General features: G+C 33.1%; 1 protein-coding gene across 5 annotated transcripts; it reads right to left on the reverse strand.

Moving 5' to 3' along the window:
* Positions 1-32,020: 32,020 nt before the first annotated feature.
* On the reverse strand, positions 32,021-42,884 carry LOC104648231 (uncharacterized). Of its 5 annotated transcripts, none has more exons than XM_069286790.1 (9): positions 40,685-42,884; positions 38,984-39,058; positions 37,765-37,919; positions 34,079-34,200; positions 33,902-33,969; positions 33,649-33,757; positions 33,427-33,552; positions 33,070-33,347; positions 32,021-32,455 (listed from the first exon to the last, which is right to left on the reverse strand). In XM_069286790.1, exons 3-6 carry the CDS (start codon positions 37,792-37,794, stop codon positions 33,693-33,695), a joined length of 285 nt encoding a protein of 94 aa, XP_069142891.1. In that variant the 5' UTR covers positions 37,795-37,919; positions 38,984-39,058; positions 40,685-42,884; the 3' UTR covers positions 32,021-32,455; positions 33,070-33,347; positions 33,427-33,552; positions 33,649-33,692. The 5 variants fall into 5 exon arrangements, 4 of the variants coding, with proteins under 4 accessions (XP_069142891.1, XP_069142893.1, XP_069142892.1 ...); XM_069286792.1 differs by having other exon boundaries at positions 33,649-33,776; XM_069286791.1 differs by having other exon boundaries at positions 33,649-33,831.
* Positions 42,885-61,204: the final 18,320 nt, after the last annotated feature.

Here is a 61,204-nt window from a genome sequence, read left to right on the forward strand (position 1 = left end):
ATATAATTTCTCTTATCATTCATTTTGCTTCTTCTTTCAATTCGGGTATTAAGACATCACATCAATGGTCAAGGGAGGATAGAAATTTGCTTCTTCATTTAGTTTAATTCATTTTTGTTGATCATTGTTCTTGCTAAGAAGGAGTCAGATTATGTGGGGGTGAGTTTGCTTGTGTATAAATCTCATTTGTAATCTAATCCTTTATCCCTTTGTGTTCAATCTAGTAAGTATCGATTGTTTATTGGTGAGATGCCTACTTAGATTTGCAATTAGTATGGAGGGAAGATTTCACTTTGTGAGAGAATGAATTATTAATTTAATAAATTCATTGATAAATTTTCTTTTTGTATTTTATAGTATAAATTCCTTTGGATTTAATTACAAAATAAAGATAAAAATGATTCCAATAAGAACAAAAAATCTGAAGAACACAACGTAGGCAAATACAAAAAGGACCAAGAGGGTAAGTAATTAATTTTGCATGTTAATTATTATTTTTATGAGTAAGTCATTATCTTTAAAAATTAATTGGAGTATTAGTAGTCAAATTTAAAATTTCAAATAACTATTAATAACAATAATTTGGTACAATATTTATTAAGGGGAGTACGAAATGCAAACTGGACAAAATAAGGAGAATGAAGGGAGTAATTCAAAACTTCCAATCATAGATGAAAAAGATGCAAATTATCATGAGCAACAAGGAATAATACGGGAGAGAAAAATGAATAGTTCAAATACTATAGAACTCACCATCACGGTAATTTCCATTTCTTCAATATATCTTATTCTTTCCCTTTATTACTTTGTTTTCAATTTATTTATCAGTTCTAGTTAATTCTATAAAATAAGGGTTAATAAGATTAAAAATGGAAGCTTTTTTCTTCAATTAAGAACCATTTAATCTTGAAGTAAAATTTTACTTAAAAAATAAATTTTTCAAATTTATTCATTTCATCGATCGTGGTCTTTTTATTGTACAATAAATTTTCTATTTTAAGTAACTTCACAAAGATCAACAGAAAAATTGCACGGAGGTGGTACAGATACGAGATCTAAAGAATATAATGAAAGTACAAATCATAAAGAGCAAGATGGTGGTGGTCAAGGGAGGAACCATTTGAAAAACAACAACAACAACAAGAAGACAACAACAACATCTAAGAAATTTTACATTTAACAATTGATGACTTAAATTAATTCTTTTGAATTATTTTTATTTAGAGATGGATAAGAATCTTATAATTTTAGATCAATTGATTGAACATATTATTTATTGTCTATCTTTGCCACTCATTTGGTTTTGCATGACTATAAGATGGGTTGAATCATACTATTATCACAAGTAATGATAGTCTTTCAGATGATACTGATCTTATTCGAAAGGACAACAACACGGATAATTGCTCAAAAGTTTACATAAATGATGAAAAAGACCAAACCTATTACCGAGTGAAGCAAGGAGAACCAAGGAGCATAAAATTCCGCTCCATAATTAACATGTACAAGGTGTTCCAAAGTATATTAAAAATGGTTTCAGTCCATTGATATTGTATATAATTATTTTAGTTAGATGATCAAGTTTCCTTTCATTACAAACATATGAAAGACTCTCATTTCATGAAGTGGAATTTAATTGGAGTTGTCCAAATAATTTAGAGAACCAGAAATTCAAAGTACACAATGAAGGCACAACAAGAAAGGATCAAGTAAACACCTATGAGGAGATAAAACCATACAAACAAAAACAAAAATTTATTTTTTGGCACACAATTAATTAATTTAAATATCTTATAATTGACTTATTCTATTAATTATTTTATTTTTCAATTGGCTATGCCTGATTTTCAGGATATAATTGTTTGAACTCATAATCTTTTCATATGTCTATTACACCCTCTCATTTGGCTATGCATGATTTTCAGGTGAATCTGAGGTCAAACAAGTCAAAGGAGTAGATAGACTTTTAAAGAATTTTGATTGTCTTTTAAACAATAATGACTCCAATTGTAGCTCAAAACTGTTGACAAGTGATAAAAATGAAGAAAACTATCGTATCACACAAGATATACAAAGAAGTTTAAAAGTTTTGTTCCATCACCGACCTCTACATAGTAATTATGTATACCTTCTTTTATTATATTTTCTTATGATAAATTAGTATCATTGAACAACATTTTGCTCCTCTTTTATTTTAATCCTTAAATATTTTCCTAAATAATAAAATAAAATTGTTAAACTTACTTTTATTATATCTAATGAACTTTCCTTGATTTTCAATAGTGTATTACCATGCTTTCACCCGTAGAAGACGAATATATTTGCAATGATAAAAAGTTGATTAGTCGAAACACAGTTTCTAAGAAAAAAATAAAAATTTATGAATCACATACTTTTAGTATCAATCGTTAATTTCATAGTATATGTAAACCCTTGCCAAAGGAATCATATTTTGGCTCCAAACTGAATCTTTGGAATTGCACAGAAAAGTTGAAATTTGATAGAGATATCCATGCATAGGTTCGTTACACATGATAGCTACATTCATACTAAACGAACTCTATGTCACGACGCAAAACGAGTCGTGAGTGGCACCCACACTTATCCTACTATGTGAGTGAACCAACAAATCTAAAACCCAACATTTACCAATATTTCAACCATAATGAACAAAATATAATGCGGAAGACTCAAAACCTTATTAATATAACCAATAAATAAGCTTCTAAAGTTTATCAACTATCATCCCCAAAATTTGGAAGTCATCACACCAAGAACATCTATCCTCAAATTTCTAAATCTAAGAGTATTTAAGAAGCTAAAATAAGTAAAAGAGATGGTCCATGTTCGAACTTCAAGACATCAAGACGTGAAGGAGAGAATTCAGTCCGAGCTAGGAACAATAGCTCACCCTGAAATCTGATATGCTGGAGACTGGCTAGAGTTGAGGGCGAGTCGAAGTCGATGGTACGTTTGCTGCACTCCACAAATAACAAAGAGAAAAATACAAGTAGGGTCCAGTTCAAGGAACACGTACTGAGTAGGTATCATCGGCCAACTCAAAATAGAAAGCAATATATACTGAATAATAATATAAGATCAACCACAATACTTAACAGGTGATACCGACAAGTACAAGAACCATTGACGACAACATCAAGCACACCTATGAGGACTCAAGCCTCCACACCATACTCATTTAGGAAATAGGTTCTTCGAATTTGAGTATATTAACATAATTCAAGATTTCTTCTCTTTATTATTATTGTGTCGGAACATGACACTCCGATCCCCTACTACTACGTGTCAGAACGTGACACTCCGATCCCCTACTACTACGTGTCGGAACGTGACACTCCGATCCATTATTACTACCGTGTCGGAACGTGACACTCCGATCCCCTAATACTACGTGTCGGAACGTGACACTCCGATCCCCTAATACTACGTGTCGGAATGTGACACCCGATCCATTTATCTCATTATTTTAGTTCATCAAGCCTTCTTTATGTCAAGGCGTCATCTTAATAGAGAGGATTCAAGGTTTAAGATTCAACAGTCTCATCATTCTAATCCATCATAATTACATAATCACAACATGCAACCACACAATTAAGCATATAGAAGACTTTACAATACCACCCAATACATATCAATTGCTATTTAGAGTTTATCTATCACATAGAAATAAACCATAACCTACCTCCACCGAAGAATCGTGATCAAGCAAGCTACTTCCCAATGCCTTTGCTTTCCTCTTCGTTCTCTCTCTCGCTCGTTCTCCCCTCTTCCTGTTCTTTTTATTTTTTCTTCTTCAGATTCTTTTTCTTTTACCCTAATTATCATATAATCAATTATAAAAGATGATAAAAGTAACCCACTATTTATTTCCTTATTATCTTCTTTAACCCCCAAGTAACTAAATTATTAAACTTACCCCACTAATTTCATAAAGTTTGTCATGAATAGTCCAAAACACCCCTTTACAACTTTTAGCAGAAATCCGACCCAGTCGGGGTTACGCAGCTCGTGACGGCCCGTCGTTCCTGCGACGGTCCGTCCTGCAGGTCCATCACAAAGTTCAGAGAGTCAAATTCAGTAAAGAGGTTTGTGACGGTCCGTCGTATCTACGACGGTCCGTGCTGCAGTTCCGTTGCGAAGTTCAGAGAGTCGATCTCAGTACCTAGATTTAAGAGTTGAAGTGTTTTGGCACGAAGACGCTCGACGGACCGTTGTGCATATGACGGTTCGGCCTACCTGTCGTCGAGAGTAATGAGGAGAGTAGCAAAAAAAAATTTCACAAGTATGGGATGACGGAGCCCATCACGGTCTGTCGCGTGATCCGTCGACCCAGACATTTTTTATCAAAAATAATTCTACTCATCGAAACGACTAAACAGGTCGTTACACTCTAAGTGGCAATTGTAATCAATTGTATCCCATATATATTTGTATGCTTAGAAGAGAAGTTATATAATAATATAAATATACAAACATCCCAACTGTGACGAGACATAAATAATTTTTTGTTAAATTATTTCTAATATTATGCTTGCAATTTTTTTAATTGAGTTTAATCACCGTATAGAAGGAAACAAATGTGAAAATTTATAAGTTGTACGATCTAAAGAGTTAAAGTCGTTATATCAATAGTGAATAGTTTTCTTTAAACATTCAAGTAATGCATATACTGTAATATTTTGCAGGAATATAAGTAAAGCTATGGTACCAAGAGAACGTATTTATAAGAAAAATACACCAGGTGGAGAAAATGTTTCAACTGCTCAGTCTATCAATGAGCCAAATATATGTACTTTGAGGTTTGAATCAAAAATTTAGAAAATATTATAAACTATATGCCACTATCTTACAATATTTTATTTATTCTTCATCAGATAATATACCTAGAATTAAGAAAGGTCGGCGAAAAACTAGAGGAGAGGGTCTTAAAAAAATGAAAAGATCTTTGGAGAAAAATGTGATTGTTGAGATCCCTAATGGTCTAGGGAAGCCAGCTAAGGCGATTCAATCAGAAAAACACTCAAATGCGTTGGAGATAGTTGCACAAATTTTTCTACGCTTCCAAAAAAGAGGAAGGAATTCACAATAGAGGAAAATGATGATGTTGCTCGTGCTGAAATTGTAAGTTATACAATTTTTTTCCTCCTAGTGGTATTTTAATGTTGAAATTATTGGGCACACTTTTTTGTGAACAAATACATGTATTCATTGTGTTTTGATAGAGATAATTTGATTTTTCTGATGTTTTATTAATTTTTCTCAATGCATATAAGCATGCTCCTAAATATAGAGTAATAACTCGTTTAAAGTATAATTAGAAAATTATATTGCACGAGTGATATCTATATTTTGTCTCGACTCTTGGCAAAATTGTAAACCCAAACTTTTTTATTTCTTGTTTGATTCTTTAGTATGCAAAATTGATAGTATGGTTTACTAATTTTGATTTGGTTATGTTGTTAGTTCATCTATGTTTTGTTGATTTTAGTCAAATTTTCCTTTTTGTTAGTTGCAGTAAAAAAATCCAATGACCCACCTTTAGCATCTGTGTTGGTACATGTGAACTGGTGGTTAGGTTAAGTAGTAGTCTTAAAGAATTGCCAAAATCTCATAAAGCCATAACGTTGGATCTCGATAAAATAAAAAAACATATTTACATTAAAAGGAGGGGAAAAAGATAAATATACCCCAGAACATTCATAAATAGTATACATATATCCTTCGTTATACTTTTAGGACGTCAATATCCTTGCCGTCAAAACTTTAGTGCATATATATCCTTTGAGTTCATGGTGGTACACCTGTTGATCTGAACCACTAATCTAATATTTATTAAATTTCTGCCTAAAATTAAGATAATTCACCCTAATTAATCTTAAACTCTGCCCAAATTCATAATAGCCATAACCCAAAAATATTAACCCAAATCCCCATATCAATTTAATTAATTTTCTAGGTGATAACTAAAATTTCCCCGTATCCTCATTGTCCGATTTTTCAACATTTTTCCAGTTTGTGAATACAATTTCCGCTAACTTTTGTGCATACGTCTGTTTGTCAATGCAAAAATTGAAGCAGGGAATTAGAAATTAGCCAACATATAGCAGATACATGAAAATAAAGAATTAAAAAATTATAGAGGATATTCTTGTATTTCTAAATCTTATATGTAATATTTTAGTTTGTTTTTCTTATAATCTCTTGAAAGAGACTTTTCTACTCTAGTTCACATATAAGTATTCATATGCCTTTGCTATTAACGTCTTCTTCTTATTTTTGTAAGTTTGATATTTACATTGAGATATCAAAAGTTTGTGAAGTTTTTGTACAACTCATCCAATGAGATTTTATCAAGTATAATGATTGTGATGGGTAAATAATTGATTTAGCTATAGAGAAAGATTAAGTAGGTCAAGGCAAAGGAAGTTTGAAAAAATGGAGGATGATTCTGGGGATGAAGATGAATTGATTTGGGGATTTGGGTTTATATTTTTGGGTTATGGGTATTATGTATTTGGGCGGGTTTTTAGATTGATCCGGGTGGAGTTCTTTAATTTTGGGCAGAAACTTAACAAATATCGGATCAGTAGGTAAGATCAAGACATGTGTACCACCGTTAACACAAAGGATATATATGCACCAAAATTTTGACGGCAAGGGTACTGGAGTCCTAAAAGTATAACGAAGGGTATACGCATATCATTTATTAAAGTTCGGGGATATATTTGTCCATTTTCCCTTAAAAGAATTAGAAATAACCTTATATCTACACATGCAAACTAGTCATTGTAATTTGTCAATACTGATAATCATTTATTTTAATTTTGTAGGATGAATAGAATCCTAAAGGAATTGAGCCCGATAGAATTGACTTCTACAAAAACACTCATTATTCAAGTGAAAAAGGCTGGTCATCTCAAGAAGCTCACAATGTCTATATGAAAAAGCATATACCCTGGTAACATTCAATATGATTTACTTGTTTTTGTCATACTTTAATTTTTACCCAAAAATCATGATCTATACCCTTCCATGACTGTGAGAAAACATATACTCTAGTAACATTCAATATGATTTACGTGTTTTTTTATACTATATGTTTTTTTTTCTTTTCAGAGAATCATGATCTGTTAGAAAGATGTATACCTTTATATGAGTAGTGATGAAATTGTGGATTTAGTACTTGATACAATACCAGGATCCGTGAAAGTTCTCAAGTATGGTCCTAAACCTAATATTAATCATGCAACACCAAAGAGAATGACATAGTTATAAGACTCTCTTCGAAAGCCAAAAGAGGAATCTAGTAGTTGAAAACATGATTTGGATGAAGTATTAAATGTTACTGAAGTTGTGGTGAAAACTCAACATTCTCGTATAGAAACATTATATTCACAATTGGATAATCTATAGGAACACAATGATGATTGAGTGCAACACTTTTGAGCAAATCTCGATCAAGGTTAGAAGTAGAACAACTTTTTCTTATTCTTTTTTGTGGGAGATCATCTGCCTGTCTTTTATTTAATTTTATTGTAGTTCGTTTATTAATGAATAGATCGCAACTTTATAGTTTTTAGCAACTTACTTTGTTTCTTTTTCATGATTTAGTGATCATTGATCTCTATTATGTAATCCGCTGAGGTACATTTAATAACTTCAAAACACTTTAGTTTGTTTATTTCATAATATCATAAAATATGAATTGAAGCAAATAGTTTTTATCTATGATTGACATAGGCTGTGGAAGATGAAAGTCAAGATCACATTCAAGAGAAGTGCTTCTATATGGAATGATATTTTGAAAAGCAATCTTTGTCTTTGTTTTGTTAATATTTAATATGTTTCAACTATACTTTCAAGTTGCATAAACATTATTCGTATCAATGTTTCTTTAAGTAGTATTCAATGAGGCTGAATTGGTTCCCGTGATCGAAACTGAAGCTAACAAGCTTATTGAGGATGAATTTATCCTTGAAGTTAAGTACCCCACATGGGTTTTAAGTATTGTACTTATGAAGAAGAAGAATGGACAAATTCAAGTTTGCATTGACTTTAGGGACCTCAAAAATGCATGTCCAAAGGATAATTTTCCACTTCCTATCCCTGAGCTTATGATTGATGCCACTAATAGGTATGAGGCAATGTTTTTTATGGATGGATCATCCGTGTACAACCAGATTCACATGTCACTAAAGGATGAAGAGTTGACTGCATTCCGCACTCCTAAAGGCATTTATTGCTACAAAGTAATGCCTTTTTGGTTTGAATAATGCAGGAGCAACATACCAAAGAGCTATGCATAACATCTTTGATAACATTCTTCACAAAAATGTTGAATGTTGTGTTGATTATTTAGTAGTGAAATCAAGAAAAAAGTGTGACCACTTGCAAGACTTATGGATGGTGTTTGATCTACTACGAAGGTATCAGCTTAGAATGAATCCTTTGAAATGTGAGTTTGGAGTTACCTCTGAAAATTCCTTGGCTTCGTTGTACGACATCGAGGAATCGAAATTGATCAAGCAAAAATAGATGCAATTTTGAAGATGGTCGAGCCAATAAACATACATGAATTGAAGAGTCTACAAGGGAAGCTAGCATCTCTTAGGAGATTCATCTCGAATATAGCAGGAAAGTGTCAACCATTCAGTCGTCTTATGATAAAAAACAACTTTTTTCAAATGGGACCAAGCTTGTAGTAATGTCTTTGAGAGAATGAAGTCTTACTTGACCAAACCACCAGTTTTAGCAGGTCCTGTCCCTGGAAATCCATTGATACTTTACACATCAACTCAAGAAAGATAAGTCGGAGCACTCTTATCCCAAGACAATAGTGGAGGGAAAGAAAATTCCTTTTACTACCTAAGTAGGATAATGATACCAAATGAGTTGAAGTACTTGAAAATCGAAAAGCTATGTTTGGCCTTGGTCTTGTTAATTTAGAAGATGTAACACTACTTTCAAGTTAACGTTGTTTGTCTTATTTCTAAAGAAAATCCCATCAAATTTGTGATGTCGAAACTCTTCCTCAATGATCGACTAGTAAGAAGGTATCTCATGTTTTAGCAATTTGGAATTGCGTATGTTCCTCAAAAGGCTGTGAAAGGGCAAGCGTTGGCAGACTTCTTAGCAGACCACCTGATACCTAATGATTGGGAACTCACTGATGAATTAGCTGATGAAGATGCAATGGTTATTGAAGTTCAACCGCCTTGGAAGATGTATTTTGATGGGGCCTCAAATCATGAAGCCGACACTGGAGTGATATTCGTCACTTCTCCAGAGGAGATCTATCCATATTCCTTCACCTTAACACAATGTTGCTCCAATAATGTTAAGGATTATCAAGCCTTAATACTTGGGCTTTAAATGGCGGTCAATATGGATCAATTGCAATTAAAAGTTTTTGGAGACTTTGAATTAGTGATTATTCAATTGTTGGGTAGCTATGAAGTCAAAAAGCCAGAATTGCGCCTCTATCATGACTATGCACAAAAATTGATTAGATGGGTTAGAAAGGGAACTCTTCAATATGTTCCAAGAAAGGAAAATAATAAAGTTGATGCCTTAGCTACTTTGACTTCAAAATTGACTCTGCCCGACCAAGCTCAAATAACTATCTACCAAAAAGTGGATCGTACCAACAGATGCGGATGAAGAAAGCAAGCTTGAACATCTTGTAGATGTTTCAAAAGTTGAGATAGTTGACTGGGACATGCCTTGATTGATTACTTGTGTTACAATATACTTCCAGAATATCCTAAGAGAAGAAGTGAAATTCATCATCGTTCTCCTCGATTCTTTACTATAAAGATACTCTATATTAAAGATCATTCGATGGGGTTCTGTTGCGTTGTTTGGGAGAATAAGAAGCAAATCAAGCGATACAAGAAGAAAATTCTAGAGTTTGTGGATCACATCAATCTGGGCCAAAGTTGTATTTCATATAAAAAGAATGGGTATTATTTACCAACAATGGTAAAAGATTGCTAGGATTGTGATCAAAGATGTAAAGCATGCCAATTTCATGCAAACATTATGCACAAACCTCGTGATGTATTACATGCAACTGTTGCATCTTAGACATTTTATGTTTGGGTGCTAGACATTGTTGGAGCACTACTGAAATCTTCTGGCGGCCACTTGTACATCCTTGTTGCGACGATTAATTCTCAAAATGCGATGACGCGGTAGCCCTCAAAGAAGTAAAGAAGGAAAATGTTGCAAACTTCATGAAGGTGAATATAATCTGTCTTTTTGGCATTCCTATTTATATACTAACGGATAATGGAAATCTGTTTTCCAATAAATGGATGGATGAGATCTATGACCTTTTTGGCTTCAAACAACGTAATTCTTCAATGTATTATGCTGCTGCAAATGATCTACCTGAAGCATTTAACAAGACCCTGTGCAACTTGTGAAATATGGTTGTCTCCAAATCCAAAAGAGACTGACATGATAGAATGGAAGAAGCTCTTTGGGAATACCGAACGACTCATTGCACGCCGACTTAAGCAACTCCTTTTTTTCTTGTTTTTGGAACAGAAGTAGTCCTTCAACTTGAACGACAAATATTGTCATTGAGGCTTTCCATCCAAGAGGGACTTACTGAAGAAGATAATACTCGTCTGCGCCTTGAAGAGTTAGAATCTCTCGATGAGAAAAGGTTGGAAGCTCAACAAAGTCTTGAATGCTATCAAGCTTGTCTTTTTCGTACTTTCAATAAAAAGTTTTGCCTAAGGTTCTTCCATGTTGGTGGTCAAGTCCTTGTAGTTAGAAAGACAATTATGATATCTCATTAATCTAAAACCAAGTTCACCTCAAAATGGGATTAACCATACGTCATCCAAGAAGTAGATTCAAGCGAAGCTTACAAACTTGTGGATGCTGACGACTTGTAGATTTGTCCCATCAATGAAAAATTCTTGAAGAAGTACTATCCTTGAAGCGGTTTCATAGGTCTGTCCCGCAAGAGTATACATTGTGTACAACCCCCAAAAGAAAATGTTTGGTAGGTTGAAAATCTCAAAAGAGGCGGCCAAGGCAAAAAAAAACCATTATTCCGGAGCTCCTACTCTACGTCATGAATAATGAGTTAGCATTAGTGCATCCAGTGTTCACTCTCTCAATGTTGAAGAAACGTGTTGGGAATCAATCAACCATAGTTCCCTTAAAAGGTTTAGAGTTTAAGAAGAATCCTCCTTATGAATAGGTACTAGTTGAGATTCAAGAGGTTGAGAAACAAGAAAGGTGTCTTTATGAAGGTATCGTGGAGAATTCACTTAGTTAAGGGTAAGATTTGGTAGGCTGAGGCTAATATGAAGTCCCAACATCATCATCTCTTTCTTTCTACACCTATTCAAGCTTGAGGTATGTAGTTCCTCTAGAGTTTTCTTATTTTTTGAGGTCATGTGTAATTTATGTGTTTCCATGGTTTCATTTTGTTATGCATGTTATTTAAGAAATTTATAGTTAGTAAGATAATCAGGTTTAAAGATTTATATTCCTCACATTGATGTGCATTTAGTATGAGTAGCCTATTTGACTTCCTTATTTATTGATGAACATGCTTTAGTATGCCTTTGGTGAGTACATATTAGCTCTATGATGTTGTGTTGAGCATGTTTTAGTTGGAGAAGGTAGGTCCTCATATAATTATTAGAGATGTTGAAATTTCATGCATAATGGGTTGTTAAATGTAGTTCTTGCTTCCTTGTGATGCATAGATTATGTTGGAGATGGAGTTTTTGTTCCCTCCTTTGAATTGTGCATTATTTTAATGGTTCATCCATGATAAAATACTAGTCTCGAGTCTTCATTTCCGTAAAGTTTCTAGAGTGTCATTCCAGGATACATGTTCCCAAGGGGGAGATATTATAATACCCCGGTAACTAGTAGGCTATACTGAAGCTTAAGAAAAGGGTAAGAGTCATAAATGTAACTCCCCATACTTAAAAATAAATCGTTTCCTGTTTGAACATGAAGGAAGGACACCTAAGGAACAACTGTGGTTCCTTGAGATAGACCCTAGAAAAATTCCTGTGAATTGGACGAGAAAAGGGACCCAGGCTTTGTGGGTTAGTCCACGCGTATGAGTGAATGGGGTTGTAGGTCGGTTATGTAAATCAGGTCCTCTGAACCTGGACCCACATTTCAACATCACGGGTTGTGGGTCCATCCTTGGTTAGTGAGTGAGGGTCTCATGGGTTAATGTCAAAGTCTCTGACTACGAACCACGCGCAAACAAGACGGCTTGTATTTCCATACATGGTTTATAGGTCAGAGGTCTGTGATTCAGGCCTCGAATTGCATTTTTGCAGTTAAGCTTAGTGGCATTTTTGGGGTTTTTTCAGATTTTAATTAATAACTAAGTGAGGTCATTTTAGGATAAATAGATCAAATATATAAGAGTTTTAACCAAATTATGCATTTAAATCATTATTTCTAAAACCCAAAACTAGTCTCAAAACTTCATGCCTTTCGAAGATAATGGTCTCTCTAGAACTCTTACGAAGAAGAACAAAGAAGTTGGAACTTGGGTTCAAGGAGCAAGGTTTTCTTGTCAAATTCATTGGATTCCATTGCTAAGGTATGTTAGTCCTTCATCCATGGATCCCATTCAAAAACCCAATTTCAAAGTGGTTATCCCTGAAAGCTAGGGTTTGATTCCAAAAACATGGGTTTCTTTCAAAAAAATGATTCCTCTGTTTAAATTACTTTATATTAGATTGAATTGATGTTTCATCATGGTATTTATGTTGAAATCCCCAAGAACCCATGAAACTCCCATATTTTCCAGTTATGATCTTGTGATGTAGAATGGTTAATGAAAGAAGGATATTATGAGATTATGCTTGTAGCAATTGAACTAATTGAATTATGAAGGCATCCATGTCTAATGTAGTGAATTCTATGTGTATTGATTCAATATTGGATTTTAACTTTTAAAGGTAAAATTCTTATATTATACATGAATTATGAATGGTAGTATATGCTTTAAGAACATTTTAAAGTGAATATGATCATGATTTAGTTGTTGTGTTTTTAAAATGTTATTCTCATATACACACGTAGGAATGAATATGACATATGTGAAGTGTTTTTCTATCAAAATATGATGAATCAAAGGTTGAAAGACTTTTTCACCTATTGAATCTATTTGTAGGCAGGGATGATGAACGGTTATTTTCACTCATGGTCATTGAGTGTCAATTTATTCTTCCATATATATGAACGTAAGTCAAGAATTAATATGAACTCATGGGAATTAATGCTTAGCACCAATGAATATTGAATATGAGAGGGAAACTTTTATGCTAGTTTAGTCCAGCTTTCCAAATGGGTTCCTTTTAAGCTAATTTTGTCCGCATTCCCAAGGTAAACACTACAACAAAATAATTTATAGCGGCAATAAATATTGACAATAATAAAGAGTGTTGCTTTCCTTAGTTAAGTGCCATTAGAACCAATGTTGCTAAAGGCTTTAGGGACATATACGAAGAATTTTAATTGGCACTAAAAATATATATTTAGTCTCAATTAATAATTAATTGCCGCTAATGATCATTTTTGATTTAGTGATATATCATGAGATGGTAAAGTTCTGCCTTAGTTGATTCCGGGTTTGTAGTAGAAATCTTCTTATCCCATAAACAATGTGTCCTCATAGATATTCAGATAGTGGATACACCTAAGCTATGAGTATGGTTCTACCTTAGGCGAGTCGTACAACCAATTTTCAGTGTGGGCGAGATACTTGATTGAATGTTAATTTCACATGCTCTATGTCGGTTAAGGATTATTTTTACAATGACAACAGTATGAACAAGAATATGAATTATGAATTATAGTTATTCAAGAATCATTACTTAGATGGGTGAGATTTATGGGTTATTATTCATGTATTTCACAAGTATTCTTTGAGGGTAATTTTGATATGTTCCTCTTATGTTATGATGCTCTATGCAATGAATATTCTTATGGCTTATGGTTTTCCACTATCTTCATACTGACATTTACCTTAGTAAATTGCATGCATTCCACTAAAATGTCCATTTTACCATGTTTTCAATGTTTTTATACATGATTTTCATACTTAGTGCATTTTTGTTCTAACGCCTACTTTTCCTATATTTTCCCTAAATGTAGGGTCTGGTTCTCAAGGTTCTAATCATTGTGGCTAGATGCTTAGATTTGCTTATTCTCTAAACTTGTTGGCGAGTCCTCAAGATTCGAGAACAAATATTATGTCTTTTTTGTTTCTTTCTTATATTTCCTTTCAGATTATGGTGTGCGGGATGTGGCCTTCTTTCTAATTGGAATATTGTAATAGATGACTATGTTGAGACTTAGAGTCTGGACTTCAAGTTTTGTGTAAATGAAAATTTTAAACTTGGTTTATGTTTTTAAAATTATTGTTCTATTGCTTATGTTATGCTATGGTATGTGGCGTACGTGGAGCCTTTCAGCATTCTATGTGCCTTGTTACATCTAAGAGGTACCTGGGTCGTGATAGATTGTCAATACACCTTTAGAGTGAACTATCCTTTTTCTTAACGAACAACACCGGAGCACCCCATGGTGTGATACTTAATCGGATGAAATCTTGGTCTAACAAATTTTCAAGTGTTCCTTAAACTCCATAAGTTCTATCGGAGCCATTCTATAAATAGGAATAGAAACAGGTTGCGTATCCGGGAGAAGGTCAGTATCAAAAGTTATTTCCCTTACGTAAAGAATACTATATAGATCATGTGGGAACACTCGTAAAAAACTCTTTTACAATTGGGAAGGGTTTCTGGAATCTACATCCCTCACTACAACTAGATGGAAAAAGCAACACTTAGAAATCATCTTTCTAGCTTTAAGACAAGAATAAACCGGCTCTTAGGCATAGATTTGCCCATTCCACTCTAGGATAGGCTTATTTAGGAATTATGCTTAACCACCATAGTTCTACAACTGACAAAATCATAGCATGAATGCAACCAATCCATACTAATAATGAAACCAAAGTATAACATATCAAGTTATCAAGCCAACAAAAGTAACTATATGGTGTAAGAAAATGTGACACTTTTTGTATACCCTCTTAGCAAACAAAGAGTCAACAAAATGGGTAGAGACAAAAAGGGTTCTAATAACTCTTTAGGAACACATAAAATATAATAGCCATATAGGGAACAAAGGACAAAGTAGCACCATGATCAAGTAAAAGATATACATCTGTTTGGAAAAAAATAGACATACTAGTAACCACATCAGGCAAAATCTCACAATCACCTCTAGTTTGGAGCGCATAAAATCGGTTATGGTTAGGGGCTTTCACCCAAACCACTTGGACTAGATGAATAGTAGGGTTAAGCCCTACGATGAGTATTTCCCTCATTCTTAGCAACCGAGGGACATCTCCTTCTTTTGTGACCCATCTTACCACAGTCAAAGCAAGAATAGGAGCCTGTTAGACACTTACCCTCATGATTTATCCCACACTTAGTGCAAGTGGGCATTGAGGACATACTACCATACCATTGAGATTTAAGGTTATACACCCTTACATTGTTAGACCTAGGAGGAACATTTGAAGAACCTCGTGTAGAGAACATTTTCCCAATCCTTCAACCACCTCATCCACCAGATCTAGAATATGAAAAGTCACCATCATCCTTTCTTTACATTTTTGCTTGACTAGATCTTTCCAATGATTTTGCTCTTCAATTTATTGCGCACAATAAGGCAATAAATATCCATGTAATGGACAAGAATAGTGGTGTGACATTTTTTGACTACCAAGCAAGACACACCTACACAAACTTACTCATCTTGGTCCTATGATCCTCCATAATTGAAGGACCTTATTTAGATAGTTGAGTGAACCTCAATGATTATTACCTTACACTGATATTTCATTGCCTAAGGTTAATGAACTTAAGTACTTTTGCCTCTCTCATCCCAAGAGTGAAGAATCTATCAGGAAAAGCACTTTTGAACTCTCCTACTCTATAGGACCCACTCCTTCCTACCTTGCTTCTTTCCATTGAATGAACCAAATATGAGAAACCGGTTTGAGTTGATAAGTGGCCAAATCTGCCTTCTCTACCAGATTCACTTTCATTATTGTAGGTATCTTACAAACCTCATCGATAGACTCTTGAGGATATTCCTTAACTTTGGAGCCATAAAATTCTTGAGGGTTCCTTCTTGTAGATTCCCTTACTCTTGCCTCGGTCGTACCTATATTTGGAAGTCTCACGGGGGCTGCCACCTCTCTATTGGATTTATCCTTAACATTTTGAGCTTAGACATGGAAAACCGACCTAAACTTTATATCGGATCTTGAGGAGGAGATCATGAAGGAACTTTTTGACCCACATTGTCTCCCTCAATCCTTCTAGCACCAATCCTTATAGTACTTGTATCATGAAAACCATCGGGTATGAATTAGGAGAAAGACTTTATAGAGTTAACTCCATGGAATGACTGATAGAAATGAGGAAGTGAAGTTTTCTAAGCATCTAGTAGCCTTTTACTCATAAATGTGGAACGCTTCATACCTATGAACAAGATGCTACTTTACGTAATTTGAGATATCCTAGAATCATTCTAAACCTTGTGCTCTGATTACAAAGATTGTCACGATCCAAGGTTGCCCCTAGATTTAACAAGGCGTACAAGACTTGGAGAGACCTCATACAAGAAACTTAGCATATTATAACATTAAGTAATAGAAATGAGAGTAAATTTAAATTATTTCAATACAATCAAACTTCTTATAAAATGAAGCAAAACTTTTATATAATTATCTCAAACCATCTAAAGAATATGTATAAATCTTGGGAAACAACTCATACAATTGTCTGAACATGAAATGAATGACATACATGAACATGGTGGTCAAATCCTTGAATGCTATGAAGGCTCAATAAAATATTAATCCTTGTTCTACTATGATACTAGCAACGAGTGTGATAATTTATGTGCCGGACCCTACATTTGATTAGAATGTAGGAAAGAGTATTCGTTAGTAAAAAAATATACTAAATATGATTTCTAGCACAAAAACGTAAACATAAGGGTTAGTCAATATAAACCATAAGCATAATCATCCTACATAAATCATCGTCGTATTACGAAAGAAATACTCTTCAAGTAACCTTACTCATCCCTAGATAATACTTGGGACATCAACTTTCTAGTAATGCTTACCTCAAGGAAGGAATCTCAAGCAGAAATCCAAGTTATTCCATTCTTTATATCATAGTTCTCATAATTCATACTTACTTTTAAAAACATGCGGTTTTCCTCTTGCCTAGATTATAAAGGCTAATGTGTAATCGCCTCTTGGCTTACTTTAAAAGGCTAATGTGTACTCTCCTCTTTCCTTACTTTAATATCATGGGTACTCACCTCCACAATCAGATCATATGGAATAAGTTTTTTCCTCCATATCATTTCATAATGATAAATATTAATCACCTCTATGTTAATTCATTATAAAAGAATTAGGGACTCGCCTCTTGTTCAATACTAACGAGTATGGGTAATCACTTCATATCCTATCATTTGGAGGTCATGGGTAGTCGCTTCTAGAATCATCAATTACATAGTATTTTAGTTTAAATTCATTTTAGATGAGCAATCCTTTCAACCTAGAATCATTCATGTGAGAAAGGTGTTCCTGTTCATACATTCATACTTATCAGTTCATGTGGGATGTATACCTTCTACAACACCAACATCAATTGCCCACATTTTATATCGTAAGCTTAAATCTCAATGCAACTATCATCATAATTTATCAATCCTATATGGATAAACTTGAACCCATTAAGTTTCCCTTCATGACATCAACCAAACTTTTATCAATTCTAACTTAGAAACATGGGCTAGGCATGGTATATGTAATTTAGGCCTAAAAACATGAACTACTATCAATTCAATCATGAATAATCATTATTAACCCAAGTGGATAACTATTCATCACTATCCATAATATAGGAAGAAACTCTAACTAGAATTGGGGATTTTATCTTCACAGTTGGGGAAATCTTGGGGAATCCATGGAAGAAAGGATCCCACCGATAAAAAAACATCATACCATGATTATGAAGCCTATACAAGCTTGAAGATTGAAGACTTGAACTTGACTTAGCTCCAATATCTTCCTTCTTCTTCCAACTTATATAGAGATAATTGAGGGGAGTTTCGCGAATTCTTTTTGGGCATTTGAGAAAATGACTTAAATTGCAGCTTTTGGGGTTAAAAATAATTATATAGGTCATTTAGACTTAGGTAAAATGACACCACTTTCATTTAATTATAACAACCCAACTTCCCCTAAAATAACTGTCAACCCTTAATTGACGGACCCTATTGACGAACCGTCAATTGACCTACGGCCCATCCTAGTTGTTCATCGATTATGGTAGAGATTTGAGGGCCTCATTCATGGACCATACAATGGACCGTGGACTGGTCTATAGTTTGTAGGTCAGCCTGTGGATGGCACCTGTAATTTTCCAAAAATATCTTCATTATCCTTTTCTCGGATATGGGGTGTTACTAGCGCTCTCACTTAGCCCTAGTTTAGATTACTAGATTTATGTGTTTTACATCCACCAACCTAGGGGCATACTTTAACTACATGCTTATAATTCTTATAAAAATGCAAATATCCCTTTATTCTGAAGTCATATTCATAATCCATTAAATGAATTACAAACTTATCTTGTAAAACATCTATTTGGTTGTGCGGCTTTTAACTATTTATATATTAGTCGAATTTATATGAGAAATCTACCCAAATTTTAAAGAATTTAAGAAATAAAGTGGGAATAACTTTTTCCGACTTTGTAATCACTTGTTTGACTTTAGAGCTTAACATATGATGATTGTACAATTTGAATACCTTATGGCACATCCTTATTATAATATTAAGCTAGTCTTATAAAAAGTATGTTTTTATTTAAACATTTAGAATGGTTGGGGTATTACATCATTCCTTTCTTAGGAAAATTCAACTTCAACTAGATGTATGAATCTACAAAATTTTGGTAGAGTTTGCTCTATAAATGAAATTATACAAAAATATTAAATGCAAAAAAGTATAACCTAAATCTCTCACCTGGAGAGACATTTTCAATCAAAAACTTATTCTATTGAACAAATATTAAACCAATTCATATACAAATACTTGAAATATAATTTCAAAAGAGACACTCTAACACCATTATCAGAACTCTAAAGCTCAACTCTGTCCAACCTATGCACTACCCAAGGAGATATAACTGATCCTCATAAATTGTCATAGAGCATAGTTCACTCTTAGAACTTCATTGGTGAGATGTGGAAAATCCTAATTCGAATGTATGCTACTAAAATTCGGGAGTTAGAATTGCTTCTAAATAACTCAATGATGTTTTAAATATACCCAATGATCGTGGGAGCAAGGTCATCATGATAAGGACACTCTAGTATCTAGGGATAGCTTGGAGGAAGATTTTCTAAACAATTTTTTTTCTCAAGGAAGTAATACAAGCTGAGGTAGAAGAGTTTGTGAATCTGAAGCAAGGTTCTATGAGTATAGTCTAAAGTTTACCAGTTATCTCTTTATGTTCCGAACATGGTTCCCATTCGTGAGAGCTAGAATGAGGAAGTTGGAGTCTGTTTTTGAAGAAAGGATATAGTGTTGCACTATTGATCAACAAAAAGGATATCTCCAAACTCATTGTATATTATTGGTAGATGTATAAACTAAAAAATAGAGAAGAACATCGGTGTAATCGGCAAAGTCATAAGGTCATGAGCCCAATCAATAAACAAACATTTGTTTTTAGAGAAGCCACTCTACACCTACTCTATCAATAGCTAATGCAATTGCACTGGAAAATATCAATGATAACAGGCTTTATAATAACTAGAAAGATTTTAGAGTTTCTAGATTTAGGGTAGTCTATATTAAGAGATACATGATACCTACCTTGAAGAAAGTATAGTAGGCCTCATTGAGAGAGTGTCATTATATAACAAGGGGATGTTCTATGTCTATCTAGCTAGGACATTATTTTACAGATTGTACATCTATAAGATAGGGTAATGGGAACATATCACAACCAAAAGTTTACCCTAGGTGTAACATTGCATATAAAACCCCGAGAGGCCCTATACAATTTACTTAGAATACATCAGACAAGGTAATTGAAATAAAGAATTTAAAAAAACAATCTTATATTAAAATAGAGTTTTGGCAAAGCAAAAGTCTAACATAAGTCTCAATAAACCATCTAAACATTCAAATGAAGTTGCCGGGACGTAATCCATGCACATGTACATTAATAGAAAACTAAAGAAAACATGAACAAGTAAATGTATCTCGATCCGCTGAACATGAGGACTCAACTTAACTCTTGAAATCTAGAAGAATGAACTATCCAAAAGAGTTAGAGTTAGGAGTGTCGTACCATACATAATGATATGATATAGGCACAAGTATGCATTTGTACATAGAGTGTACTAAGTAATGGGAAATATGCACAAAATAGACATGGTAATATGAATGGGTTAAAAAATGTGAGACAGAACAAACATTTGAACATCTAAAAGCTTAAAAAAGAAACGGCATGTGAAACATGAAATACCGTCAAATATATTATATAAAGGACATAAGCAATACTTGAAGAAACATAATTATTTTGTGAGATATTAGCTTTAACTGACAATAAGACCAAGAAAAATAAATATCATGGAATCCGGTATATCCTTTATATCAAAAAGAAAGGGAACCTACTTGCCAACGTAGAATCCGTACACATCATCTTTTGCTAAAGTGGATATATATTTAGGTCATTTAAGATAATCCTACATGGGCACGATGTTAGGGAAAAGAGGTTGCTACTAGAGATTATCCTATTTGAGCCTCCACCTCAAATTCCACTAGGTATTAAGTCTAAATCCCAACGAAACAGATAAAAGTCAAATGTCAAACATAGAAAAGGCAATGATCAATACCAATTAACACTTTTTTTCTATCAAAAAATAAAATAGCTCCTTATGACAATTCAACATGGATGAGAAAGCTTTACACCAATGTGAATTCATATATGAAAAATATCCTTCACAGTCATGATCATAATAGCATATGCGAAAACATTTCACAAAACAACATTAATACTTTCCTTTCAAAAAAAATTCCAAATTATTTACAATCATTTCATAAAAAACATGCATATCTTCATGCATTCATAGGCTCATAGGTTCATCTTAGTTTCACAATTTATATCAAAAATTAGGTATGGTTCAATATAATTTTAGCTAAATACAATCGTATTAACATTTAATCATGCATTAGAAGACTTCATAAAAAAATAAATCAAAATTGAATGAAACCTATCAAAACTTAATTGAAGCCCTAAATTAATATTTGAAATTGAAAACTGTAACGACCCTAAAATTAAATAAGATGAACTAGAGATTTGCATGTGTTTTTAGAAGTTGGTAACTTGTTAAAATTATGACGAATGACTTTTAAAGTTTAGTTTGAAGAGTTTTGAGGTCGAACATCAAGGGACGATTATGACATTCGGAAACTAGACTTTTGAGCTGATGTGTTCTAGTGGTGTATTGTTATCATGAGACTTGTTTGAAAAGATTAGGGAGTTACCATCAAGGAACGTGATGGAGTCTGCAGTTAAAAAGGCCTATACTATGTTTGTGGAGAGTGCAAGGCCATGAGCCAAGCAAAAAAAGGGGCAAAGCCTAGGCCAAAGCTAAGGCTGCCCAAAGTTGGCTACTCACTGCCCCGAAGACCACGACCACTGCCAAGAGCCGTGGTGCCCTAAATAGTCCGTCCAACTGGGTGTGGAGCTTATTTAGGCTCAAGGAAAGCAAGGACTTGTGGCCAAATAACTACCTTAAATCCACGAGCCTCTATACGGCCAGTGGTCTCCACCATAATCCGTTTAGTTGGTCGTGGAGATGCCTTAGACATTATGGGTTGGAAAGATCATGGGGGCTACTTCTTAGGACCACAACCACTCCCATGATCCGACTGCTGGACCACCAGATTGTTGGACTGGCACCACAGACGAGAAGATTTTACGTATTACGGAAAAGCAACTCAACCGAATCGCTGAGGAAAGAAATGCCCTAGCCAAAATTGGTCCACTTCACAAGCCGTCTATATGGGTGTGGTCCTTGACGGGCTACCTCATCTAGGGTTTTTTGAGTTATTTCATTTTATGGTTTTAACTTGCGGGGTTGATTTTAAATGGTATATATCATAAATAAATAATTTTATGTCTTAAAACCTTCCTTTAACTCATTATTTTCAAATACCCTAATCAATACCTCCAAAATTCTTTTCTCTCAGTATATCTCTCAAGATCAAAGAATATGAAGAAGTGGGAAGCTAGGATTTTGAAGTCAAAGCCTTCTTAATCAAATTTCTTGGGGGATCCAAATAAAAAGATATGGTGATCCTTTATCTAGTTTTAGTCTTCACCCTAAGTCAAATTTGAAATAGTTTTCATGTTTCCAAAGTTCATGAAAAACCCCAATTCTCACTCAAACTCATAATTTCTTGAACCAAACGATTTCAAATGTTAAATTATGATTATATTACTTTTGAATTGGTAGTTTAATGTGAAAACTCCATGAACCCGTGATTTCACTAAATTACTAAATTTGGCTTATGAAGTGGTTCTTATGATTATGACTAGATGTTGATGGAATTTTACTTAGATTGAATTATATATGTGATTTCTATTGTTATCTAGACCTATTAATGGTGAATTGTTGGTGTATGGGTAAATTTAGAATTATGTCCTTGTGGAAAAGTTATGGTTAATTCTGTGTGTTATAATAGTGTTGCTCTTGTATAGTTTGATCCACTTTAAAGGTGGAGGTTTTTAATTATTTTATGTGTTGTTATGTTTACCTTGAAGGAATTATATGGTGAATGGAAAACATTTTCATGATGTGTATAGATGAATGTGTGATATGAAATTTATGCACGAGGTTTTCAAAGATAACATAATGATCTTAATAGAGTGTGTATGTGTCGTGATGGAAAATAGGTTCTCGCTTAATGACCATGTGCGAGGATGATAGAATGTGAAGGGTTCCTATGATGTGTAGTGTATCTTGATTAAATTGATAAATGATCCTAATTTGGTACACCTATGCTTGGTAGCCTTGTCTTTCTTGAATTAGTGAATGTCTCGGGTTGGTGGACCTAATGGTTGTAGCCTCCCTATGAAAGACTAATAAGACATTTTAGACCATGTCTTGAATCGGTAGACCTAAAGTTGGTGGCCCTTCATGAATAGTCTAGAACCCTAGGTGAATGTTAACCTTTAAGTGGTACACCTAATGGTGGTAGACTGTTTATTGTGTTAAAGTGATGAACCAAGGAGCGGTAAACCTAATGGTAGTGGCCCTTTCTAAGGAAGATCAAATGAGCTATCCTTTATACCTTAAATCAATATACCTAATGGTGGTGGCCCTTCATGTGTATGTGTCTAAGTGCGGTAGCCTAATGTCGGTAGCTCTCTCAAGCAAACCTATATATTGTTAATGAAAATACTCTATGGGAACTAAGGCTTAGCACCAAGTGGATATGGTTAAAACGGTGGTTCTTCCCAATGATTAGGCTAGAATCCGATGAACATATTTATATATCCCCAAAACTATGTGCCTACAAAGGAGGTGTATCAGTTCTACCCTTGTCAAGTAGAATACCGCTTTATGGTGTCGGGTTAGAAACCCAACTTCCATGTCGATCTTGCATAATCTATGTCGGTTTATGACTATTCCCATCATGTGGGATGTGCACTCTAGTCACATGATAGGTTCTGCAAAGTGTAGATAGTAGTATGGGATGCTATGTACACATGACACGAGTAGGCTTTGAAGGTGCTAAAGTGAGTTTCCTAAGTGTTCATGACTAATGTGTGATAGTCCTCTGAATGAAGCTAATTATGAATGTTGACTTATTGTCTCTCTAATGTGATGTATGTCTGTCTTATGTTGATGATATGGGCTACTTAGCATGTCATGTTGAAAAGCAAAGGTTCTTGTCTAAATTTAGCTTTGAAGAACACTCAGGGGTGGCATGAAGAGGTAGTATGGGCTGCCATTTTATGTCATACTTAAGGGTGTCCTAGGGTAACGTTAGATAGAGGCCCTAGAACGATGAATGTTCTAATTAATGTATATGTCTATGTATTGCATGTTGGTACTAGCTGAATTATGACTATTTGAGGTAAAGTTAAAAGTTTAAATGGGATATTGTGACTTGTATGTTGGTTGTGACATATACTACGCCTATATTATTTAAATGTTCATGATGTTTACAAATGGCATACATCATGTGTGGGACCTACCTGGGAGACCTATTAAGACTCATAAATCACGTGACAGACAACACCAGTGGTGAACCTTAAAAAAGGTACTACACTTAATTTTTGAAAGATTAGTTCCCCTTTTCTACAGATGCGATCTACCGCCATAGAAGCTTATTCGGTCCATGGATGGGGAACCGTAGATTAAGGTTGCATCCCAATAAGTTCTTTATTCTTTTTTTTCAAAATCCAATATGTTAAAATATTTACCCTTAGGGATCACTTGTCCTCGAATGGAATTCAAGACAACATAAGGAGGGTAGAGGAAGCGACCTAATAACCCAACATGAATGCAACTACATCAAGATGCAGATAACCAAGGAGGAACATCAACTCTGAGCTAAAATATATTTGAATTATCATTTTCTAAGGCATACATTCAAATCACACTAAAATGCACATAATCATGAAGATATCAATTAAGCTAACTCATTTTCTTACAATATCAAATATCCATTAGCACGCGTACATGAGGAAAGATGAGAACAACCAAGACACATAAAACCAAAAGTATGAACCATTAGGAAGTAAACAATTCAAGCTAGAGTAGGAGCGGAGGAAATAAGAAGGGGAAAATGAGACATATATTGGCCTCGACCTCCTAAGTAGCACCCTCAACCTTTCATTATCTGCAATACTTGCACATATGCAACTTCCTTATGTCTCAAATTTTTAACTTGTCTGTCAAAAATCTCTACCAAAACTTCTTCACAAGAAAGACTCTCCTTTAAACCAAGACTCTCCAATGGTACAATAGATGTCGGGTTAGCAACACATTTCTTCAAAAAATAGACATGGAAAAATGGATGTTAAAATACAAAGTCATTAGGCAAATCAATCTCATAAGTAACTTTACCAATGTACCTCAAAATATGATATGGGCCCACATAATGGGGACTAACTTTTCCCTTCTTACCAAATCTCATCACACCCTTCATGGGTGAAATTTTCAAGTAGAACCAATCATCTGCATCAAACTCAAAATGTCTCTTTCTAATATTGACATATAACTTTTGTCGACTTTGAGCAGCTTTCAACCATTCTCTAATAAGTTAAACTTTCTCAATGGCCTCATACATTCTCAAGACTTATCAAAGTGATCTCACCAACATCAAACCATACTATAGGAGATCTAAACTTCCTGCAATAAAGATCCTTAAATGGAGACATATTGATGTGTAAAGTCTAGATATTATTATAAGCAAAACTCAATGAAAGGCAAATGATTATCCCAAATCCTTGAAGTTAATCAATCAAGCCCTCAACATATCTTCCAAAGTTTGAATAGTACGCTCTGCGTTCCCATCAATTTGAGGATTAAAGGTTTTACTAAACCTAACAACAAGTACCAATGTTGTTTTAGAATGACTTCCGAAATTGAGAAATGAATTGGGTATTACGATCGGAGAAAGACGATCGATACAATTTCTCATGAGACTGAATGAAGTCTACACTATGATCAGAGGTAATATACTCATGATGAATCCTTTTCCCTCCAGTGCAAAGGCTTTTTTCCTTGCTGATTCAAGAGGAAAAATAAAGATAATTTAGGTCTGCCAGTCGCACACCTATGGAGTCAACTTCATTGAATTTTAATGCTGGTAGAGGATCAATAAGTGGTATAAGGTACAAAATAAATTTCTCGAGTAACAATGACTTAGACAATAGCAATAATAAGAATGTCATAATTTATGAATTTTGTAAGAAACAAGGTTATACTAAGAAGAAATGTTATAAGCTACATGACTATGACCTATGGAATAACACTCTTAACTATAGAACAAACATTCACAACAATGGACAACAGTCCAGGCAGAACAATAATAAAAACTTCAGAGGAAGGAGGATTGTGGCCAATGCACATGGCACAGTACCTGATACACTTGCATCACACGAGGAAGAATGCTCACAATGAAGTAGTAAATCAAATGTTATCATCACACAGGAACAATATCATTAGGTTATTAATTTTTAGTAGCAGCTTCAGCGTGATGGTTCAAGAGAGGATTTTGAGGGTAATGTTGAGCCTAAAAACTTTGCAGGTATAGTAGTGTGCACATCTTCTATTGATCTCGGTATTGCTTTATGCAAATGTATTAGATCAAGTTTTGATTTATTGATCATTGACTTAGGAGCTTCAAACTTTATGAACTTTAATAAATTTTCATTTACAAATATTCAAACAATACCTTACCCTATAGTTGTCTCGCTCCTTAATGCAGACAAGGTCAAAGTGAAAGAATATGGTGATTCACATACTACATCTAAATTTTTTAAAAAAAAGTATTATATGTTCCCAATTTCAATTATAATCTCATTTCAGTTCAATCCTTGGTTTCTTTAATGAAGTACATAGTGTTATTCAGTTATACAACTTGCCTATTACAGGCACCTTCAGTGAAAGGCCTCTGGCAATTGGTAGTAGCAAGGATGGCATATACTACAAGTGTGAGATGCTTGAAAGATACTATTGATGCCAATAATCTTGTTTGTAGTTGTCTGTCTCATGGTTATTGATTACTTCTTTTCTAGTTTAAGTCTCTAATGAATTATGTGTTAGAAAATGTGTTGAACATGCTAGAAAACTTCCTAATGTGTCTATTTTTTCTTCTACTTTCAATAATACAGATTTGTTGAATAATTGTGAATTTCTTGAATCTCTTAAAATAATGTGGATTTACTGTGGCATAATAGACTTGTCCTTGTTCCCTTTGTAAAATGAGAAATATATCCCAATAAAGTTTTCTCCCAAACAACCCTTTATGTGCACCATATGCCCTATGGCAAGGGAAGTCAGGTTGTAATTCACCCACAACACAACTCATTCTAAGACTATTTTTGACCTTCTACACATTGTGAAGACCTTATCATGTTCTTACATATGATAATTACAAATAGTTCACTACTCTTGTGGTTGATTACAGTAAGGCTACCTGGACATATATGTTGAGTACCAAAAGTAATGTCATACAAGTTCTTCAAAACTTTGTAAACATGATAGAAAATCAGTTCAAACAATCATAAAATACATCAGGTCTTGACAAAGGAATAGAATTCAACAACACTGATACACACAAATTCCTTCAAGCCAAAGGCATCACAAATCAGAAAAATTGCTCTTATACACCACAACAAAACAACATAGTAGAAAGAAAGCACAAATACTTGCTGAAAACAGCCATATGTCTCCTTTTCTCAATCCTACATGTACTGGGGTGATTGTTTTCTTACAGTCACATACCTTATAAATACGCTTCCTTTCACGTTCCTCCAAAACAAATGTCCTTATGAAATATTTTACAAAGAAAACCCAAAATATAACGAATTAAGATCCTTTGGATGTCTTTGTTACCCCACAATGACTAAAGTCCATATAGACAAACTAGAACCAAGAACCACACCCCATATTTTTGTAGCATACCCCCTCTGTAACCAAAGGATACAAGGTAATGTGTCTTGCGACAAAAAAAATACAAATTGCTAGATATGTGGTCTTTCATGAGAATACTTTTTCATTTGCTCTATCTTCAAAAATGCACTTTTCCTTATGTTCTTAAATCTTGTTCTCCTGATTATACTGAACACTGTGATACATTTGGAAACAATCATTTGGATTAATTGATGATTATACTAACTTGTCACTTAGTCTCAGTCCACATTCATCACCACCTCAGTCCTCACATTCATCACTACATACACATACTGAAATACCAGCTCCACCAATACCACTGATAAGATCTAACAGCGAAATAAAGACACCTTCCCATTTAAAGGATTATGTCTTGTCTATCCCTACTCTAAAATCTCCACTAGTCCTAATTCCACTACAATTCCTAACAATAACCAAAATAACCTGTCACTTAATGCACTGTTCAATAAAAACCGTTGTATAACTCCTAATGTCATTGCTTCTAAAAGTCAAGCCTTGGTTGAAAGAATTTGTTGTGACAATGAGTAATGTTCTTATGAGCAAGCAACATTATGTCATGCCTGGAAGAAGTCTATGGAACAAGAACTTGGTGCATTGCATGGTAATAGAACTTGGGATCTGGTCAAATTACCTACAGATAAACAAGCTATTGCATCTAAATGGATTTATAAAGTGAAGCACAAAGTTGATAGTAGCATAGAGACGTTCAACGCTAGACTGATGGTTAAGGTCTACACTCAACATCTTGAAATAGATTACACAGAACCATATTCACCTGTTTTTAAAATGACCACTGTGAGAACCTTGGTAGATGTGGTTTGGAAAAGCGTTAAGAAAATTTCCAACTTTATGTCAATAATGAATTTCTACATGCTGATATTTATGAAGAAATTTATAAGGAAGTGCCTCAAGTTCTTGATGTGAGTGAATTAGACTTAGTTTGTAAGCTTAATAAGTCTCTCTATGGACTTAAATAAGCCAGCAGACAACAATATGCTAAGATTACTGAAGCACTGTCCCTTAGAGGCTATATACATTCAGAGCATGATTACTTTTTGTTCTACAAGATATCTGATTTATTGGTGGTGTTTGTGGAAGTTTATGTTAAAGACATAGTATTGACAGGAACAGATACAACTGAATTAAACAGTTAAAGACCCACATAGACAAGACATTCAAGATTAAAGACGTTTGCAAACTACATTATTTATTGGGTATGGATATTCTTGATGCTGTAGGAAGGGTACTTATTTCACAAAGGAAGTTTGTATTGGACTTATTAAAGGAGTATGCTTGTTTCAGTTACGCTTCCTTATCATCTCCCCTTGATCCTAATATCAAGCTCAAGTTCAAGGAGGGAACTCCACTTTCTGATCCCACTTATTATACAAAACTTGTGGAGAAACTAAACTTCCTCACTAACACCTGATTGTACATAGCTTTTAGTGTTCAATTGTTGAGTCAGTTCATGCAAGACCCCAGAAATCCCCACTTACAATAAACTTTTCACTTACTTAGATACTTAAAACAAGATCCTACCATGGGAATTTACTTGTCAATGACCCTGATTGTACTATGAAGGCAAACTGTGATTAAAACTGGGCCACTTACAGGAACCTGTAAGTGGATACTTGGGTTTTGCTTGGAAACAGCCTATTAGTTGGAAGTCTAAGAAGCAAGAAACAATATAATTGTCACCTTCAGAGGTAGAGTATATATCACTTATGAAAGTGGTAGATGAAATGGTTTGGATGCATAGGTTAATCACTAAATTAACCATATCTCATAGGTTAATCACTAGGTTAACCATATCTCATTCTTCTCTAGTTGTTGTGTACCGTGACAGTCAAGTTTCTATACACATAACTCACAATCATGTCTTCTATGAGAGAACTAAGCACATTGAAGTCGATTGTCATTTTGTGCTTGATAAATTGCAGGAGAGGCTCATTTCCATTCACCATGTGACCACCAATGAACAACTGGCAGACATTCTCACGAAGTCCCTCACCGGTATCAAACATGCTGCAATTTTTGAACAAGTTGGCTGTGAAATCAGCCTCACCAACTTGAGGATGGGTTTGAGAATTAATACTAAACTAAATTATCTAGCTTAATTATAGTAGTTAGTTAGTTAGTCATGAAGTAATAGTTTGTTAATATGTTAGTTAGTTAAATTGCATATTTGGTTCCTCTAGAAAGTTCTTAGTCACATGTATATAATGTAATAATGATCAATGAAACAAATACAATTTTTCGTTCACCCAAAATATGCTTCATCACAGTTCTCTCCTTCTCCCTTTCAATTGCCATTCATGGCTTGCTGGTTACAGTTTTATAGAAAACTCACCATTACTGTGACGTTTGATAGTTATGTAGCTATCAGAAGTTTCAATAACTTCCTTTAAAAACACAGATGGTCGTGTGTGCAACTAGGTCTTTACTATACCTAGCATAATAGTAGGAAACTTATTGAATCTAATACTTTTCATGTAACAGGTAGAGTATATTCTTTTCATATAATGTTTGCAAAATAGTTCGTTAAATTACTACACTATTATTTAGGGAATTTTTGTTGTGAATGATAATAATAAATAGTCCTCGGATTAAATTATAATATCACTTAATTTATGTTTGGTTGGCAGGTGTGGGATAACTTATCTTGGGATTAATAATTAGTATTGAGATAAGTTATCCCTCCCCTTGGATGGTAGAGTAATCTTGGGATAACTTTCCCAGAATAAAATAAGTAAATGACCAAAATGTTTTTTTTTTCAACCCTTTTGCTACATCACTTTTTACATTCATGGAGATTTTTGTAAACAAATAAATTGTTCTTCAAATTTATTATTTTGAATGCAACAAGCCAAGCACTCAAAAAAAAATTTCATCAATTTATCCCATCATAACTACTCCCATTACTATTTATTTTACCATTATTAATCCCATCATAACTCAAATTTATTATACAAAACAGAGAAACTTTAAAATAGACACCCAAGATCACACCAGTAATATAGAACTTAAGCTTCTACTTTTGGTAAGTAATTACGGGATTCTAGAATTCTTTTAAAAAATGTTTTCTTTTTGTAATTTTTACAAAAACTAGAAAGACGGGTTGAACAAAAATTAAAATACAACATAAATAGTACACGTGACATAGCCTTATTATGTTCTCTCAAGTTAAAACATACTACATTTTTTTCTTATAACAGTCGATTATTAAAAATGTTGTTTAACAACTTAGAAAATTTATTTATGTTTGCGCAATGTGCAAATATATTACTTAGTTTAGAGACCAACTGAAAATCTTTGTATGATTTGTATTGCTTTGTTGATTATTACAATAAACTATTAAGTTATGATTTCATGTCTAAACAAAGAAAACAAAAGGCAAAAAATTAAAACAAAACGAATAAAAATATATAGTTAAAAACTTATGATTATCATGTTTGTATGTAGTTTTACTCGTGTTGTTAATGAATGACAGAAATTAACTAATAAGGCATAAAATAATTGATAATTATACATAATATTAACTTTCGGTATATTTTATATCTACTTTCATTAAATAGTTGAATGCATCCTTTTTTTAAAAAAAAAAAAAAGACAGAATTTTCAATTTGATTTAATTTATTATTTTTATTGTTATCTGTGTCTATATAAAATGAAAATCATAAACATAAAATTTGAATGTAATATATTATCTAAATTTCATTTCTTCATTTTTTTTCATTAATTAGAATAAGAAAGGAAGATTTGATCATTGGTTCATATGCAAAAATTTATATTGTATGACTATAAATACGTAAATTGAATTGCATGTCTGCTAAAATAACTAATAACATTGTTATATACGTGACATTTATTGTCATGGTACATTGTTGCATATTTTGCCTCGAATTTGAATTTCATTTATTACTTATGTATATTGATTCCGTTATTACAAAAAAAAAAATACTTATATGATAGTCACTTAAGTTATTACAATTTAGTTCATGAATACAGAATGTGTCGCTATCTATCAATGAGAAACTTAAAATAACATTTAAAAATATCTAAATCAAAATTTAATAAAAAATTCATACAACATAAAAGAAGAAAATCAAAATTTAATAAACAATTCACACAACATAAAAAAAAAACTTAAAATAACATTTGAAAATATCTAAATCAAAATTTAATGCCGTATAAAGTCTTTCAAAATTTGGTTCAAAATATGTTCAAATTTACAAAAACACCATAATTGTCCACAAATGTAAACTTGCTAGGGAGTGGCTCCTACACAGTCATCGTCATCATCAGAAGTGTCGTCGTAGACATCATCGAAAGCCGATGTAGTAGGTCCACAAGAGAGGTTCATTACTTTTTCTTTAATTTGATAAACAGTTGCACTCATGCTTTCTTGCTCAGCTGCTCTTTACTGCTCCGACTCTGCAAATGCCGCTGTAAATTTAACTATTTGATCAACATAGCAAAATTCTGAACACCATCAAGGGCCTCGACTTGACTAGACGATCCAATTCCTTGTAAGCCTGACTGGAGCCGTCTTACATCGTTCAGAGTACCTAGACCATTGACTCTACCCTTGTGTATCTCCCTACAACATTTTTTGTCCAAATTTGGGTGGAAAAGTTGAGGTGTCAATTGGATCTAACTATCTAAATTCTCAACGATGTAATGCTGAAACTCATTATGCATATTAAATATAAACCTACAACGTTTTTTTTTCAAATTTGGGTGGAAAGTTGATGTGTTAATTGGATCTAACTATCTAATTCTCAGCGATGTAATGCTGAAACTGATTATGCATATTAAATATAAAAATTGAAATCATATATATATATATATATATATATATATATATATATATATATATATATATATATATATATATATATATATATATATATATATATATATATATATATATATATATATGCAGACACACACACATACATACATATCCTAAATATATTCACTATTAATATATATTATTCATATTAAATAACTTAGAAAAGTTTGTTCATCTCTTTCCTCCAAAAAGACATCTGGATCTGACCATTTTCTTTCTTCCTGATATGAGTCTTCTTAAAAACTTCCGATGCAATGGGAGTGTGCCCCTTTTCTTTTTCCCATAAATAAAAAACTGAAATCTATAGAGATGTATATGAATTAACTTATTATTTATTTAAAAATTTGAATTATCCTTACCATCTCTCTTACAATTGTTTCACGTACTTTGCACCTCCGGTGTGCAACGAGCCACCTTTAAGAGTTCCTTTAGCCTTTTTGGCTTGGTTTGATATTGCCTGAAATTTGTCTGTGTTTCAAAATAGACCTAGTTCATCATGGACATGCGGCATCATCCAATCCGGATATTCAACATCATCCTGAACTTTATTTAGGCAAGCAGACAGTCTAACGGATGCCTTTCTTTCAAATGTGGTCGAAATGACTTGATTGTGTCTCCACTTTCAAATAAACATAGTCTGAATAAAAAAAATTGAATAAGATTAGTTAGATAGTAAAAAAAGACGAAGTATACTAAATTTAACTAAAAATGTATACCTTAAAGTTATTAAACATTATGTGGTGTATACTTTTTAGGATCTCAGCCAAGAGGGATAAGCATGTGTATAGAGTATCCTAACACTTTAGTTCAAAGCCACGACAAGATTCTTTGTCGGATGCCACCTTCAAAACAAATAATAAATATGTTATTTCATAAATATATTAAAGTATAAGAAACAAATAAAATGAACGAACAAATAGATAACAAAATAAACTTACGATAATCCATCTGGTTCAATCATGACTCTACCAAGTCTGTCTTTCTAGCCAGGAACTAGAGGAGACCTCTCATCATCTAGAGTAGTACTAGGTGTAGTTGTTGCTGAGGCTGATACATACTCATAACACTGAGTCAATGGAGGCGTACCGGTCATAGAATTTGACAACTCACTTTTAGAATCTCTAATCCACATGGCAAATAACTCAGGAGATGTACATGTAGAATATGGAGTACTTGTGGGAGATGGAGTACCTGTCGATAAGGGTCCTCTCGACAAATATCCTGTAAAGGTAGGTCCTCGTAGCGTACTGAGACAATGCCTGTGAAGTAGAGGAAGCATTAACTGATCAACGGAAATTAGGATAATATCCTTGAGGATCCGTCGTACCAAATAGAACATCAAATACATGTGTATCATGATTGATTTACTTTGGCAGAAAAGAAATAGATCCAGCAGTATCCTCAAATATAGACTTCTTCTCTTTGACCTGTTTAGTCTCGCTAACTGTAAGATACTCGTGATGTCTATCATTGTCACCGCTTGATGCCATCTGTATGCAAATTTACATGTATAATATATATCAAAATCATAAATTCAATAAAATTAGCAAAATACACAAGCTTACCAATATATACTATTTATATTTATTCTACACTACTCCTCTCCACTTGTTTTTATTTCATCATTCTCCCATTCTTCCTCCTTAATTATTTCATTTATATTATCGTGTCATTCTTCGTCATCAAATGATTCATTTTCCTCATTCTCAAATATTTCTTCCTAAACATTCAGTATTTCTTCATCATATACTTCTTCTAATATGTGTTGAAGATGTTGTAGTGTGGCTTCCAATTCAACATTAACTTGTTGTTGAAAAATCGCAACATCTTTTTTGTAAGCCACATATAAGACATTGTCAATTTCAATTCTTTTGACATGCTTACTTTTTATAACGATCCATCAATTAGCTTTGTCTCTACGCAATGAATATGAAGCGCAATACACTTGTTTGACATTTCGCGCAATGATGAAAGGATCATAACTTCTATATTTATCGGTGTGCTTTACTTCAATTATTTTATGGTGATGGTCCACCTTTGGGACTCTATGTGATGGGTCAAACAACTCATACAAAAATAATAAAATCTTCTTTTTAGACAAACTTGAATACCTTACTTCAATAATCTCATGATTGATATCATACTATTAAATAGTTTGGCTAGTACCATCAACATCACCTTGTATGTAGACATCGCTAATATTTGTTTTCTCGTACGTAAAAACTTCTTAAGTTGGAAACTTAAACCCATTAACATAATATTTATTCATTGTCAATACTTGAGATTCCTATTCAAGTGCGCTTCTTTCACTAATAGTAAATGTTAGACACTTGAGGATTCAATGTAAACCTACATGATTGTTATTAAAGTAATATAATTTAGTATAAAATGAATATTTTATTAAATACTTAGTGATTTCACACTTACATAATTGTATATCCATTTTGAAAATTCTGTATAGATGATTTTATTATCCCATGTATTTACGAATAAGTTGATCATTTTACATTCAAGTATTTAGTTAGTTATTCAACACTTATTATGTAATTTGATCACATATTTTTAGCACTGACTTGAGATATTATTGAATCTCTGGACAAATAAGCAAAATGTGTGTCATTGCTGATTGCATTCTCATATCAGTGAAGTCTTGCTTTCCATTCTTTTTAGATCCTCAATCATTTTGATTAAAAATTGATATCGGTTGAAATAAAGGATCAGTATTGTCTTCATTATTGCGATTGGGACTGTTGCTCCTACATGATGCATCATCACCAAAGTAATATGAATAAAAATTACCAATTTCTCTCCCAATATGACCTCGAACAAATGATCCTTCGATATTTCCCCTTTGCTTAATTGTTTGCTTAAATCTACCAATTTTTTTGCATGTATATGTGTATATATTTGTTAATAAAAGAAATGTTGTTATATATATATATATATATATAACTTAGTGAATATTTCAAATGAATAACTCTCAAATTGATACATCCATCTTGTTTGAACCAGACCTTCGAGTTGGGCCTATTGTACAGAGTTAATTGGAAAATGCTCCATCATATCAAAGAAATCAGATGGAAATATCTTCTCCAACTTAGTAGTAATAACAAAAATATATTCCTACATCCGCTGTAAACTACTCTAGACAACTTTCAAGAACACAAGTCTTTAAAAAAAAGATTTGCCTCTGTGATTGATTTTCGTATCCTTTTTGGTTTATGGATAAAAGTGATAGGAACTAAAGTTTCCAAGAATATATGACAATCATGACTTTTCATACCTATCAATTTTCCTTCACTCATATTTGTGTGCTTTCCTAAATTCGAAGCATAGTCCTCCGGCAACCTCAAATTTTTAACCCACTCAAAAATTTCATGTTTCTCATGAAAAGCTGGCTTTTGGGTAATTCATGTATCAATTACTCTTTTCTCCTACAATACTCCTTTAAGTTCATTCTTGCTTTTGGATTGTCTTAACATCCATCATTGTGTTAAACAAATTATAAAAAAAAATTCAATGCGCATCACATCAAGATTATGTCGTAGTGATTGTCCTTCCAATCTGACAACTCTCAAAATATACTTTGTTTGGTCCAATTATGTCCAACAACATATCCATGAAGACTAGAAGGTGAAACTTCTGTCACTTTAGGTAATTGAGAAACTCTTCTCCCAAATTTGATGCCCTGTGAGTAATGGAGGCAGGAGGTCTCTTTCAACCTTATTTTTCCCAAATGCATTTTGCATATTTTCAAACTCATGGTCCAACGACAAAAACTGGTGATGACAATCAAATCATGTATTTTTTTCTGCCATGCTTTAAAATGAATGCTTTACTATTTTACATTCAATACGGACATGCTAGATTTCTAGCTGTTATCCAGACAGACAACATCTTGTATGCAGGAAAATCATTAATAGTACACATTAAAGAAGCACTCATGATAAAATTCTGCTTACTTGATATATTATAAGTCAAAACACCTACAAACCACAATTGTTTGAGCTCATCTATCAATTGATGTAGATAGACATCAATCAAACTTTTTGGATTAGAGATATGGAATAACACAACTTAGAAAGACGTAGGGATTGGTCATGCACATTTCAATAGGAATATTATATAAAGTAAGAAATACCTACCATTATGAATAAGGCAAAACTGCATTAGAGAATCGTGTAAGCCATCTGAGCACAATCTCATTCTAGCATTTCTTGGTTCACCAAACAAATTAGGATATAATTATCAAAATATTTCCATGCTTCACCATCATATGGATGAGATAAGACACCGGTGGCCTTCGATATTCAAGATGTCATCTCATATATGGGACAAACCTTATTGATGCATACAACCTCTTTAACCTAGGAATGAGAGATAGATGATGCATCACATGAACCGGGACCATCTTTCCACCCGGAGTCCTCTTATAATGAGCATGTCCACAAAATTTACAATTTTTAAATTCACTATCAGTATTGTAAATCAACATACAATTATTAACACAAAAATGAATTGTATCATATGTCAATCCTAACTTGGATACCAAATGCTTTGCCTGATAGTAGTTTTTTGGTATGTTAAGCTCCGCATTAACTACTTCACCCAAAAGATCAACCATTGACTCCATAGTCACATTAGGAATATTTCAATCTTATTTAATATTCAATAATCAAACCGCAACTGACAAAGCAGAATGCGGACTTCCTTCACATAATGGACGACTAGACTCTTCTAATTGATCATAGAAGCGTCTTGCTTCTGCATTAGGAGCTTCATCAAAATATTATTTAGGTTCCATCTCACCTTGAACCCCAAAAGAATCATTGATCATTTATGAACTCTATCATATTCAACCCTAACCTATTCAACCCTAATTTGACAATGTGGTGCAATACTATTATATATATCCAGATGCATCGAATTATATAATATATAATCTAATCAATCAATTTCTCCATGATAAATTCATACAAAATATCTTAGCTAAAATTCATTACAGTACGAATGAACCATAACCTAATTTGGTTCAAAAAAATTTAAACACTTACATGCACTTCAAGGACACCTGACCAATCCATTATTCTTGAAAATGTCAAATGTCATTGTATGTCCAATAAAATCTCTAACATCGTCAATTAACTCGGGTTTCAAATCCACACTAGTTTCATAATGCATATTATACATCCATCAAACGATGATCCACCTACAAAAATATAGATATCCAATTAGTTTTAAATTAATTCCAACAACTAAATCTACCAACTAAACCACAATATTTTATAACTCATTTAAACAACTTAACAATTTTTTAACTTTAATTAGTTTAGTATTCATGACTTAATTCCAACAACTAAATCCACCAATTCAAAATAATATTATTTTGCTAACTTATTAACAACTTTTTAATCTCAAGTAGTTAGTTTTGATTTTATACAACAACTAAATTCACTAACTAAATCACATTATTTTTCTTAAATTACGTAAACAACTTTAACTAATTTAGTTTTGACTTAATACAACAATAAATCCACTAAATAAACTACATTATTTTTCTAACTAATTTAAATTACTTAATAATTTTTTAACTAGTTTAGTATTGATGACTTAATTTCAATCACTAAATCTACCAACTAAATCACATTATTTTCCTAATTTATTAACAACTTATTACTTTAACTAGTTTAGTTTTAAAGGTAAGTGTCAATACTAGATGGACACAATCCATCATGCAAGAAAATAATTTTTTTTATCAATAGGATCAACTAGTGTTGGTACATATGCTACACAAAAACATTTTTCCTAAACTAAAGCTATGTGTCAACACTAGATGAACACAAATCGACCTTGCAAGAAAATCAATTTTGTCACCAATAGGATCAACTAGTATTGGTACTTGTAATAAACAAACACATTATTCCTAATTAATGTTTAAATGTAAACACTAGATGAACACAAATTGATCTTGCAAGAAAATCAATTTTGTCATCAATAGGATAAACTAGTGTTGGTACTTAGGTTAAACAAACACATTATTCCTAAATTAAAGCTTAAGTGTCAATACTAGATGGACACAAATCGATCTTTCAACAATCAATTTGTAATCAATAGGATCAACAAGTATTGGTACTTATAATTAACAAACACTTGATCGACACAAATTAATAAATTATCACAAAATTAAAGCAAAGTATCAATACTAGCTAGATGGACACAAACACATTATTGAAAATAATTGTAATTGAACTTTAGAAATTTAGAAGCACTAACCTTATCTCTTACTTTGATGAAAGAAGAAATATAGTCTTGTATCAAATTTTTTAGATGTTGAGCTTCCTTAGTTACCTAGCACGAAAAGTTTTAAATTTAGTTTAATATGAAATTAAAATCCAAGAATTTTAGGTACAAGTTCAAGTTCAAATTCTAATTTCAAGTTCAAGTTCAAAATTATAAGTTCAAGTTCAAGTCTAAGTTCATGTTCAAATTCTAAGTTCAAGTTCAAGTCTAAGTTCAACTTCAACTTTGTTTTGTCTAAGTAATTTCAATTGTTTAATATCTAATTTCAAGTTCAAGTCTAAGTTCAACTTCAAATTCGAACATCAAGTTCTAAGTTCTAAGTTTATGTTCTAATTTCAAGTTCAACTCTAAGTTTAACTTCGAATTATAAGTTCAAGTTCAAATTCTAATTACAAGTTCAAGTTCTAAGTTCAAGTTCAAATTCTAGATTGAAGTTTTATTTTCTAGTTCAAGTCTACGTTCAACTTCAAAATATGCTTTATTTGGTGTAATTAAGTTCAATTAGTTCATGTTACCTAGATAGTCAAAGCTTAATTACATAATCAATACTAATTAATTAAGTTCAAATTAAGTTCAAGTTCTCATTAATTAGCTGATCAAAATTAAATTTATATTAATTCCTCATTAATTATGGTCAATAAAATTTTCATGTACTACAAAATTATAATTAAGTTCAACTAAAATCAAAGTTCAAATAAGAATACAATTAACTTATAATAAATTAAAGTAAAAAACATTTCAAGTTTATATTCCTAATTAAATTCAATTAATTATAAGTTCTAATTAAGTTGTATTTCAAATCCGTAGTCTAAAAATCACAAATTTAAACTAATCCTAGTAAAATTCAAATTCAAAATCCTAGTCTTAAAATCACAAATTCAAAGTACTCATAGAATTCAATAATCAAACTAGTCCTAAAATCTCAAATTCAAACTAGTCTTAAAATCACAAATTCAAAGTACTCATAGAATTCAAAATCAAACTAGCTAGTGCCAAAATGGCAAATTAAATTATTGGTAGTCCTAAAATCTCAAATTATAAGTTCAAGTTCTAAGTTCAACCTCAAATAAATTTAAAGTTCTAAGTTCTATGTTCTAACTTCAAGTTCAGTCTAAGTTTAACTTCAAGTTCTAAGTTCAAGTTCAAGTTCTAAGTTCAAATTCAAGTTCTATGTTCAAAGTTCAAGTTCTTAGTTAAACTTCAAATTCTAAATTTAAATTGATATTTAAATACAACAATTAGTTATGTATATTCAAGTTTTAATTAAAAAAAACATCATCTAATCATAACACTTCATTAATTACTAATTTCATTCTTCAAATGAATACTTCACTAGCTAAAATTCAACCTTATCCCAAAAAATTCTCAATTCATCACACATAACATATTCTCATGTTAAACTAGTCCTAAAATAAAAAAAGTCTTAATTACTAACTAAAAATCCCAATTCAAATGAATCCTAAAATAAAATTTTAATCTCAATTCTTCACTCACTAACAATCTCAATTCAATATAACCTTAAAATAAAGTTTTTCAATTCTCTATACCGAAGTAACAATAATCAAATGAAATTAACAATTGAATAAGACAACCCAACAACAACAAAAAAATAATCTACTGACAAACAGTCAATTATGATAACTAGAATTGAAAATAATAATAATTAAAACTTACCTTAACAAATATGAGAGGGAGCGAACGGCGAACGACAACGGTGATAGGACACACTGCAAGGGCAGGGACGGGGACGGGACGGAGAAGGGCAGCGACGGGGAAAATCGATAGAAGGAATGGGGACAGAATAAGGGTTGAGAGAGAGGGGGAAATGAGGAAAACCCGATTGGTCTATCAGATATTTAATGAAAAGTAACGGACAACGTCTCCATGTCCGTCGCTTTTATTTTAAAGATACTTGAATAAATTTTTGACCAAAAAGAGACGGACAAAGAGACATTCTCCGTCGCTTTTTAAAAATAATTGACCAGATATTTTGTCCAAGAAGAGACGGACTTAAAGATGCTATCCGTCACTTATTTAAGAAACAATTAAACAATTAAAATTAATAAAAAGCGATGAACAACATGACTTTTTTCTTAATTTGTAAATAATTATTTAAAATAAAAATATATAGACTATATGTATAGAATAATTTATTATTTATTCTATATATTTGGCTCAAAAGGTCGTTCGCCACTTTTAAAAAAAAAAATATTTTTTAGAAAAACCGACAGACAACACTTTTATATCCGTTGTTTTTTAGTCGTGAATCATTAAAAAATTAATTTAAAACTTCTTATATAACTATAACTATATTATAGAAGTGAATGTTGAGGAGGTTAGGATCAGCTGGTCAATTGACCAATTTGCCCTTCTCCTCAACTTTTTCTAATTATATTTTGTATTTTATTTATTTTAATTTAATTTATTTAAATATTTATTTTTACCTACTATGTATTTATAATAATATTAGTAAAAATTAATTTAAAATATTGCAAATTTAATGACATCTCTAAATTTTACAGATACGACATAATAAGATTGAGAGTGCCATTTTTATTTGAAAATCACATTAAGAATTCTATAAATTACAATAATTAACAACTTAAAATATTTGAAACTCATATTAAAATTTTATTAACTCTAGTAATTTCATACATCGAAAATGATATTATACAAGCTAATGTTGAGGAGCTTAGGTTCAGCCGGTCAATTGACTGGTTTGCCCTTCTCCTAAACTTCTTCTATTTAGTATTGTATTTAATCTATTTTATCTTTACTTTTTTTTTAATATACTATGTATTTATAATAATAGTACTAAAAACTAGCTTAAAATATTACAATTTTAATTACCTTTCAAAATTTCATGTACGACATAATTAGGACTGAGAGAATACCATGTATTATTTGTAAATCACATTAAGAATACTATAAAATACAATAATTAACGACTTAAAATATTTAAAAATCTTATTAAAATGTGGTTAACTCTACAAATTTCACATATGCCACATAAATTAACACAAAGGGAGTAAAATATATTGTTACATTAAGAGTACTATTAATCACAATTTAAAATATTTAAAAGCATATAAATTTTTTCAATTAAATCTCACAATTTAATATGTACCATATTAATTCGGACAGGGAAATAACATGTAGAATTTAAAATTACATACTTGAAATATTGTATTAAAAATATAATTAAAATTTCGTTCTCTCACAAATTTACATGTGACACATAAATCATAATAATTAACAACTTATAATATTTTTTTAAAATATATTAAAAAAAATTTCACCCCCTAAATATCACATGTGCCAAAGATATTATTGGAAAAGTACTTAAAAACATAATAAAAATAATAAACAATAAAAAAACTTGAAACTATTGTAATGTTATCTGTTTCACATAAATTAAAATAACTAAATTATATATATTCGGCCTGCCCGTACTGTTATATCTAGTTACTACTATAGAGAGCACGAATAGAATGACTATATTAAACATAAATTTTCCTAAAATAGCGTAAACTATTCCACTAGTAAATGGGTAGTCTTTGAGTCAATGACGACTGGACAAGTTGGTATTACTCAAATGTTATCATGTATTATTATTTTATTACTATCTATCTATCTATCTATCTATCTATCTATCTATCTATCTATCTATCTATCTATATATATATATATATATATATATATATATATATATATAGTGCAAACAAAAAACTAAAAGTAGGTGGCGGTGTCAACGATAATTAATTAATGCAATAAAGTAATAGATTATGAAATTAAAGAAAAATACAGTTTAAAAATTTGAATTTGATTATTATCAAATCAAATTAAAATGACAAAGATGGGAGAGAGAGCAAACTCTAACCAAGTATTCTTGAGAGAGAGAGAAAGCTTCTTGCCAAAAAAGATGATCCTACAATGTGGAGGAGGGGGGGGGGGGCTTTTATAGCCAAAAATATGCTACAGTAAAAGTTCTACAGGAGTGCTACAGTATTGCTACAATACCACCCTCAATAATTTTCATCCAATGCTTTGATGATGTCATGGGTGACTTAATTTTTATTGTGTAATTGTGATGTCAAGGTGGCTGGAAATTTTTAGCAAGTATTATCATCTTCATTATTGGAATCAGACTTATTTTCTTCTTGATATTGGAAGCTGGGAAGTTCGACCTTAATTATTTATAGGATTTTCTCAATGTGTTGATTGAAGTCTCCCCTACTACTTGAGCTGACTATTTGTGTAGTTGCAATTGATTTTTGTTGTAAAAATTTAATTTGGGAGGCATCAGTCGGAATTAGACACCATGGGTTATGCAAGAACCATTTTTCCACTTCTGGGATACATGCTTCTTTGGGATCCCAGTTTTTCCACCATTTACAATAGCCCTGGATAGACAATCATGGGAGTCCTTTCTGTCCACTTTGTTTGTGAAATGCAAATTTATGGGCAAATATCCATGAGAATGAAAACTATGGGAAAATTAAAACAAAAATAGGAATATAGTGTTGATTTGAGTACTTTTGACAAAAATAGTTGTATGCCTCTAAAACTGGTGAGGGGATAATATCAACTTTGTTGCTATATACGGGCCACCACTGGAGTAAAAACCATTGAGGGAATTCATAAGCAAGTTGTTTTCTCCAAAGGAAAATCCACAAATGTTTGCCAACATTGTTTTGGAAAGTTAAAGCATTCACCCATGCATTTTGGTAGTCAAAGTATTTGTAGTTTTGAGGTTCAAATGGATGAGAAAGTTTTTTATACTTGGCAGGGTGCATACCCATTCTCCGGGTGAGATTATCTTATTTATGAAGACCGTAGAATGGGTAACATACGTCTGTGTTGGTTTATCTTTGTGGGGCTTGTACAGACAATACTTGGTGTCAGCTAGATGAACTCATTGAATTTTTGGATTCTTTTGGATAAAATTTTCATTAGGGGTAAGTATTTTCTTGGTTACCTCCTGGGAGTTTGAATCCTAAAATTCTAGTTCGATTTGTATCAGAGGGTAGACACAATCATTTTTGAAGTAGGTTGGGTCATCAGAGAAGGATTCTCCACTTGAAGAAACAGGTTTAGGTGTGGGTGAGGAAATTAATTTGTTTGTTATTGGGCATAGCGTGTTTGTATTTGTGTTTTATGAGGAATAAAATAAAATATTGATGGGGCTCTCCACCTCTACTGGTGCTTTAGTGGTGCTGATGGCAGCCACCGAGTGTGTGGAAGATGTCGAAGCGTGACTTTCTGCCGCTACTTGGTTACACTTTTTTTTTTGAAAAGAAAATTGATTAATCAAATCCTTCCTATTGGAACTGCTCATAACTGTGGCTTCTTTAAAACCCATGAATTGTCGCCAGTTCTTGAAGTCTTCCTCTGTTCATGAGGTAGACATTGATTGGGCCATCTGTTCTTTTTCTTCTTCCTCTTCTACTAGATCATCCCATTTTTTTAGACCAGAAATCGGAAAAGGATTTGCATTTTCTTGGAGGAAAGCTGAAGTTCGATATCTTGTTTGGTTTGACCTAGATGTGGTAGTTGATTGCTTTTTAGTAACTGAATTTGTTTGTTGTTGAGAAAACAAAAGTAAAGGCGTCTTCGAAGGTTTATGTTCAGCCATTGCTTAAATTTCATCATGTGTGCTTAGTTCCGTCAGTTCCATTTTCTTTTTTCTACCTATAATTACCGACCCTGCAAGAATTCTCGAGTAAGAAAGTCTGGGATAGAGTTTGAGCTCCCCTTGATACATTCTATACCAAAATAAAAAATAAATAAAATAGTTTGCCATCGAGCAAATATATGCTTAGAAGCAAGGTTTTGGACATCTTGCAAAATTGATTTTGCCGCTTTAAAATCAATGCATAGTGAAATTTTTTGATTTCGTAAATCTGATTGAAATTTGGAGATGCATAAAACAATTTCCAAAATTTCCTTTTTAATAATAGGATAATTTTATTGGGACTTATTCCAATGCTTGGATGCAAATGCAATGATATGCTCCTTTTCATTTTGTTTTTGCCGTAAGATCCCACCATAACCTATGTCAAAAGCATCTGTCTCAACTATTTTGAAAGCAGAGGGGTCAAGAAGTGATAAGCATGGAAGATTCTTCGCTTTCAGTTTTATCTCCTTAACAATATTTGTGTGGATGATGGTCCATGAGGGAAGATGTTTCTTTAGTCTATCATGGAGAGGCTTCAATAAATTGCTGAGACCTGGGATAATGTCCGCTATATTATTGAAATACCCCAAAAATAATTGAAGTTGGGGTTTATCGAGAATTTGATTAGGAAATTTATCTCCAAATTGTATGGATCGTTTGATAGTGATCATAGTACCTTGTTGAATATTGTGCCCAAGGAACCCTATTTTAATTTGAAAAAGACTATACTTTAGTTTTGAAAAAAAATAAGCCATTGTCTTTAATAATATTGAAGAAAATTTTCAGATGCTTGAAGTGTTGGTTGACGCTAGTAGAGAATACTAGTACATCATCAATGTAGACTATGATAAATTTTGAGAAAGGATTGAAGATATCATTAATTATTTTTTGAAATTCCGAAGGAGAATTGTTAAGTCCAAATGGCATAACATTCCACTCATACCTGCCAAATGGCATAACATTCCACTCATACCTGCCAAAAGGTACCTTAAAAGCTATTATATGACAATCTTTTGGATCAATTTGAATTTGCCAAAAGCCTGATTTGAGGTCAAATTTTGAGAAAATCGTCGCAGCATATATCCGATGGAGGAGATATTTCTTGTTGGGAATAGGGTATCTAATCCAACAAAGAGCGGAGTCTAAAGGTTTATAGTTGATGATGAGTCGCTGTACTCCTCGTTCAATCTCACAACTTTTGTTAACATAGAATATAGCACAACTCCAAGGAGATTTTCTTGGAGAATTGATCGGCTTTTCAAGAAGGGCGTTGATTTCATTTTGGTAGTGGATCATGAGTTCATGATTAATTTTGATAGGGCGAGCTTTCTGTACGGATAAGTTTTTCATCAAAGCTTGGCTCATAAGGGAGCCTTTCTATATCTTTTTTGTATTCCAAAAGGTTGTGGGTAGATCCGCACAAAGCTCATTTTTGTATTTTTGTTTCTAAGGTTTTAATTTTGGATTGAAGAGAAGGTTCTTTCAGTTGTTGTTGCAGTCTTTGGAAAGCTACTTCTTCTTTGAGAAAGTTTATTTGGGCCTCATTATGTTTCAAAGTGGAAAATACTTTCTTAATAGGAGGTTTATAAAAAAGAACGGAAACATTGATACTTTCAATTTCAATTCCGTGGTTGCTCACCCTGAATGGTATAAGTTCTTCTATAAAAGGAGTACAAAGTATTACCGGGTTTGTAATATCTTTTACTAGCACAAATGAAGTAGTATTTGAGAGAATAGAGTCCCCTACTAAATTCCTAATCTCAACATCAGAGAGCTTATAATTAATTCCTAGTTATTAGCATTCGCAGCTCTAAGGGCGTCTTTAGTTTTTTCAAAGAACTTGGTAGGGATGAGTCTTTCTTGGACGCAATTGAGATCAGCGCCTATGTCAAACAGAGCAATGATATCTATTAAAAAGGATTTGTTAACTACAAGGGTCATTCTCATACGCCATCTACGAATAGAGATCCTCGAGAAAAAGTTAAGAAACTCACCTTGTTCTTCGCCATTGTCTATTGGATCATTTTTGGGGATACTTGGTGAAGATGAGATTTGTTGGAGGACTAGGCGGTCTAATTCTTGCCTATCCTTAATTTCTCTAATCTCTTACTTAGGAAATCTATTTCATATTGAAGATCCTGGATGGTTATATCTTTTGATTTTTTGGAGGGAATGTTTTTCAGGATATCTGTAAGATTGTAAGTGTTTGCCACTTGGGGGGTGCGAAAATACATGGGAAGAATAAGTTGAAGGTTTATCCAAAGCCTTTTTGATTTATCTAGATAGTGTTTTTTCTGGTCCGATTGCTATTGAGTTCAAGGAGAAGATCATGTTCTTTAGTGAGAACATTTGCCTCAGCTTGGCTGGTATGGTCTTGTTTAGACTCAGAGGAATCTAAGTCGTCATTTTCAATTTGGTTGAAACATTTTTCAAGTTCATTTTCTGCATACTAAGAGTTTTCACTATCTTCTAATAAGAGGTTTCGGATTTCATTAAGGATAGACTCATCAAGGTTAAGATTCTTAACCCTTTTGGACAAATTGCAGTATTTGGAAATATGGCCCGATTTATTTCAAATATAGAAGTTGCCATTATTGGGTGTCAGAGAGGTTGTTTTTTGGTTGATTTTTGAATCCTTGGAGGGGATTTTCTGGATTTTATGAATTATTTTGGAGTCTTGGAAGGACATTCTTTTTTTCTTGGAATTATTTTTCGAAGAGATTTCTTCCTACATGGTGGAAGACCAAACTCTTCGCAGACACTTTCTGAATCTCGGCTGGTTTGGGCCTTATCTATAGCTATTTGTCTGAAAAAATTTTCAAGACGACAAATGATGAGAGGAACTTGTTGTATCAAGCTGGTCAGTTGGCCATAAATAATTTATTCATAAGGAATAACATCACTAGGGTGTAGGTTTTGGAGTTCTTCTCTGACTAGGTCCCTACGAGACTTAGGCAAACCATCCAGAAAATTTTCTTTCCAGCATGGGAGATTACCATCTGGCTTCTCATAGATTCTTGAGAGAAAAGCATCTTTATATTCTCTAAAGTGAGATAGAGTTTTACATTTAAGATTGTTAAGTATCTCAGAGGACCTTTCTCTAAAAATACCCGGACTTCCTATGAAGGTTTTGATTATGTTATGGATCAGAGTATGTCGAATATGAAATGGTATGGCCATCCTGAAGAATTGTGTTTCTTAGAGGGTCAAGACTGACACTTTGGAAGATATCTTGTTTATCTTCTTCAGTAAGATGTGTATCCAACCACCCTTTGAGCTGGCCTGTGAATCCCGCTAGAAGGACGTGGATAGTGAGTTGATCGGAAAAATTATGTGAGGTTCTATAAGCACTGACAACCATTTTGATCTGCTGTAATATAGAGAGAATGTTGTATTCAGAAAAAGTATCTATGTTCCGTTCATAGATATTTTTGGCATTATATTTGTTATACATAACATTAGATTTTTCTTTTAAAGAAATGTCTAGATGGCTAGCTCTAGAATAGTAAAGTTTTTGTGGCTTTAGCCAATTAGAGTGTTCAGATCTAACAGGAGCCACTTTTAGAAGTATGTGTTCCTCCGGCGGGCTGTCCGACTGTTGATTTGAAAAATCTTTTTGAAGGATTGTTATAGACCTAGAAGGCACATCTTTATCAGGGGTGTCCAGAGCTACAGAGTTAATGGATTTCTCAATCTCCAGACTTCGACGTTGAACGTCAGAAAGATGGGGAATGTCTTCAGCTTTATGGATTTGTAGTTCTGTGGAAAAAGTTCTAGGATTCTCATAGGGTTTGAACAAAAGAATGGAAGAGGAAGAGGTAGAGGATTCTCCTGACTTTAAGGGAGTCATAGGTGTGGAGTGTTGTTTTAACAGTAAAAGTTCTCCCAGAGCATGTAAATATTTATTTGTGTAGTTATTTTGTTACGAAATATTTTAAGTATCCCTTTGGTTAATTGTTTCTGTGTATGTTGTCCTTTTAAAAGGAGTTGCAACGATAGAGGTATTTCCAAAAGACATTGTAAAAATCTATGATGGACTGAAGTTCAGAAGTGACATCTCCCCCATTTAGAGTTTGCCATAATTTTGATACATTCATTGACTTTGAAAAAGGAAAATCTATTTTTTATAATCATCGTAAGTTTCAAACCATTCCAAGAAATTAATTTTTTTCGAATAGTGTGTAAAGAGTTATAATACTTGTCTTGAAGATGTTGTTTTTCTTTTGTTTGGAAATTGTTAAAAAAACATCTTTTATTTAAAACATTTCTAGGTGAATAATATTCTTTTTTAAGACTTTCTTTGTAAATTTGAAAATCTTCCGTCAAAAGATCCAACTCTCAACCCAGGGGGGAGTAAGTAGGTGATTGAGGTTGGTCATCGTGAACCTCTATCGGAGGAGGTGTTTCCACAAAGTTTTGGCTTGTGGGATCCTAGAAAAAAAGTTAAGCGACCTCAACCCTAGTAGGGAATGAGGACACAGAGTGCCTCACAATTTCTACTTCTGGAGGAATAGATGACATGGAGACTCTTTGAATAAGAGATCTTTGGAAGGAGATAGAGACGATACCACTTGAAAATTGTTGGATCTGCGAAACCGTAGTATTTTTAGGTTTTTCTGCCAAAGTGGCGTCTTGCAACAACCAATTTTGAGGTAACGAGACTTGATTCCAAGAAATAGGCTTGGTACCGATAGATGATATAGTTGTAGATCAGTTTTAAAAAGGACTGTTTCTCCTTTATAACTACTTCTCATAGCTCTGGTGTTGAAGGTTGAACTCATAGCCTTGTATTGGATTCTATAAATAATTGCTACTGGAAGGGATCCGGTTTTGGTTTTGTAATTGGATGTATTAACATAAGTGTTAAGGAATCCAAAATTTTAAATCCTTAAGAGAAACAGTATAATTGGGGAAACAATCAATGTAGATTAGACCACTTCAAGACTAGTTTCAACCATTCCTAATAGAGAATCATTAATGTATAACCGTGAATCTCGTAGACAGAGATGAAGAGAGGTATCAAGACCTTTCCTAGATAGAGTTTAGCAACGATTTTGACAAGCCCAAAATGGAGATAATTATATTTTCGACTATATTTTTTAAGATCTTTAGGATTTAGACTATTTATATCCAAATGGTCAGATTACAGAGGGATAGTTTGTTCAATAGTTGAAATATGGTAGTCACTAGTTAAACGTCATCTAGAAGACTTATAAATTGTGGACTGGGGATGCTTTAGAATCATCCAGTCATCAATGTATTGCTGCAAATCGGAGAAACTAATCTCCTCCTTGAGAGTAGATCCTGGGGAAAATTATGAAGTAGTAGTCGTAACAGAGGGCTTATACGATGAAGAGAAAGCACTAAAGAAAAACATAGTGAGATTTGCAAAAAGAAAAGTTAGGCAATAAACAATAAACAACAATAATGACTTAATGCTCCCTGTCCTTGGATTAAGAGACCATTGGGTATCGTAAAAAAAAGCATTCAAGTTCTTAACTTAATAATATGCAAGAGAGTTAGATCTGATAGTCAAGTGAATTAGGTCTTGTACCAATTTTATACGCCTAGGTTAAGCTTACTTCATATTAAAAGATTCTTTCAATTAGATGATCCAAAGGTTACCAAGAACCATCTGCAAGTCAAAGAAGTCCTTCAGTAATCCATCGATGTGCTTAGTACCTACACTGTAGATATAAAAAGATCACAATATTATCCATATTAAGATCCTCTTATTATAAATTAAACTTTACAAATTTTTATATGTTTGTTCAAGATTATAATGTTAAATTATAGATATTAAAAAAACATAATACTAATCTCTACTCCCCCCGATGTCTATGATTAAATTAAACATAACACTTTCTATTAATAAATTATTTTTCTGCCCCTTTTTAAAATTTTTGTTAACTAAATTTGGCTTTTTGTAATAATTTTCTACAACCTTAAATCCTTCTAATAACTACCATCTACATCAGCCACTCTTTGTGTCCCTTTTAATTAATGAATAACTTGTCATAATTTTATGTACACACACACCTTCCCATGGGACCTTTCACAATTAAGTGCATTTTCTAGCATGTTGATAACCAAATAAAGAAGTGAACTTTAGACTTTATATACTAAATGTTGTCCAATTTTTTTATTGGTGTCTAGGAGGGCCTTATATTTTATTTTGTCTTAGACCACCCTAATAATAATCCAATGCCTATTGGACATTAAGCTGGGACGATTAGACTCCTTTTAGGTACGCTATGCATGCGGTTGTGGAGTAGGAGTAGCTGACCCTATATATATGATGACATCGACTCGGTCAAAATGACAAAATTGGTTTTATCTGTCCCTATACGGAAGCCTATCGGAAAGAAAAAAAAGTCGAGTGCTGATCCAAAAAGTCTCTTATAGTATCCCTTCCATTTTATCCCTTTATTTGTTTTTAAAGTATATTTATTTGGGGTAGCTTAAGTTAAATATTTAAATTTTTTATTATTTATTTGTCTATTTTCCATCTCCAGGCTAATCTTTTTATTATGATTAATTAGTATTTGTTGTGTTTATTAATTTTATCATCTAGTCTTGCATGCCTAATTAATTAATTGAAATAAAACAGTTATTTTAATTGTTTAATTTTATTATCACCTAGTTTCGCATGCTTATAATTAAAATAATAGTCTGAGATAATCGTTTAATCTTTTTTGTCATTATCACATACTCTTGCATGTTATGTTAAATAAATTGATCTTTATTGTTTGATATTATGTTATCACCTAGAAAACATGTTTATTTAATAAACTAACTAAATAATGATGTGACCTTATTTGTTACTTGTAATCCCACATAAATTGCACGGGATACGGTCGGGACCAACATTCTGGACCTCGAGGGATGCCTAACTTGAACCCTTACCCTAATTTCTGATTCATTGACCTTAGTTAGACTTAGTTTGGTTATATAGGATCCTTAACGCACCTAATTCGTTAGGTGACGACTCTTCAATTTCAAAATTCAAAAAGAGTTGTTAGGTCGTGGTCAAAACCCATTTTGCAAACAAATGAGGTGCGACATGATTGAAGAGAAGAAGAAGAAAGTACAAGTAGACACATCCTTAGTTGTGCATGTAGATTCCATAGAGGCCGACACTACTCAACTCACTCAAGTAGACGAGCCCTTAGGTATATCTTCTCGTTTACCTTCTATTGCTCTTTCTACTATATCTACTTCCCATCACCCCTTGACCAAGCCATGCTGTACAAAATGGGAAACCTGGTCTATTCGGCCGATATGAGGGCCTTGAGGGTTGAGGCCACTCAGATATCTATGATTAATCAAGTGATACATGCGACATTGGATCCTATTCAGGAGGATTTGAGAGTACAACAGGAAAGTATAATGGACCACGAGATGTATTAGATGTCCTCACCACTCGGGTTGATGAATTTGAGACGTAGACCATGAAATTACAAATTTGATAGCCTTAAAGATTGATATTACCGGTTTTCATCGAGATATGGTTGAGCTAAAATCCACTGACATATAGATGTTGTGGGGAGATGTTTATGTTCCCAAAGACCCCAGTTTTGATATACCATTTTTTCTGAGATCGCTTTGGCTATAGTGAGCAAAGAAGCTGCTGCAACTTATGATGATGCAAAGTCTGACATATCTGAGATAGATCGTGAGGTATAAAGGCTCGCGATGAGGCAGTTTTTGAGGATCTACAATATTCGGAGGGTGACTTGGTTTGGGTGTCCATGGAGGCCTCACTACGTGACGCATCCATGATTGACTCTAATGGGTCTTAGCTAATAGTGGAGTAAGTTATCTAGACCTCCGGAGTTGCAATCAAGATAGGCGTTGAATCTCGTATTGAGTCCACCCAGCTACCCATAGTTCAACTTAGGCCTAGCCTAACATGGGGATTTTTACTTTACCTTAATTTTGTTCTCTTTTGATACATTCCGTTTTTATTTCACATTAAGGACACTGTTTAGATACTTTTGTGGGGTGAAACTACGTTGATACCTATCCTCTTGGTTTTATATTTTTTGTGATGGATATTTTGTTGTTTTTATTAGTTTTTTTCGAACTTTGCCATGATTTTTTTAATAGTAAATGCCGACTTTGAATAATTAGTCTCTCTCTTGATTTCTCTTAATGAACAATATGTTTGCACATGTCCAACGAGGCAATTTGAGTTGAATAAGTCATGTGAGAAATCTTATTATCTCATTGTGACTAGTTATATTGTAGAAGTGTGTCTTGTAATGACCATTGCACGTGATGTTAACTTGTAGAGTCATGAACGATAATTATGTGAAAGGCCTTGTGTTGTGAATTTTACTTGAAATATGTGTGTGGTGATACCTAGAACTTGCTCCGTTAGTGTGGTAAGAATGAAGAAAGAAATCACACAAGAATTTTTGAAAATTTATTGTTGAAGTCATGTGTGGAAAGTACAATTGAACCCCTCCATATAAAAAAGAGAGAAATGTGAAAAGAGAAAAGAAAAGAAATGATAAATTTGTATCCATCATGCAATGATGTGGAAATAAAAGGGGTGTCCGATGAGCTTTAACAAAAAGAAAATTCTTATGTGTTATAAAGAGGCCAAGGATGATTTTTGAAGATGAAAAGAGTGAAAGAAAAGGTAAAGAAGTGAAATTTGAGTCATGCTTTATGAAGGTAGAAGTAACTAAGCAGAAATAATCATATATGTACCCTCAACCCTATTATTGTAGCACCCTGAAAACTAGTAGGATAAATTAGATCTTAACATGAGGGTTAGAGTAAAAAATGTAACTCCCCATACTTAGAGATAGGGTTTCATGTTAGTACGTCAAGGTACGACTCCCAAGGATCAACCACAGGTCCTTGAGGAAGACCCTAGAAAATGGCCTAGATAGGGACCCACGAGGGTAGTTGTGCCTCGTAGGTCCGTCCACGCCCATGGGTGAGGGGTCGTGGATGGAAGCCCCAAAACCAGGTCTCTTAACCCAAACCATGGTTCACCAACATAAGTCGTGGGTCCAACCACGTTCTATCAGTGGTGGGTAATGGTGAGGTTTGGAACTGCTTTTTTATACTTAAGTTTAGGGGCACTTTGGGATTTTCCAGTTTTAGTTAGTATTAAGTAATATCGTTTTACTTTAAATTAGAATTACTCTATAATGATTTTAGACCCCCCAAACTAAGTCATCTTCCTCATTATTCTAAAATCCCAAATCAAAACCCTCTTTTCCCCAAATATTCTGTCTCTAGAACTTCAAGGAGGATGAAGAAGGGAGTTTGAGCTAGGTATCAAGGATCAAGGTTTTCTACTCAAATTCATTGGATTTAATTTCTAAAGTAGGATAGCTCATAATCATAGATATACTTCATTCACGAAGCCCGTTCAAAACCCCAATTTCGAATATATAAATTCCGCAAAAGCTTGGGTTTAACTCATAGTCATGGATCCCTTTTAAAACGATCATAATGTTTGAATTACTTTATATTATGACTGAATTGATGATATATGCTGTTTTTATGTTCAAATCCCAAAAAATCCATGAAATTCCCATATTCCCAATTTATTATCTTGTGATACGCGTTAATTGATGAAAGAAAAATATTATTAGATTATGCTTGTAGTAATTAAGCTATTTGAATTATGTTATTATGCATGTCTAATATAGTAATTCTATATATATTGATGGACTATGATCTTGAAGGGAAAAGTATGAGTAACATGCGTGATTATGAGATTTATGTATATGCTTAAAGACCAGTTTGAGAGTAAAGTGGTTATGATTATGATCTAGTTGTTGTGTTGTTGAAAGGTTATCCTCATATACACACCTTTGTATGAATATGATATGATGTGATAGGATTTGTCACAATATGATGGTTCTATGGTTGAGAGGCTATTCTCAAGTATTAAATCTATGAGCTATAGTATGAATTATGTTGGATTGAGTGTCAAGAAATTCTTCCATGAAAATGAACTTAGGTAAAGACTTAATATGTAGTCTATGGGAGTTAATGTTTAGCACCGAGTGGATAACAATATGAGATGGAAGCGTTTATGATAGTGGAGTCCGACTTCCCAAAGAAAGATTTTACACACTAGTTGAGGCTGACCTTCCGAATGGCTTCCTTCTACCTTAATTGAGTATAAGTTCCCAAAGTATGTATCTCATGAGATGGAAACCTTCTACCTTAGTCGAGTATGGGTTTCTAGTAGAAATATCCTTATCCAATAGACTATGTGTCCACATAGGTATTTACCTAGTTGATCCACCAAAGCTAAGAGTGTGGTTCTACCCTAAGAAAGTAGAGAAATCCATTTGCTTTGTGCGGTAGACATCATATTCCATGGAAAGTTCACATGGTCTATGTCGATTAAAGCTTATTCCCCCTTCTGCAGATAGTGTGAACAAGAATATTAATTATGAACTATTGTTACTCAATAAGCTTTACTTAGTATGGCTGATATTATGCGATATTATTCATGCATTGGGCAAGTATGCTTTGAATGCATTTATGATATGTTCCTCTTATGATATAATGATCACTGTAATGGATATGTTTATGACTTATGCTTTTCCATTATCTTCAAAATGATGTTTTAACTTAGAAAATTGTATTCATTCAACTAAAATGTCCCTTTAGCATGTTTTCATGGGTTTTATGAATGGGTATCATACTTGGTGCTTTTTTTTACCAACCCATGCTTTTCCTACATTTTTCTCAAGTGCAGGGTCAGGTTCTCAAGGTGGACATCATTGTGGATAAATATTGGATTTTCTTAATCTCCTAGCTTGTTGGTGAGTCCTCATGATTTGAGGACGGATGTCATCTTTGTAGTTCATTTTTTCTATATCCTTTTCTGACTATGTTATATGGCCTGTGACCCTATTTGATTCAAGTATTGTAATAGATGACTATACTGAGACAACTCTAGATTTCCACATTATTTTATGAAAATTTTGGACTTGAAAATGAATTTTTACTCTTATTTGCTAATGCTTTATGTTATGATATTCTAAGTGGATTACATGGTATATTTTGGGGTTAAGTGTTCCTTATTAAATCTAGGGGGTACACACTGAGCCATGACAATTACAACACTTGAAACACATTTGTGATCTTGCATGAGCCGAGTAATCTATTAGGCAGAAAATACAACCAAGTATATTGGTAAAATCATGAATGTTTTTCGAATTGAGAGTATGAGAGTTTATTTCAATTCATTAATTATAATCCTTCATTGAATTTGTGAGAGAATAGAATCATTCTTTGTGTGAGGGCATTCAAATACTCTTGTTGAGCATGCAATTTGCATTGGAAGTGAGCATCATGAGCTTGAACTCCATCTGATGATGTGTAGTCATAGTTTGAAACTTCTAGTGAACAATTTAGCATTGCATGTAAGGATTCAACATTGTGTGACTTCATGTTAAGTCTCAAGAAGCACTATTTGAATCCTTTTGGTATGACTTATCTTGTGTTTTACTTTAGGACGAGAAAAATTTTAAGTTGGGATGTTCAAGAGTCATGAATTTCAACTCATTTAGGACTTATTATTTAATGTAATAATGTCCTCAATGCCTATTTTGTGCTCATAACAGATATTAATGTATTAATATGAAACAATGAAGGTTCAAGAATAAAGCAAGGACATTAAAATGCGAAAATGATTGAACGAGGTTGAAAAGCTTAAGAAAAGAGAAGCTAGAGCTGACAAAAGTCACTCGGTCACTCGTTGAGTGAGCCTCTATCCCTCCAAATATTCCAACAAAATAGTTCATGTACCCAACAAACTTGGAGAAAAAATTATATTTCAATGATGCATCGAATGGATCAGTGATCAGTAACCAGCTTGCCTAAACTTCTAGAACAATTTGATGCAAGAGTTAATGCAAAAGGCGAGAAGAAGTGCAACTAGGAAGATCGACGAGTTGATCGGTGATCCCGACTAATTTAGTCGAGTTGACTCCGTGTTGAAATTTTGGGAACGTATATATCTATTATTTCAAACGATAAAGAGATTTCCTAGAGAGTGTATTCTTCGTTTGCAGACCTTTTATTTGTTTCTACATTGTTGAACATTCTTGGAGAAGATTTGTATCTCACATTTGAGGATTAAGGATTCTAGCTTTAAGCATTAGGTATTGCAGATTGTTAACAATCTTTGATGGATAAGTTTTTGGTAATAATATCTTACTTTTTTTCAATGTTTGGCTAAAACCGCTTCCCTTAGGGGTGAGATCATGTAATCAAACACATAAATTAAGATTGTGTGTATTGTTAATTGTTGAATTTAATATTGTTTTGAAATGGGTTCAATTGTTTGTTCATGTTTTAATTGATGAACTGAAGTAGGAAATTTTGTTCTAGAGTAACTCTCTACGCTTGCTTCGCTTGCTTTACAAAGAGGTAAAGAGTAAAATGAATGATTCATAGTTGAAATGATTTGTATTTTTCCAACCTAGCTTGAGAATGTGAGTTAATTAAAGAATTACGTTGTTTTGAATTGTTAAGCTTGTTCAGGCTTGAGAGAACTCACTCAAAACATGATTATTAATCAAGAATATCTATTTATTTAAAACCTATGCTGCCCATTGAGATTCAAACTTAAATGAAATTAATAATAACCCATTAAGAGAAATTAGTATTCAGTTGATCACATTCCTAAGGTCCTCTCTCTAATCATTCAAACTCTGAGTTAATTGATTTTGTTAACATTTGCTTACTAAAATCCCCCCGACATTGATTTTTTTAACTTCGTGATTTATTTCTGTTGTGTATCCTTTTACTTTTACAAAATATTTGAACACGTCTTTACTTCGTAATTGAATTTCTTTTTGTATCACTCCCTGTGGGATCAAACCCAACTCATCATAGATTTTATACTTGTTAGCGACTACATACACTTTGAGTCAAGAGAAGTATAGTTGAGAATTATCACCTACATAGGAGATACTACAAACAAAAAGTCATATATATATATATATATATATTGACAGAGAGAGAGAGAGAGAGAGAGACCAAGAGAGATAATCGGATAATCTAAAATTTAAAATGAGAACCAATACGAAATAAGGAAATCAAAAATTCTCTGAACACCAGGAGCTCACCAAAATCCAAGTTTGTGACAGCACCGGAGATCGAAATGCTCATAAGGGGGACTCGAACTAGGAGTTACATCAGAAAAATGGATTCAGAAGATCGTATGAGTACCAAAAACATATTACCTAGTATGCTTCATAGGACTACGGATCTCAGAAAGGTCAAATATACATATAAGGAGAACGATGAAACTAGAAAGACAAGGGAAATTAAGGCATAACAAGAGAATAATAGAGGATGGACAAAAAATATCAATAACCAACTACAACTATACACAAACCAGACAATGAACACACTAAAAGACAAGCTCATGCAACAATACAATGTAGGACTCAAAATAAGGATGATCTTAATCCCAAAAGAAACATCGAGAGCCTCTTTATATGATACATCAAAGGAATTTGCGTCTTCAGTTCTTATTTCAAATGACAATTTCTCCCTCATTTTAATTTGGATTGTGGTGATTCAAAGTCCAGAATGATTTTAGAGGTTGTGGATAAATGGTAGAGTGATAGAATTGTGTTAGTAAACATCCATTTGAGGTGAATTTGAGCTCGGAGCTCTACCGTCCTCTTTTTTGTACCTCAATTGTGAACTCTTTGTATGTTCTCTGTTTTACTATTTTTGGGCCTCGGATTGTGTTAAATTATATAAAAACAAGTTCAGGCAATAGCTTAGGACCTCCTGATGGAGTCAATTCTTGAAATCAACGAGCGGCACAAATCCCATTTGTATATGAAATTTGTTCATCTCTTGTTATGTTTTTTGATCTCTAAATGACCGTACTAACATTGTGACTATTTTTTATAGTGTGGATGTTTTCAAAGGCTGTTTGGAAAGGAAAATCTCCAGATTATGATTTGAAGTGTGCGCGGTTAGCCTACAAGTAGGCTACAACTTTAGTTCTTTATAAATGAGCTCAATTACGTAAGTTCATATTTATTAGAGTTGATTGGTTGCGGTACCTAGTTATTCCTTTTTTTACTTCTTAGGAATCTCATTTAGGGTCAATCAATAGTTATATAGAGGGTAGAACCAAGCTAGTTGGGGATATAGGTGTGTTATTGCATGTTGTTGTGAACTACTTCTGTTTTTACTCATTTTCTAAGGCATGTTCGGACATAGTCTAGGATAGACTAGGGTTTCCTTAGACTAAAAAACCTTGTAGATTTATTATGTATCTAACATTATTTTCGATGTACTAGGACCTTATAGATTATACTAGAATATTTGGTGTTACAATATCATTCTTAGTCTCTAATTATATCTTCTCCCCCTATTTTATAGCTTTGATGAATTACCATAGGATTTGCGGTTTCTCGAGATTGGAGTAATTTTGGCTTTGAGCCTTTTGTTATCACTTCTGAGTGAATATCGATCCACTAATGGCTATAAGACTTCTTGAGATACTCTTTAGAGTCGGCACGCCCACGAGTCACTCTTTCTAGTTGGACATCTTACATTCATAGGACTTGACTGGCTAGTGGGGCGGCCTTGATACTTGATATCCTGTCTAGAGTCCACATGCCCCCAGGTTACTATTGAAAGATGGATTGGGAGTGGACCGGTTGTCTGAGTTGCCTTGATTGATTGTTAATCTTTCTAGCTAGATGACCATCATTGATTGTTAATCTTGATATCTGGGCTGGGAGTTGATTGGCTTGATGGTTACTTGGGCTAGTAGACTGACTTTTTGTTTATGACACTCTTTTCTTAGTAGACTTAGCTATTTTGTCATCTAGTCCGGGTTATGGGGGGTCAATACGTGTCTATAGAAACTTGCGCACGAGTGTACTACTGGGCTAATAAGATCAAGTTAGGTTTAGTTTATCTATGTTTAGATTTACTTTCGGTATGCTTGTGTTCTTTATTTCATTTATTCTAGGACCTCTATTTCTCTAGATTCTATCTTTTATATAGTGTTTACTCTTCTTGCTCAATTTTGGTATCATGTTGTACTCTACATCTTTTTCGTGATGCAGGTTCTCGTACCAACTTTTAGTGGCGATCGTTCATGTAATTTTTTTGCAGCTTTTGGGGATCGAAGACGAGGGTGAACACTTTGAAGTTTTGTCAAACGCTACTGCAATTTCCCATGAAAAATCCAATCTCCTCATTATTTTCCCCATTCTTTTATTTCTTCTCCCTTTTTCTTACCAAAAAATTCCCTTAATTGGCTTTATCTACCAAAAAAAATTAAAATCAACCAAAAAATACTTTTGGAGATTCACATGTATTTGATTTATTCTAGGAAATGTATCAGGCTGGTAATAACCATGATTGATGGTTAGTTGTTACAATGATATCCTTCACAAAAACTTACCCGCTTCATTATTTTTTTCATGATCATTATAACTTGATACATTTTCAATTTAGCTAAGAAAGAGGCACTATGCTAGGACGTTGATGGATAGTGATGAGAATGGAATTCTCCATAATGTAAAAGTAATAGAAGAGGCACAGTCAATTAGCATACATTCTTGACAAGATGAAGGAGATATAAATTCCATCTAGTCTGTGTAGGGTAGATTGACGAAAGGGAAAATTGGTCTATATGGATGAAGTTCGTAAATGATACAAGGTTAAAGAGATTCTGCCATATAACTGGTACCTACGCTCTCTTCTGTCGGGATATTTGGGAACCATCTATGTTTTAGTTTTATGCTCTACAACTTTCCATATTGTGTGCATTGTTTAGTAATAAGTCTGTGGCAATTAAAGTCTTTACTACTACCTATGTGCCATACTCGTGGCAACAATGTTATCGAGAGTCTACATAAAATTCTGAGAGAGAAAGACAATCACTTCATAAGGGAGGACTCACCACATCAAAAATGATCATTATCGACAATTAATTCTGAATTGCGTGTAAATATATATTTTTAGCGGCAGTTATCACTCTTCCTTTATATCTTCAAAGCCTTTAGCTACATTGGTTCGAATAACATTTAACTAATGCCCGTAAAGACTCTATCACTCTTTATTAATGTCAATATTTAATGCCGCTAAAAGTTATTTTTGTTGTAGAGACTGCATCTTTGAAAACCTGTAGTCATCTATAGTGGAGTGTATATCACGGTATCACGAGTAACAACAAGAGAAAAGTCATCCATTCTTTCCATACATAAGGACACAAAAACCCCTGCATTTATAAGACAAATTGTTTTGAACGAAGTATTAAAAAATGTATGTCATAAAATTGTTGGATAAGATGAAATATTTCTTATACATTTCACATTTGTTTGGGCCATTACAAGTAACTTTAATATAAGTGGTGTAAAAAGTCTAAAAGTTGACCAGATAATGAATAATCATGGGTAAACTTAAAGAGGATCGTAACAAAGTATGTAGAGATTCATATGTTGTGAAAGAAGTATATCTGGACTTCCTATGTTTGTTTTTTGAAA

Source organism: Solanum lycopersicum, chromosome 7 (genome assembly GCF_036512215.1).
Source record: "Solanum lycopersicum chromosome 7, SLM_r2.1".
Taxonomy (NCBI): Eukaryota; Viridiplantae; Streptophyta; class Magnoliopsida; order Solanales; family Solanaceae; genus Solanum; species Solanum lycopersicum.

Bases quoted from the DNA above. Each gene is read 5' to 3' on its own strand.
- LOC104648231 (XM_069286789.1), bottom strand. From the start codon at position 37,794: ATGGATTGGTCAGGTGTCCTTGAAGTGCAT. The intron at 34,201-37,764 runs GTAAGTGTTTAA...ATTTGCATACAG, and splicing joins CAGGTGTCCTTGAAGTGCAT to ATGGCATCAAGCGGTGACAA. The intron at 33,970-34,078 runs GTAAATCAATCA...TCTACTTCACAG, and splicing joins TCTATTTCTTTTCTGCCAAA to GCATTGTCTCAGTACGCTAC.